This window comes from the organism of the source record quoted next, unplaced genomic scaffold, assembly GCF_019419815.1.
Source record: "Pyrus x bretschneideri cultivar Hongxiangsu unplaced genomic scaffold, Pyrus_bretschneideri_v1 Contig26, whole genome shotgun sequence".
Lineage (NCBI taxonomy): Eukaryota > Viridiplantae > Streptophyta > Magnoliopsida > Rosales > Rosaceae > Pyrus > Pyrus x bretschneideri.
Genome location: NW_025999568.1, coordinates 2,069,414 through 2,141,502, shown reverse-complemented (window position 1 = coordinate 2,141,502; position 72,089 = coordinate 2,069,414). Strand labels below are relative to the sequence as shown.

The 72,089-nt window shown below is 36.4% G+C and overlaps 2 protein-coding genes and 2 long non-coding RNA genes across 27 annotated transcripts in view; 3 read left to right on the top strand and 1 right to left on the bottom strand.

The window, feature by feature from the left end:
• Positions 1-32,007: 32,007 nt before the first annotated feature.
• LOC125478749 lies at positions 32,008-37,917 on the top strand. Of its 24 annotated transcripts, none has more exons than XR_007259510.1 (14): positions 32,010-32,289; positions 32,466-32,527; positions 33,025-33,095; positions 33,851-33,908; positions 34,128-34,187; positions 34,272-35,051; positions 35,150-35,192; positions 35,283-35,366; positions 35,975-36,084; positions 36,339-36,471; positions 36,612-36,702; positions 36,856-37,423; positions 37,537-37,555; positions 37,658-37,917. It is a non-coding gene; the product is annotated as an uncharacterized LOC125478749 (long non-coding RNA). The 24 variants fall into 24 exon arrangements; XR_007259508.1 differs by having other exon boundaries at positions 32,011-32,289; positions 34,272-35,015; XR_007259515.1 differs by having other exon boundaries at positions 32,011-32,289; positions 36,028-36,084.
• Positions 37,918-41,012: 3,095 nt separating this feature from the next.
• On the top strand, positions 41,013-43,691 carry LOC125478680. Its single transcript, XR_007259453.1, has 3 exons — positions 41,013-41,786; positions 42,489-42,531; positions 42,950-43,691. It is a non-coding gene; the product is annotated as an uncharacterized LOC125478680 (long non-coding RNA).
• Positions 43,692-58,119: 14,428 nt separating this feature from the next.
• On the top strand, positions 58,120-65,953 carry LOC103935388 (pleiotropic drug resistance protein 1). Its single transcript, XM_009345151.3, has 24 exons — positions 58,120-58,842; positions 59,401-59,521; positions 59,615-59,703; positions 59,813-59,897; positions 59,995-60,154; positions 60,258-60,334; positions 60,502-60,555; positions 60,659-60,749; positions 60,837-61,138; positions 61,227-61,508; positions 61,619-61,935; positions 62,021-62,181; positions 62,283-62,386; positions 62,496-62,652; positions 62,736-62,858; positions 62,958-63,067; positions 63,184-63,516; positions 63,762-64,052; positions 64,139-64,222; positions 64,350-64,483; positions 64,613-64,840; positions 64,965-65,136; positions 65,212-65,466; positions 65,564-65,953. Exons 1-24 carry the CDS (start codon positions 58,517-58,519, stop codon positions 65,819-65,821), a joined length of 4,314 nt encoding a protein of 1,437 aa, XP_009343426.2. The 5' UTR covers positions 58,120-58,516; the 3' UTR covers positions 65,822-65,953.
• Positions 65,954-70,265: 4,312 nt separating this feature from the next.
• Positions 70,266-72,089, bottom strand: part of LOC103935387 (gibberellin 3-beta-dioxygenase 1) — a 1,966-nt gene continuing 142 nt past the window's right edge. The window contains exons 1-2 of the mRNA XM_009345150.3: positions 71,576-72,089; positions 70,266-70,994 (exon numbers count right to left, since the gene is read on the bottom strand). The exon at positions 71,576-72,089 is cut by the window's right edge and continues 142 nt beyond it. Of these exons, the coding sequence (XP_009343425.2) occupies positions 70,364-70,994; positions 71,576-72,060 (1,116 nt within the window). The 5' untranslated portion in view covers positions 72,061-72,089 and the 3' untranslated portion in view covers positions 70,266-70,363. The remainder of the gene's footprint in view (positions 70,995-71,575) is intronic.

Below are 72,089 nucleotides of genomic sequence, written 5' to 3'. Positions count from 1 at the left end.
TGGGTAAATGAGCTCAAGCCCATTTTCAAAAAGAAGTTGGATGAATAATGGCATCTACGAGCTCATCATGCTTTCTAAAGTCACGGTGGTTGCCAAGCCCGAGTTCCTGACGACAACTCTCATTTTCTGGAACACTAGGACCAACACTTTCGACTTCCAAATAGGTCTCATGTCCCCAACTATCCTCGACATGGCTCAAGTCTTTGGGCTAAGGCCCTTGGGCAGATGCATGAATGTCACCCACGATTGGTCTTCCTCCTCTCGCCCGACTATTGAAGGTTCAAGCAACTCAAATTCCTTTATTCGGCTAGAGTACACCCTTCAACGTTCAAAAGCTATGGGACTTCATTCGCAGACTTTATCCTACTTGCCAAAAACACATTCAGCCCGCCTTCTGCCACCCCCGATAGAGACCAGGAACACATATACGTTCTTTTGTACTGGCTCAACAAGCACGTCTTCCCCAACAAATCCAAAGGAGTAAAGTTAGAGTGGATTCCTTTGGTGGAGGCACTGTACTCCTTCGATGATGTGGCCATGAAGCCCTTCCTCCTTGCCCATCTCTACCATATCTTGTACGAGATGACCAAAGGTGAGCCCTTTGAGACTAACCTCAATGGGCCAACCTGGATGGTCCAATTGTGGCTTCAGTGGTACTTCCCCGAGTTTCGGGCGTTAAACTTGAAGTTCCCCGAAGGAGTGGCTCCTGCTCGAATCTTAGCCGAGGCATCTCCCACCTACCATTTCACCTTCTCCTGCCTCTATTTCTTTTGAGTTTGCAGGACTCGGGTAAACTTGGAGTGGGGTGCTTCTGTTTTGTGACGATATCCATGGTTCTCAGACAAAATGTTCCAAAACGCCTTCAGGGAAGATGTCAGCCCGTTTTGTAAGGAAAAATTCGTAAGCTGCATACAGCAGTGAGACCTAGCCTAAAGAATACGCAATGACCGCACAAGATATGAGCGTGGGCTGGAAGTTTATCACCCCAACTTCTGTGCTAGGCAGTTGGGGTTTAAACAAGCCATTCTAGTCCCGTTCTTCGACTCGGTGCACTGTGGCACTTCCTACTCCTACCACCTTCGCTCTCCCTAAGAAATTGTGTTTTGGGCAGCTCGACGTAGCCTGGAAATGATGAGCAATGTCGCCCGCAAACCTGTGGTGCTAAACTTTGAATGCACTCCATCATTCTCCACTTGGTGGGAGACCAAGTAGTCCAAGAAGTACGGGGGAGACTTGTTGGAAGCCCACAACCGTTTCTTAGGGCAGCTTACCATCAAGTTCTATCCCAAGCCAAGCGAGCTTGAAAGCTGGAAGGAGATGGTCCACCAAAAGAACCAACTTCTTCTGATAGATATCCTTAATTGCCTTAACTTGTAGTTTATGATGTTTTTATAATTTGTCTTCCACTAACCCTCTCCTTGGTTGTTTTGAACCTATAGCCCAAAGCAACATTGAAGAGGTGGATGCCGGGCTAGAAGAAGAAACTGCGGACGCCCTTGTCCTTTAAGAAGCTAGGGCCGAGGCTGCAAGGCTAGAAGTTAGATCCAGTTATGCTGCTGGCGATGCTGAAGACATCTTTGAGCTGTTTGGAGATTTTGAGGGTGAAATCGGGCTTGCAGTAGAGACTCAGGCACCCCGACGAACAAGGATGACAGTGATAAAGTCCTCTGAGTCTGAGTCCGAGGAGCAGCCTTAGCCTTAACTTTCTTTGCCTGGTCCGCAGACAACTCCCACAAGAAAAAAAACCAGGGCTCAAAACTCCAAATCCTCCAAAACCCCTACTACCACCACCACTGCCCCTCCAGTTGAGGCAGGTAGAAAGAAGCAGAAGTCTTCCAGTAAGTATTCTTCCCTTCAATTTTCTTTCCTTAGCTACAATTTCACTCCATTTTGGAACATGAGCTAATAACTTCTTTTTTCTTGTAACTAGGGCCCCCAAGTAACCAAAATACCCACTTTTGCTGTAAGAGAGGAGCCATTGGGTGCAGAAATGCACCAAATGGACAAGGATCTTTTTGACACTATCCTTGAGGAGCTGAAGGTACAACCTCTATTCTTTTAAGCACTAAGTCACCTTTTTGAAGATTTTCCTTCTTTAAACATTGTATTAATCCTTTGCTTGATTGCTTAAAATAGGACACTAAGGAAGAAGGGATTTCTCAGCCCGAAGCTTCTTCTTCTCTAGCCCCGAGTAGTGCATGCTTCCCCTTTTCGGGCTAATTCTACAAAGGTACACTTCTTTTTCACTCTTAGCTTAGGCTTTTGTTTTTATCATCCTTGAAGTTAATGATCAATTTCCATTCCTTTATAGGCCAAGGTTGGAGAACTTGCGTCTTTGGTCGAGCAGAGCTCTGCTCCTACTCCTACGACTCTGCCTCTATCACTGATGGTGACTCCAATTTCCTAGTTTAATCCTTCGACTGGGGAGATGGTGCACCATGTAGAGGATGATAGTAACTCGGTGAGTACCCCTAGTTTGAACCTTTTTATGCTTAAAGTTTTCTCTTTATTTACGCTTATACTCTACTTTGCTTTTTTCAGTCTTCCCCAGCACAGGAGACTAATCGACCACCACCAACTTCATTTGGGGAGCCAGTAGTCCCTGAGATCCCTGTGGTTTCAAAGGTAACTAGTCTGCGGGCTTCTCAGGCTGCTTCTCATGCCAACCGAACTTCTTCTCCCAAAGTAACTGTGGTAGCAAAAGTGCTTCACCAACAATCTCAAGTCCCATCTCAGGTATACCAATTTTTAGACTTCTGTCTTTTGCTTTGAACAAATTACCTCGCTGACACTTGTTTTTTCTTGATGTTTTGGTGAGGGCTAGGGCGGCTCTCTTCCTCTTTTAGCAAGCAAGGTCGATCCTCCTCAGTCGTTAAAGGGAACAACCCCTCCCCCTTCTTCCAAGGCTCTGACCTCAACCCAGGTACACCAACTCTACTTTTCTAGCCTCCATTTACTTTCAATCGTAGACTATCCTCTTGATTTATTTTCCTTGGTTTGCAACAGGGTTCTGGCGAAGGCTTAGGCTAATCTCCTCCACCTTTAGTGCGCAAGGCAGCTCTTCCTAGGCCCCCCCAAAGCTTCTAGGGTCACTGGGATTCCTATCTCTCGGCCGAAGAAGAAGAATACCGCTACTGCCACTTTCGCTCCTGCTTCTGAGCAACTTCCTCATTTTACGACTGAAGCTGCCCCTTCTGCAGCCACCGAAGGTGTTAGAGTGATGTCCCCACCTTTTTCATCCATTCCAGCGACATCATATTCGCCCGAGTTGTTCAGAGAGTTCAGGCAACTTAAGACAAGGCTAAGGTCCCCAAGGCATCATTTCAAGCCTCAAAGTTTTCAGGATGAACGCCGAATCTTCCAAGAATGGTCTAAGAGGGATTTCTCAGCTTCCTTTAGTCTCAAGGCTCTCTATGATGTAGAGAAGGCAATTACTAAATTGTACAAAGCCAATCAATTGTCAAAGGTTCAGTATGAGCATTTCCTCTCTTATTTTGAGAACTTAAGGGGTCTGAAAGATTAGCATCAGCGGGCTGATAGGCAAGCTAATCGAGTAAAGTACTTTAAGGAGAGACATACCAAAACTTTAGCCTTTATACAAGATGAAGGTTCAGCCATGGAAGATAGGATCAAGATGGTGACTTCTGAGATCCAGAAGTTAGAGGAGCAACTTTCTGTGCTAAAGGCTGAACAGATGACCCTCTCTAGTAAACTTCACCAAAAAATTGAAGAGATGAAGAAGGCAAATATGGAAATAGAGGATGTTGAATCTCAACTGAGTATTAGAAGTACTGTCTTAGCCAAACCTAATAGAATCTTTACAATTATGCAAACTTATTATTCTAGAATAATCACTTTGGGTGAAGATGTAAATCTATTAGGTTAGGGTCATTGTAACTTCCTTTTTTTAATGAAATGACTTCATTTTTCAACTTTCACCTTAACTCACTTTTTACCTTACTTTGAAGTTTAACTTATGGTGACTGCACAGGCTAACCCTAAACCTTTTTTAACATGCTTATGCTTCTTCAATATAACAATCTCTAACATCCCACAGAGTTAGGCAATATTTCTTCAAAAACTTAGCATTGACTGGATGTTTCTATAAATTCCCTTCTAAATATGCTAAGTAGTAGCCCCCTCGATTTAACACCCTGCTAATATTAAAAGGGCCTTCCCAATTGGGACTCCATTTCCCAAAGCTTCTAACTTGAGCTCCCAAGGGTAGAATTGCCTTCCATACCAACTCTCCTTCCTAGAAGGTTTTCAATTTTGCTTTCTTGTTGTAAGCTCAGGCAACAGCTTTCTTCCCTTCTTGAATCTTATTCAAAGCTTCAATTCGGGCTATATCCAAATCTTCAACCCTTTGACATATAGCTTGAATGTATTCTTCACAATTTGTAGACCGAATTGGAAGTCTGACAAAGCTTATATTGATTTTCATATGAAGCACATCTTGCCCGAAGGTTAAGACATAAGGAATACTTCCAGTCCTTGCCTTTTTGGAAGTTCTATAAGCCCAAAGAGTATCTCCCAACTTTTCATGCATCTTTTTAGACTATCTGCCACCATTCTCTTAATAATATTCACCAAAATCTTACTGCTGGCTTCTGCTTGACCCTTTGATTGGGGGTAGTAAAGACTAGACTGGATCATCTTTATCTTGAATTTATTTGCAAATTCCTCTACTTCCTTTGAGATGAAAGATAGCTCGCGGTTTGTAACAATTGTCTCGAGCACCCTATATCTGTGCAATATCTTAGTTTCAATGAATTTTTTAACAACAGCTGAAATGATGGTCTTCACAGCTGAAGCTTCCACCCACTTAGTAAAATAATATGTTGCCATAATTGTAAAAGTGTGCCCTTTGCTGGAAGCTGGGTAAATTTGCTTGATGAAATCCATTGCCCATCCTTTGAAAGGCCAAGGCTTTACTACTGGATTTAAGGGTATTGAGGGCACATGCTAGATAGGTCCATGCCTTTGGCATTCTTAACAACCTCGGGCATAAGCTTTACAATCCTTCTCCATGTCGGGCTAGAAGTAGCCATATCTTCTTAATAACCACCTCATTTTGGTTCCAACTTGATGTGCCCCACAAACTCCTTCATGTACTTCAACCATTACCTTCATGGATTCTTCTAGACTTAAGCATTTCAACACAAGTCCATCTGGGGTCTTTCTTAGCAGAGTTTCATCCCACATGACATACTTGGTTGCTTGCCGCCTATTTTTCTTACTTGTGGGGCAAGAAGGATTTTCCAAGTACTGAGTAATAAGTATTCTCCAATCTTCCATTTCAGGTTCTTTAGTCATTACATCTAGGTTGAATCCTCTTTCAAAGATAGAAGGGAGATTTCTCCTCTATACTTCCACATCTACTTCGAACCCTCTTTCTTGGATATGTGCTCCAGAGGCCAATTGTGCCATCTCATTGGCAATTAAATTTAATTCTCTAGGAATATAATTAACTGAAATCTCAGTGCCCCAATAACTCAATAGCTGAGTTGTTGCTAGGTAATAACCTACCATGATGATGTGTCTGCACTTGTAGTCTCCATTTAGCTGATTAATCACCAACTATGAATCACCAAACACCTCAACTTCAGTTGCCCCCAACTTTATCAAGATTTCCAGGCCAATTATTAAAGCTTCATACTCTGCTCGATTATTGGTAGTATCTTGATAATCTTTAAGGAATGAATAACAGTGTTGAACACCCTTGGCATTAATAATAACAATCTCACCCCAGCAACATGTTGAGTACTAGATCCATAAAAATACAACTTCCAAGGAGTGATCCAGAAGCTGGTTATTCTCTTTACCTCTTGTTGAATCCACTCCTCATTGCCCGAGAGGGCTTTGCTTGGTGGGATCCAAAAACTAGCCACTTTTAGAGTTCCTGAGATATTGATAAGTTCATCCTGTGATTCTTGGTGTTCAGCCAAGAAGTCTACGATTGTTTGCCCCTTTATTACTCTTTGAGGCACATATTGAAAACTGAACTCTGAAAGTGTTAGAATCCATTTCCCAATCCTTTCAATTAGCATAGGTTTTGACAGCATATACTTGATCACATCAGTCTTGGCAATCATATAGATGTGGCAAGGCAACATATAATGCCTTATGTGCAGGTTGTGAAGTACAAGGCCAAACATAGCTTCTCAATTGGGGAATATCTTGTCTTCACCTCAATAAGGATTCTACTAAGGTAGTATAGTGCTTGCTCTTTCCTCATTCATTGTTTTGAGCTAGCAAGCTTCCTATTGACTTTTCAAAGGTAGAAATATAAACTTTAAAGGTTTTCCCCCTCTGAGGTGGTATGAGCACTAGTGGAAAGGCCAAGTAAGCCTTTACTTTGACAAAGGCTTCTTGATATGGTGGGCCCTACTCGAATTCTTCTTGGTTCTTTAACCTTAACAGAGGAATTAATAGCTGAATCTTGCCAGCCAAGTTAGCAATAAATCTTCTTAAGAAGTTTATGTTTCCCAGTAGCCTTTGCAACTGCACTTTGTTGGTAGGAGATGGTGATTCCATTATTACCCAAGCTTTATTTTTGTTTATCTCCACTCTCCTTTGATGAACAAGGAATCCCAAAAAGTTGCCTGATCTCACCCCAAAAGCATTTTTCTTGGGATTTATTTTCAATTTATGGGTCCTCATTTTGGTCAAGTCTTTTCCAAGGTCTTCCAAATGTTGCTCTTCAGTTTTAGATTTCACCAAAATGTCATCAATGTATACTTCCATGCTATGGCCGATTAGGTCATGAAAAATGGCATTCATTGCTCTTTGATAAGTTGCACCAGCATTTTTGAGCCCAAATGGCATGATGATAGGAGCATATTTATGCGACTTAATTGGCTTGTTCTCGTGCATTTACGTTGTGTTTCTTTAGTTATTTTAGTCCTTTATGCCATTTTCGTGTGTTTCTAGGTTAATATGGCTAAAGAGGCAAAAAGGTGCATGTCGGAGCATTTTGGAGCAAAATTGGGCTTAGAATGGAAAGCTTATGCTTGGAGCCAAAGTGTTGGACGAATTTGAAGGCCTTGTATGCACTTTGGACATAAAACAAAGGGCCTAGCCCAATCAAACAATCCTTTGAGCCATGCAAAACCTCTAGCCCAATCAAACAATCCATCAAAGCCATGCAAAACCACCATTCACACACACATGCATCCTGAAACTTCTTTGCCGTGCCTTCCCCTTAGATTTTCAGCATTTCACTTCATCATTGCACCACATTCTCCCTCTTTAATCCACATGCATTCATCATCATTCACCCTAGATGCCACTCACATGCCTTCACATTCATTTCCAACAACAATCACTTCAAATGCCATGCATTCACATGCATTTCCAGCAAGAAAACACCCTTGCCGTGCATCCCCTTTGCTTTCCAGCTTTCACATGCAATTCCAGCACCATTCTCCCTTGTGCCGTGCATTTCATGCCCTTTCCAGCTCTCACTTTTCATCATTGCAGCCACCTACATGCATTATTTATTAACTCTTCATCATGCAGCCAGAAAATCATCAAAAACTTCCCAAACCCGTGCATACACACACCATTCCAGCACATACACACACCTTGCCACATGCAATTCCAGCTTTCACATGCTTTCCTAGCTGTTTTTCCATCATTAACTAGCCACTTGCATCCTAAACAAACAGCCATATACACCTCCATTCCTCCTATAAAAACCCTTGCATTCCCATTACCACAACACACCTCATTTCATACACAACACACCACAAACACACCATCACACAAGTCTTGCCGTGCAGCCCTTCAAATTCCAGCTTCTATTCTTCCATTTCCACCACTCCCCAACCCTCCAAAACACTATCCAACCATTCCTCCATACAAACACCAATCCAAACCTATCCTTAGACCTTATGCCACAACAAAGAGGAGGAGAAGAGTGCCTAAACGTTCATACAATTCAAGTTTGAGTTGTTGGAATTTTTAGGTGTTGCTTTTCCTCGATTCCAATGTTTAATTTCAATTCTCTTTGTCTTGTACGTATGAGGAACTAAACCCCCCTTTGCTAGGGGGGATTTGAAATACATGTTTATGCTTGCAATATGATTTGATTACTTCTAATTACGTTTCATAAGTTGTGAATTCAATTTACTTATCTATGGGATTGACAACTTATTTATGTATGTTTATTGAGAGTGCACGCTTAATTTTCATGCATGAATATGACGCTAGAATATAAGTGAGTTTCACCTAATAGTTATGAACTTATATTCACAAGTAGTGGAGGTTGCTTATAAACAATCGCGTTAAGTAAATTCTTGGCATAAGTTTCAAGCAATTCATAGTAACGAATGCCTCGTCAACACTTATGGTTTTCAAAGAACTTAATGATTCTTGCTTGTATCTCTATTATGCAATTCATGTAGGGAACTTGTGGGGAATGCTTTGGGTTGTCGTATGCAATCATCCAATTCATTAACTTAAGGAAAACTTGACGGTTAATTTAAACGGACCTAATTAACCCGGGGTGTTGAGAATTCATGGTTTATTGAAAAGCAATTAGAAATCATTTTGTATGCAAGTATAACATGTGTGGAGATGAACCCCTTAGCTAGCTTCCCATCCATTCATTTCCGTCAAATTCGTATTTACAATTTGTTTTCTTTACAATCTATCCATTTTAGTTTAAATTCGTCCAAACCTCAACCCCCCCCCCCCCCCATATTTGTTTAGTCTTAGTCTTAATCTATCTTATTCTGAGTTTTGCATTCTTTGAGTCTATTATAGTGTTTTAAATTTGTTTTTACGTTTTTGAGTCAAATCCAAGTGATTAACAATCCCTCCTAATCCCCGGTCCAGAACGATCCCTACTTACATTCTTCACTACAATTGACAAAAAGAGGGTTTAATTTGTGTGCGTATAATTCTCGCATCAAATTTTGGCGCCGTTGCCGGGGATTAGCAACTTTGCTAATCTCTTGGATTGTTTTATTTTCTTTTGTTTTTTTTTTATTTTATTCCAGATTCTTAATCTTGTTTTGTTTCTTGTTTTAGGTACTAGTTTATGACTCGGAGTTCTCATCCGATTCGTGAACCTATCTCGGTCTTTGACGCCGATTTCGAGCGAGAATTGAGACGAAAGAGAAAGAATCCAGAACCTAGCGAATCAAGTGAAAGCTCCGAGTCCGTTTCTGAATCTAAAGAAGAGAAACCCAAGACAACAGAGGGTGAAGTAGACATGGCAGCGGACAACCGAACAATCAAAGAGCTTTCCGCTTCGGGATTGGCCAATGCCGCACCATTATGCATTCAATACCCCGCGGTTGCCCAAGGCAAGACCGATGAATTCGAGTTGAAGTCAAGCTTGTTGCACCACATTCCGAAATACCGTGGGCTTTCCATTGAAAATCCTAACAAGCATCTCAAGGAGTTCGAGGTTGTTTGTTCGAGCATGACACCCATAAATGTCGATGGGAACATTCTGATGATGAAGGCTTTTCCATTCTCACTTTTGGAAAAAGCGAAGGATTGGCTTTTCGAATTAGCACCCGGAACGGTTACATCTTGGGATAGTATGAAAAGAGCTTTCTTGGAGAAGTTTTTCCCAACTTCAAGAATCATTCTCTTGAGGAAACGGATTAGTGGCATCCAACAAAATCAAGGTGAATCGTTTCCTTCTTATTATGAACGTTTTAAATCACTTGTTGCTTCTTGTCCACAGCATCAAATGAAGGAGGAGCTGCTCATTCAATACTTCTACGAATGACTCCTTCCCATGGAACGCCAAATGCTTGATGCCTCGGCGGGAGGTGCATTGGTGGATAAAACTCCGGGGGCTGCAAAAGTTCTAATTGCCAACCGAGCACATAATGCACAACAATATGAAGGTGTTGGACAAAGAGACCTCCCACGGCCACAAGTGAATGAGGTAAGTTTTATGCCCGAAATTCAATCCCAATTAGCTAACCTTACTTCTATTGTTTCTCAGTTGGCCGAGGGAATGAAGATTCATGGACCAAGTGTGTGTGGCGTGTGCTCTATGCAAGGACATGCCAACGATCAATGCCCTAAGTTAATTGAGAATGGGGGTTGGGAATCTGCCAATTCCGTGGGTTTTGGGAACCAAAATCAACCACGCCATGATCCATACTCGAATACCTACAATCCGGGGTGGAGGGACCATCCAAATTTCAAATGGCGGGATCCTCAACAACCCCAAGGAGGATTTAGACAGCAACCACCGGGCTTTTATACAAAGCCATTCGTCCCCACTCAAAACCAAGTGCAATCCGCCCCAACAACCTCAGGTATGTCTTTGGATAATGATCAAGTTGTTAAGTTACTTACTACTTTGACGCAGGAAGTACAAACTCAAAATAAGGAGAGACAAATCCAAGACAAACGGGTGGACAATTTGGAGAAGCAAATAGGTCAAATCGCCGAATTTATGGGGCAATTTAGAGAACAAGGCAAATTGCCTAGTTCAACCGTTATGAACCCAAAGGGAGGATTTGAAACCGCTAAAGCCATCATGTTGAGAAGTGGTACACAGGTTGGAACGAACTCAAATACATCCAAATCAAGTCAAGACAAGGAGGACAAGTTGCTGCAAGAAGAAGCACAGGGAGCAAAGCCCACGGCCAAGGATGACCAAACCTTGCCGAATTCATCTAGTTCTCCTAAACCATCCCAAACCACCAAGGTAAGTCCCAATTCGACTTTTTCTAGTTCTATTCCACTAAACGTGCCCTTTCCTGGCAGGTTTAGGCAATCAAAGAAGGAAGAAGCCGAGAAGGACATTCTAGAGACCTTTCGGAAAGTTCAAGTCAATATCCCGCTCCTTGATGCGATTAAGCAAGTCCCGAGGTATGCTAAGTTTTTAAAAGAACTTTGTACAACAAGGAGAAGGATTTCGAACAAAGAGGTGGTTCAAGTAAGTGAAAATGTCTCTGCTGTGTTACAAAGGAAATTACCCCCTAAATGCAAAGATCCGGGTAGTTTTACAATTCCGTGCGTTATTGGTAATACTAAGTTTGAACAATGCATGTTAGATTTAGGTGCTTCTATCAATGTCATGCCATATTCTATTTATGCTTCAATGAACCTTGGTGAATTGAAAAATGATGGTGTAATCATTCAGTTGGCCGATAGATCTAATGCCTATCCAAAGGGCGTATTGGAAGATGTCTTGGTGCAGGTAAATAATTTGATATTTCCGGCGGATTTCTACGTTCTTGAAATGGAAGAAACTAGCCATGCTCCATCTTTGCCGATTCTTCTTGGGAGGCCCTTCATGAAGACAGCCCGAACAAAGATAGATGTGTTTAAAGGCACTTTAACGATGGAATTCGATGGGGAAGTGATTGATTTCAATATTTCTGAAACTATGAAATTTCCTAATGATGATCACTCATGTTTCTCTATTGATATTCTTGATTCTTTGGTGCAGGTACCCAATCAATTACAAGGTGGAGGAGATCCCATTACATGTTGTGGGTCCTAAGTGAGAAAAGAAGGTCTCGTCCGGCTGCAAGACGTAAAAGAAAGCGCTACTTGGGAGGCAACCCAATACAGTGAATAAAACAAAGCTTGTTCATTGATTTCCGAAAGATTACAAAAAAAAAAAAAAAAAAAAAAAAAACAAAAAAAAAAAATGTATCTAACAAAGAAAGAGAAAGATAGAGCCTTCACAAAGGTTGTATACGTGAAGCCCCACTACGTGGCAACACTCTAGGAGCGGGAGGCATCGGAGCAGGAGGCATCGGAGCGAGAGGCATAGGAGCGGGAGGCACCGAAGATAGATCATTCGAGGCCCCAATCCTTGGTGGAACGCTAGATGACGCAGAAAAAGGTGCCTCTGGAAGAAAGACGCAAGCCTTTGACGGTCATTTTGAATTCGACCTTGAGATTCTTGCATCTCATCAAGCTTCCTCTTCATGCCTGTCGAATAATTATTGGCAAGCACGTGCAAACTTCTATTCTCGTGCTTAAGCTGTTTGATCTCCTGCTTGAGATTTTCCACCTCTGCCATCAATGATTCAACCTGACGGGAGCGAGCAAGTAGGCGTTGGCCCATGTTGGACACAGAGCCCGCGCACTGAACGCTGAGAGCTAGGGACTCTTGAACGGCCAACTCATCGGACCGTCCTGAAAGCAGCTGACTATCTTTAGGAGTGAGGAGGTTCCGAGCTACTATCGTAGCTGTTGTGGCATCCGTCATCACAGAGTCTTCACCTGTAAGAGGACCATGAAAAGATAAGAAAGACGGGCACCATACCTGACCCTGACGCGGCGCGACCGGATCACTGCTGAGACTCAAATCTAAGCAAATGTTTGATGGGTTAGATGAGTTAGCCATTTTTCAAGAAGTTAAGAGAGAAGGGTTGGATGGAGTTAAATCTCAAAAGGGTCGGAGACGATTTTCACGAATGGGAAATCTTCAAGGTGTGCATGTTAGAGGTGATCGATCACCTTTATAAAAGGAGAGGCGACACAATCACCGATTCAGAATTGAAGAGACACCACTCTTCAAAGCCGGATTTTCCGGCGTAAAGATCGCCAGCTCTTCAGACGCAATCCCGGCTTTTCAGATAAAGCGTTCAACTTTGTCAAAAGATTTCTGACAAAGTTGAAGACGCGTGGAGGCCGAGAAAGCAGCTGCACACTTTTGCCGACAAGCATGGGTGACAAAGCCGAAATCCCGGCTTTTCAGAAAACGCGTGCCACTTTGTCAAAAGCTCTCTGACAAAGCTGAAGACGCGTGGAGGTCATTTTCGCATCCGCACTGCCACTTGCCATTACAATTCCTATATACATCAACATTCATGGCAAGGCATACACCCAAAAACGCATAACTTTCCTTCTCGGCTGAGAATGTAAATGCAACCAACCCTCTCAACATGCTTTCTTCTTCCCTTGAGACCACAAATTCAACCATTGATGTATCCCCCAAAGAAGATACCAGATGCCTGGAGTACAGATGAGGCAAGAGGAAACAGTGGATCGAAGCATGTGGAGACAAGCGCAACAAATATATGTGCTGATTCATTCGCTGCTTCTTCAAAAGCAAAAGTATCTCATATCATCAAGGGCGAAAGCAAAGGTATCTCATATCATGATCTTTCCCTGTCTTTTCCTTTGCCTTTGTTATTACTCGCATGGCAAAGTAAAAAGAGCAATCAGCCGGCACTTGGAGTCAGTCTTCCGATCTACCCTCTTCAATACGAATTGGAAAGATTGAACAAAGAAACAGGTCATCACCTCCACCTCGTGCTTGCCTGCCATGTGTCAGAATCTGTGGAAAAACTCAAGATCAAGTCTCACTGCAACCACCAAGGAGAAGATGGAATTTACACTCCATAACCAGATTTGCATCCCTAAACTCTTCTCTTTGTTAGATACATTCTGCCATATTTAGTATGTTTAGTTGCTGTTTATGTGTTTACTTTTGTTTGGTGTGTTTTAAGCTTAAAACATTGAGGACAATGTTTGATTGAAGTGTGGGGGGGGTAACTAAGTATGTTGATGCAAATTCGTTGGATTTTATCACCCATAACTTCAAGTGTTGTTCCTTGCTGTTTTAAAATGTTTTTGAGCTGATTTGGAGTGTTTTAGTGTGTTTTGTTTTATAACTCCGAAAATCACAGAAAAATTTGAAAAACATGTTTTGAAAAGCCTAAAAAGAGTGTTTTGAGCCGTTTTTGTGTGTTTGTGTCATAGGTCACCTTCCAACACAATGATGAGGATTTGGTTTTTAATTGCATGACTGTTAAAAAGAGTTATAAACATGGAGAAAAGTTTGATATACTCTTGGTATATGCTTGGTTATGGTTATAATGTATGACTTCACATGCAATCCTAAAAGAAAAATTAGTTTTTGTAACATGCTTGAAGGAAGGAACTCAAATAAACGCTACAACCTTGTGAGACTTGAGCCTAAACGTTATTTGGAGAGTTAAAATCTGTGCATTATTGTTTTCTAAAGTCGTTGCATGATCTTATTATTCCTTGCTTGGTTACTACTTAGAAGGCGTTTCATCATATAGTTCCAAATGCTAGAACTCATGCCCATTTCATTCAAAGCATGTTATTGATTTGCATAACACATATTCAAGAAGAAGTTGTGTAGTGACCACCACCAAAGCCAAATTGCCGTGTATCCTACTTCATTATATGTTTAAGTTAACCCCGTTGAGCCTTGTTAAGCCTTTATTCCTTGTTAACCCACATTATCCTCACCTAGCCTAGTTTAGGACAGTCCACACCCTTGTTCTTAAAAGATAGTGAGCATGACTTAAATGAATTCCTTTTGAGTTACATTATGCAAGAAAATGAGTGTGGGGGAAGGAATGCTTGTTCTTAAGTATGTTTTGAGATTCAAAAGAAAAGAAAAACAGAAAAGAAAAGAAAAAAAGAAAGAAAAAAAGAGCTTGAAAAAATGAAAGAACGAGTGATTGAAGAAAGGGTCCAAAACACCAATTCTGGCCCTAAATTGTCTAAATTCTCCCTTTTTGTTCAAAAGTTGAGTTTTCATTCAAAAGTGAATTCTAAGTTGATTCAAGTGCTTTGCTCACTATTTCTTTAAGAACCTTTGTTTTCCATATCCCTTCTTTGTTATCCACACGCCCCAAGCCCCATTACAACCCGTGACTTCAATCTTGAGTGTTGTGCATTTCAATTTGTAGAGTTTGAATTTGGCATGAGCATATGGTGTCACTGGTTCTCGCGTCTAAGTAGTAGCATTCCTTTCATGAGATCATATCTAAACATGCTTATTAACTCCAGAAATTGCGTTCTTCGTGATACATATATGTGAGTGTTCGTTTTCATGTTTACATCAATCTTCTCACATATGACTAGATTAGGGTGTGCAGTTAGAAAACCTGAGTGAAAATCGAGTGCATATCTTGTAAGGAATTGAGCAAATTCTCTAAGGCATGTTACTACATTCAAAACATGGTTTTAATTGCTTAATTGTGAACTAGTATGTGGTGACTATGATTAAGAATGTACTTAAGTGTGAAGATGACTAAAATCTATGGAGATAACGAATTTTAACATGTCATGTGCATTGAAAATCCCTGAGACTATTATTGGAAGGTTTAGGTTTTGTTTTGTTTTTCTGTTTTGCTCGAGGACTAGCAAAAGCTAAGTGTGGGGGAATTTGATAGGAGCATATTTATGCGACTTAATTGGCTTGTTCTCGTGCATTTACGTTGTGTTTCTTTAGTTATTTTAGTCCTTTATGCCATTTTCGTGTGTTTCTAGGTTAATATGGCTAAAGAGGCAAAAAGGTGCATGTCGGAGCATTTTGGAGCAAAATTGGGCTTAGAATGGAAAGCTTATGCTTGGAGCCAAAGTGTTGGACGAATTTGAAGGCCTTGTATGCACTTTGGACATGCCCTTTCCAGCTCTCACTTTTCATCATTGCAGCCACTTACATGCATTATTTATTAACTCTTCATCATGCAGCCAGAAAATCATCAAAAACTTCCCAAACCCGTGCATACACACACCATTCCAGCACATACACACACCTTGCCACATGCAATTCCAGCTTTCACATGTTTTCCTAGCTGTTTTTCCATCATTAACTAGCCACTTGCATCCTAAACAAACAGCCATATACACCTCCATTCCTCCTATAAAAACCCTTGCATTCCTATTACCACAACACACCTCATTTCATACACAACACACCACAAACACACCATCACACAAGTCTTGCCGTGCAGCCCTTCAAATTCCAGCTTCTATTCTTCCATTTCCACCACTCCCCAACCCTCCAAAACACTATCCAACCATTCCTCCATACAAACACCAATCCAAACCTATCCTTAGACCTTATGCCACAACAAAGAGGAGGAGAAGAGTGCCTAAACGTTCATACAATTCAAGTTTGAGTTGTTGGAATTTTTAGGTGTTGCTTTTCCTCGATTCCAATGTTTAATTTCAATTCTCTTTGTCTTGTACGTATGAGGAACTAAACCCCCCTTTGCTAGGGGGGGATTTGAAATACATGTTTATGCTTGCAATATGATTTGATTACTTCTAATTACGTTTCATAAGTTGTGAATTCAATTTACTTATCTATGTGATTGACAACTTATTTATGTATGTTTATTGAGAGTGCACGCTTAATTTTCATGCATGAATATGACGCTAGAATATAAGTGAGTTTCACCTAATAGTTATGAACTTATATTCACAAGTAGTGGAGGTTGCTTATAAACAATCGCGTTAAGTAAATTCTTGGCATAAGTTTCAAGCAATTCATAGTAACGAATGCCTCGTCAACACTTATGGTTTTCAAAGAACTTAATGATTCTTGCTTGTATCTCTATTATGCAATTCATGTAGGGAACTTGTGGGGAATGCTTTGGGTTGTCGTATGCAATCATCCAATTCATTAACTTAAGGAAAACTTGACGGTTAATTTAAACGGACCTAATTAACCCGGGGTGTTGAGAATTCATGGTTTATTGAAAAGCAATTAGAAATCATTTTGTATGCAAGTATAACATGTGTGGAGATGAACCCCTTAGCTAGCTTCCCATCCATTCATTTCCGTCAAATTCGTATTTACAATTTGTTTTCTTTACAATCTATCCATTTTAGTTTAAATTCGTCCAAACCTCAACCCCCCCCCCCCCCCATATTTGTTTAGTCTTAGTCTTAATCTATCTTATTCTGAGTTTTGCATTCTTTGAGTCTATTATAGTGTTTTAAACTTGTTTTTACGTTTTTGAGTCAAATCCAAGTGATTAACAATCCCTCCTAATCCCCGGTCCAGAACGATCCCTACTTACATTCTTCACTACAATTGACAAAAAGAGGGTTTAATTTGTGTGCGTATAATTCTCACATCACATGACTACATACTCATATGCTCCTACATGTCCTGGGCATCTAAAAGTTGTCTTATATATATATATCTTCTTTAGCCATTTTTATTTGATTATAACCAGCATTCTCATCCATAAAAGATAGAACTTTGTGTTTTGCAACTACATCTATGGATAGGTCTGCCATTGGCATGAGGTATTCATCTTTAGGTGTGGCTTCCTTAATGTTTCTATAGTCAACACAGCATCAAACTACATTAGTTATAGCTTTTAATACAGGTACAATGTTGGCCAACCACTCGACATATCTGGGAGGCCTAATAAATCCAACCTTTACCAGCCTCTCGATTTCTTCTTTGACCTTTTCTTCGATCTCCTTTGACAAGAGCTTGCTTCACAGGTTTATACCCCTCAGTGATAGGCATTTTGTGTTCTACTAAGGTGGAATCTAAACCTGGCATTTTAGTGTAATGCCAAGCAAAATAGTCTTTAAACTCATGTAAAAGGCTCACTATCTTTGCCCGATCACCAGCTTCTAACAAGCCACTAAGTTGTATGGGCCTTGAACCTTCCTCAGTTCCTAAATTCATTGAGTTGTATGGGCCTTAGATCCTCATCAGTTCCCAAATTAATGGTCTCTAAAAGGTCTTGTACTTCTAGTGTTGGCTTATCAGGCTCGGTGCACAAAAATTCAACTAACTTTAGACTATCGGGCATATCATATGGCCAGCCCAAAACATATACACATTCAGCCATATGTATGGCTGCTTCCAACTTTTCTCCAAAAAAAACTCTTCTTCTTCTATGCTCTAACTTCCTTAAGCCTCATTTTCCCACTTTGCTTCTTCTCTGGCCGAGATTTCTCTTGCTTTTTTTCTCTACCTCCATACACTAATAGTCTTTTGATTAAGGACCTGACTACAACTATTTGGTCCTTCCTTCTTTGTTTTGACATCATTGGTGTTGGAGAGTTAGGACAATATGGGGTATGTTTCATTCAACCCTAGTGAAAGACAATCCTTACTTCAGAAGCTTTTGGGCCGTCACCTTAGTCGGACGACCGTTCTTATCAGCTCCTAGGCACTACAAGACTCTAATACTGGGGCTGTAAAAATTTTGCCTCTGCAACATTACCTGTAGGAAGAAATGGCTATAGCTCGGCCTTCACCATTTCCCAAAATCCTTGTTCCTCAACCTTGGCCTTATGGTAAATTGCAACCTGTTGGTGCAGAGTGGATGGCATAGACATACTTTGATGGATCTAATCTCTACCCAACAAAGCTCCATAAGTGGAGCAACTGTCCACTATAAAGAAAGCTAGCATGATTTACTTGGACCCCAAGTCAACCTCTAAAGGCAATATCCCATGTGTTCTGGTAATAGCTCCAGAGAAACTAGAGACTGTTAGGTCAGTAGGAATAAGATCTTCCTCACTTCTTCTTAATCTTTTCATCTGTTTTAGTGGTAGTACGTTGACCGTAGTTCCTCCATCGAATGGTACTCCCTCCAGATGAGCAGTTACATATATAGGATTGAGATGGTTAGCTAGGGCCATACTTGGGCGGCTGAAGACTATTCTATCTGAATATACTTTCTCGAGCTCCCTCATTGTGGCCTTGGGCAAACCTGTCTTGCCTGATTCTCTTTCCCCAGCCTCCTCAACATTAACAAGTGCCATTATTGGTTCTGTTGCCAAGTAATCACCCTCCATCGTGGCAGGCTGGTCAGGTTCGGCGCAAAACATGGCAGATAGAACATAAGTTATGTTTATGTGGAAGTTGCTAAGTCCAGGTAAATCTTCCTTCTTGGCCCTAATCGGGTATACAAATTTGTCTAACCAGGCCTGTGTATCTTTTGGTAACATTAATTCGAGCTCTACTTCCTCCCTGTTTATACCAAAGTTCTGTGCTTGTCTTGAGATCTCGCAAACAATATCAATTAATAGAGGTGAAGGTATTTCTCTTTCAGGTGAAATAGTTCCAAAACATATTGGTTATAAACTCCATCTGCGTGTTGGCATCGTGACCACATCCTCTTCTCCTCTTCTTAAGATTATGTATTTCCCTGGATGGAGGTTTGGAGGCACATGATCTCATTCCCCTACAGTTTTGCTATTTGCCCTTTCTACTTCCTTTTTGCTCCTCCACTGAAGTTGTTTCTTTCCTCATTGGGGCACTTTCTTAAACTTTACATTCTCCAAGGCCTCTGATGTGGTAGGGACCTTTAATGAGTTCATATGGGCTTTATGCTGCCTCTGGACTCTCCTGATCATAGAGGCTCCCATTTCTTTGACCAGTCTCCCATCATTTCCCACTACATACCATTTTCGCCCGAGTCAGGTAGAATCTTTTTTGGTGAGTAAAGGAACTGGATTTATTGTTCTCCCCTTTACCCTAATATCACCACCATTATAACTTGGCTAGAGAGACCTTACATCCATCCATTTTGGCATTTTGGCCTCTTTATCCTCCACTTACTCTGAGGCTTCATAGTTTCTGAATACCTTGGACAAACCCTTTGGTTGAAAGTCTCCTCCCAACCTTTGGAAGACGTTTTTGAAGTTTTATTTCTCAGCTGCCCGTATGATACTTCTGTGGGCCTCCTGCTCTTCTTTCTCTTTTCTTTTGATCAACTTTTGATCAATGATAGCTCCTGATGCTGGTACTTCTAGCTCACACATTGTCACTTGCTACACAACACCACTCATTTAACTATGGTTGCTTTAGGTTTCTCGAGCAAGCCCCTAACTCCTTCTGTCGGCCTGGCAGCTTGTTTTCTTTCTCTTTTTACTTCCCAAGTAACTTTTGCCTTTCCTTTCTCAGCCTTAACCAAGTTAATCATGTTTATTAGGGCCTCTGTGAAGGGATTTGTGTCTATCATCATGTTTGCCTGAGGTTTCTCCAACAACAGCCTTTCCTTGACTATCAGGTGTTGTATCCAGTCCCTGAAATGTACGCAATTAGTTATGGAATGGTTAAAGGTGTAGTGCAGTTTGCAATACTTCTTTCCTTTTAATTCCTTAGGCTAAGGCATTTTCTTGGTGCTATCGGGCACAATCAATCTTGCCCGCACCAACTCCTCATAAATCTCTGTTGCTTTGGTCAAATCAAAAGAATAATTCTAATATTTAGGGGGCTTCATAGGTATGAATCCGCCGTCATTCATCACCACTTTCTAGTCTTTGATGGTTTGAAGGGAGTGGTCATCTCTGTTGCACACATATCTATTCCCTCTCCTCCATGACCATCACCTTCCTCAGTCTCTGTTCCTTCAAACTCTAGTTGGTGAATTGTAGCTTTATTCTTGTAGAAATGAGGCACCTTGGATGAGTGTTTCACTTGTTGTTCTTCAATCAATAACTTCTCATATTTTGTAGCCGCAATTACCAATTCTTGTAGCTCATTGAATTGCACATCATAAAACTTCTTTTTCAATGGCATTCTTAATGCCTTTTGAGCAATGGATATAAGTTAGGCATGTTGATAGGGAATTGGCACCTTATCCTTGTCTTCCTAAACCTCATCATGAAGTCTTCAATGGACTCATGTTTATATTGCTTCACCTCAACTAGATCATTAATAGTCATGTCGGGCTCCACCTTATAAAACTGTTTGTGGAAAGCCATCTCCATTTTCCCCCAGTTAGCAATGGAATTTGGGGGGGGGGGGGGGCAATAGAGAATACCACTGAGATGCTAGGCCCACCAATGAATTCCCAAACACCCTTAACTTGTTGTTAGGATTTTCTTTAAATGCCACATAGTAGTTGGAAAACTTGAAGATGTGGTCTCTAGAAGACATATTACATCCCCACTGAAGGGTTAAGCTCATTAATATACTCGGGGTAGGGCTTCTGGTAGGTGATCCTGAACAACGGGCAAGCATGTGGTTAGGTATTCTGGACCACCATTCTTCTCATCTCAGCCAACTCATTTCTAAGTTGCTGATTAGCTGCATTGTTGTGTGGAGTATAATGAGGTCCCCACTTTGAGCTACGATCATTGCCCGAGAAATGACGAGACTTATGAGCCAATGGTGGTGGCCTATAAAGAGGAGGTTTGTCTACAGCAGCGGGCACACTTTTCCATTTGGATTCCCCAACCTATTGGTTCATTCCATACTTCTTGTCTTGACCGTTCTGCCTTCTATTATATAGTGAAAATAATAGAGGGTTGAGCAGATTTGTTTCTAAGATCTCTTATACTTCTAGCTGATTAGTTCCAGGTTCCACTTTTTTCTTCCCTCTATCATTTTTTTCCTCTAGTAAAGGGAATAGGGGAATAACTGGTTCCTTCTTTGGACTTGCCTCTCTCATCATTTCTCTAGCATAACCATTTTTTGGGGTACAATACGCCAGATCTAGTCTTCTCTGCAAACTCTCTGTTAGAGAACAAGGTCTACTTACTTCTCCTCTGGTCTTTAAAGAAATCTTTTCCATCATCTTTAACACTTGCACCATAGTGGTCTGCAAGTCTTCATTGGTCACATTTCCTCCTAACTTCTCAGATGAAGTCAGACTTTCTAGAATAGCTGGTCCTCGTAGGGAGGGGAAATCTTCTTGGTGGTCTGCCATATCTGATCTTGGTAGACAATGAGGTGGCCCATACTCTGTGTTCCACCTGAAGCTTCGCTTTTTCCTTCTTTTTCTTGGCATACAAGAAAATTGGTCCCACCGGGCGTGCCAAAACTATGTTCGAGGCAAAAGGTGGATGGCCTCTTGCACAGCTCCCCAGGGGTGAATAGCACTTTTGGTGATGTTGGTCGGGCTCTTGCTACTTGATGAGCTGCAAAATGAGTTTGAAGTTAGTTTTGAAACGTGCCTCTATGAGGCCTTGAGGCTCACAATCAAAACTAACAGAGTGTTAGGCATACCACTGTTATCTCAGTATAACAGAAGCTGAAACAGAGGTGTTTTGAGTGATTACTTGCACCCCAAGTTACTCAAACTTCTTGCCATCACATGATTGTCATAAATGGGTTAAGTCTGTATTAAGTTCTTTTTCTTGCCTTGCAAATAAGGACTTTTAGTTCATAATCTTGTATGTTCGAATGAAGGGAGTCAAAAGCCTTTTTTTTTAACCATTTCTTTGATCCTAGGTTGTTCTTAATGAAAACAAATCTATTAAGCTAACAACCCTTTTTTTTAACCATTTCCTTGATCCTAGGTTGTTCTTAATGAAAACAAATCTATTAAGTTAACTAGATCCAGATGTAAACAGACTTCTTAAATAGAAAACATATGGAAATAACTTGAATACATGCTGAAAAGTACATTTAAACAACAGATCTACTAATTTAAAGGACAAAAAAAGAGATTCGGGCAAGATTTCACCTTGTCGGCTAAAAAGGTTGAACTTCTTACAACCACTTATCTTTGTGTTTACAGAGGTTGTGAGCTAAAAAGGGACAAATGGTAAATAGGTTTTACACGTGGGAATCGATACTACAACACTAGGGAAGGTAGCAGAGCTTTTAAACGAGACAAAATATAGCTTTTCTAAGGGGACTATGACTAAAAAAGACCGAATCTAGGTTGGTTTCAGCTTTTCTAGATGCAAATCTGGCTGACTTGAGAGCAGAGTTTGTATGTTGTTTGTTTGATTGGTTGAGTGTCCTTGTCTCTGTTGTCTCTTCTTCCTTTTATAAGCGATTTGGCCTAACTGTTAAGGCTTTGTTCTTGGCCGATGGCTCTTAGAGGCAATGAGTCATCATGTATTTACACCTTTATGCCATTAAAAAGTGCTTTTTGGTTGGTAGTGAGCTGGTTTCCGTCAGTTGTCACTTTAGTCACAGGCACATGGCCTATGCCTTAGGTGAGAGGCATGTAGTTTGTCTTTGGGCTCGATGTTGGGTTTTGGGCAAATCCTCATTTAATTTGGCATCCTTAGGCCTTTCTTCATTCAAGCCCAATATTCAAATATTAATCCAAACACCTTCACTGGACAAAGTCAAACAAAGTGGCTTAGTGAAGAGGCACACAATTCAAGGATTTCTATCCAATCCTACTAATCAACACATCTTACAATTCCTATATAATGGTCAATAATAGCTCACAAATGTGATAAAAAGCAGAAAAGGAAAGAAACGGAACAGAACAAAAGATGACGAATAAGAAAAATATTAGTGAGCTATACTAAGGTTAGAGTAGTTGACCATTATTTTTACAAAAAGAAGGGAAACAAATCATCGAATTTCTCTTACACGCACTTGTAGGTTATTTGCCATCCCGGGAGGCTGATTCTAGTTCCACTAATCCTTGGGAGTGGTTAAAGTTGAAGGCTTCTTATGAAAATTATAACCAACCTCCTCTTTCTCAAGATGATCAGATTCTACTTGTTCTTCATTATCCAGTGTCTTTCTCGTTAAAAAAAAATATGGTTATCCAAGGAGAATTAAAAAGCTTAAATTTTAAGTCAAACTCAAAGTACTTTGATACAATTCACATTTCATCGCAGTTGGGAAAGTCTGCAACGTATAAGTTTGGAGCTAAAAAGATTGTGTCAAGAGCATGTGATCCGTATCCTTTTAGTGATAGCTTGATATATGGCGGTGTTAGCATCTACAAAGGTCCCTTGTTTTGTGAAATCCTTCAAGAAATTACAAAGGAACAAACTTTCACTATTTTTCCAAATTAGAGATGTAATTCCATGGATAATTTTTGCAGCAACCTGGGTCCATTTGTGGTAGATAAAGAGATTAGGGCATAAGATGGAAGCTTTAAGGGTGTTAAACTTATTATGCAGGATATCAAGTGTGAACAAAAAAATGTTGCAGGAAATGTCAGTTCAGCAAGGGTTTTAGTTATGTTTAGAATGAGATATGGGCTTAACAACATGACAGTTGCAACTGAGGGAATTTGGAAGTCTACCAGCAGGCAGCTTTGCATGGCTGGTTGCCTTGGACTTGTTAATGTTGACTGAAGTTAGTGCAATAGTCGGATATGTCTGTACCTATCCATCTCTTTTTCCATAAAGCAACGAAACATATTTATGGAAGTTTATCCAGCATCAATAACAGTGGTGCATCATCCTTTCCTCTTTCATTTGAAAAGCTAGTGCAACCTACAAAACTGTGGAATTATTTCAGAACCTCCCGTCCAAACTACAGGTACACAAAACTTGATTCAGCAGTTATTGTCTTAAAAAAAATATGAGGCCTTTAGTGTTGAAACTGTCATCAAGAAATCATTGCTGAATTTTCCCAAATTAGAAGATATAGAGTCTTTTCAAATTAGTCTTTCTCTTCTGTTGAAAACCTAACCCTTCATGAGCCTACATTTCTCAATCCAACCCAAGATCGTCAGTGTAACAGATATTCAGATGGAGATTATGTCAATAGGTCCCTTGTTTGGGTGCTTTTGGTCTCCACAAAAGAGTTCCACTGCAGAAGATGAGACTCCTTACCACACGAAGGCTAAATACATTTACAAGCAGCTCCTTATGAATGTATCCACACAATTCATCATTAATGGGAAAGCTTTTAGCAATTTTTCAGTTCTTTTTCTGGAGGGTCTTAATAACTCACATGTGGAAAAAATGTATTTACTTGGCTGCAGGAATGTTCGAGCCTCATGGAAGGACTTGTATGAGAGCATGGATCTTGAGGTTGTGCTTGATTGTTTAGTTGAGGCGGTTATGTCGTATCCTCCCGCTACATCTCTATGGTTAGTCAATCCAATAGCAAGTATTTTCATGGCCAGTCAAAGGAATGAAGATGACCCTCTTTATTTTAGTACAGTCAAGCTCAGAGTTCTTCCAATTATGTACATAAATCAGCGGGAAAACATCCACTCTTGTCGAGGTATTAAGGAAATCCTCCGGATTTTGACTCTTTCCCTAGAAATTTCTGGCATTTTAAGCCAACTGTTTTACATCAGGCATAATGTGGATTATGTTCCTTACATGTCTCTGGTCATGCTAGGTATCCAAGCCATTGGGTAGAGCATTCCTCTGGTCATTGACGCAGAAGCACTCTTCAAGAGAATATCCTTTGAGTCCGATGTAACATCTTCGTATGACCTTGAGAACAATCAGTGATTCCATATACTTGATCAAATGGTAAAGTTTCTAGTGATGGTTTCACTTTCACTGACTTTAAGGCTCTGTCAAAAGGTGTGGAAATCTCGAATCAGATTACTAACGCAAACTCCTCTTAAGCCACATCGTTTAGCTAGTGATAAGCAGGTACTTCTGACTAACTTTGTAATACATTTTATAAGCTATATCATTGTTTTAATCATTCATAGTATGACGACTAGCAGAAGATCCATTCGAACAAAAAGCTATAAATAGCTAGAGCAAATTCTCATGCACTAAAGGAATGGGAAACTGAGCTAGAGAAGTATGTTGGTCTGTTTGAAGCCGAGCTTGGTTTTGGTGCCGATGGTAATCAATGTTTTAAAAGGCATAGGCATAGGCAAGGTGTTTCATGGATAGCCCGGCCTAGGTGAAAGTCTTGAGGCGTAAGGCGTAGCCTCACGGAACCTAAATCTTTTTATGTATATTACATATATAATATTTTGATGAGATATACATAGTCCTAAAAGATAAAAAAAAAAAAAGAATAATATGTAAGGATTACATAAATAATATGCATACATAATAATCATGCAGACAATGACAAAACAATAAGGATATAGGATTACGCATACCACGTTTCTGTGCGACAAAGAAGGACAACATGCAAACACGCAATATAAGTTTACGTGAAACTTACCTGAAGAAGAAGAATCCACTGATGAACCCTAGGTTGTCTTCTACTTCCAGTACTTCAACAATATCTCTCTACTATATGAATAGGATTTAGCGTATGAGAGATCAAGTGTAAGAAAGCAGGGACTTAGCCTAGTATTTATATCATTAGGGTTTATTCAGAGCTGGCTATTATTGATTGTGAAAATCAACCCCATCACATAAGTCATTGAGTCTTACCATGATTCTACATCTTCGTATTGACAGAAAATGATAAACAATAACTTAGTTCAAGTTAGGGCTGGGCAACCAGGTCTTGGACCCACGGGTCGGGGCAGGTATAGGGTAGGTATATATATTGTAAATTTAAAACGGGGCAGGGCATGGTGGCTCCATTTAATTAGTGGTGCGGGGCAGGTACAAATTTCAGAGAAAACGAGACCCCGGCCTAAACCATTTCCACTGTTCATTATAGGGAGATTAAATCTCCACCATTTATTTCTTAGGTTATGTAGAATTCTCTAGAATTCCAGAGTAATCTTGACTTCAATCAGACTCTTTCTCACTTTCTCTCGCCTTTTCTTCTGCTCTTAAGAAAGCTCAGAGAAGGCGCCATAACAACTGCCATGAGTGCAGCGGCCAAAATTCCTTCTCAAGTGGAGGTGCTCACGACGTTCCGCTCTTTTCTCCAAGTGGCTTGCCAATTCACCGACTACAACATAAGGGAGTACACGAAATGCAAAGTCATTAACGTGTTTCATCATAATCAGAACCTTTTTGACCCGTCTGCCATTTCTACCGTTTTCTCATATGGGAAGGCTTAGCTGGAGGTCGCCAAGTGGCAGGTCGTTATTTACCCTCTCTATGCTCCCAAGCTCAAAAACATCATGGAGGTTGATTCATAGCGGCCTCCAAGCGGCAGGCTTGGTTGTCCAACTGTAATTATTATTGGAAAAGCAGGAGTAGTTGACAGGGACAATGACTGGAGTGCCAATGAGGATGGGGTTGACGTCGGACACGTTGTTGGTGGAGGCGATTTGGGTGGGAAGAGAGTTGAGGAGGTAGGCAATCTGGGTGGGGAGGAAGTTGTTACCATAGGACCCATGCAGATCTGTAGGAACCGGCCAATTTCAAAAGGGTCGGGTTAGGTCCGAATCTCATTTTGAAAAATCCAAAACTCGTCCTTCCCCACCCTTGTTATTTACAAACAGGTTCGGTCCAGTTTTTTCAATTTTAGGCCCGGCCCGGCCTGTGCCCACCCTTGTTCAAGTAACAAAATAATGACAGGAATTGATAAACAATAACTTAGTGTAACCACTATTCTAAAAATCAGCCTAGGCGCTGGACGGTCGGATACCGATCCGATTTACTCTTTTTCAGATCACAGAATTAGAAATACATTAGGCGGACGCCTAGATGGGATTAGGCGGTCCTAGGCGTGGCTGGGCGGGGATAGGCGGGGCTGGGCGTGAACTAGGTGGGGGTATGTGTAGAGTGCCAGAATCTGGAAAAAATTTGTTGTAACGGCGAGCGTTCGGCGTTCGCGCGAGGAAGAATATGCTTTCCCTTATTTTTTGTTTGCGTCACCCAAGTTTGTCCTCCTTTATCTCTCTTTAAGATGGTGGGACTACTATCTTCTCTTTTCTTTATTTTATATATTTTTAAACCTCACATCATCTTCTCTTCTGACTCATTTTCAGGAAAACCAATCGGTCAAGTCCTCTTCTATTCTTTTTTTTTTAATTCTTTTTTAGGTTATATTTATGAATTTTTTTAAGACCACACCTTATAATTATGCACTTAAAATTCTCCTTACACATATATTCTTTTTTTCTAAATAACATGTTATTCAATATTTATCTATATATTATATAGTAAATTGAATTAAATTATATGATATACAATAAATTTACTCAAATCCGCTTAGTCCACCTAGGCTCCCGCCTAAGACCCGCCTAGCTGCCTAAGCACTATCCACCAGCTCCCCGTCCTACTAGCGCCTAACGTCTTTTAAAACCCTGAGTGTAACACATAAGAGTTAATCAAGTGCTTACTCGCACTCATTGACATAATCAAAAGAGTCTTTCATTCCTATATCAAAAGTGTGCTTTTTGAATACTCCTACTGGTAAGGTTTTTGTTAGAGGGCCAACAGCCATAAGTTTTGTGTTTATGTGTTGAATATCAATAGTTTCTTCCTCTTTTCATCATATCAATAGTTCCTTCCTCTTTTCATCCCTTACCTTCAAGTATTTCATATCCATTAGTCTGTTTGCCAATGACCTTTTGTTATTCTTTGAGAAAAACACTAATGCTTTGTTGTCATAGTACAACTTAAGTGGCTTCTCAATGTTGTCCATCACATTTAACCCCTTTCACCATATTTTTTAGCCAAATTACCAATTTGGTTGCAATGTAGCATCCAATGAACTCAATTTCCATAGTCGATGATGCAATCAATTATTGCTTAGCACTTTTCTATGAGGTAGACCAGGAGGTAGACCAGGATTTGCTTAAAACTTGCTTAGTAAACTTACTGCAAATGCCAAGTCTGGTCTTGTACATACTTGAGCATACATTAAGCCACCCATAAGTAATGCGTAAGGTTTATCTTTCATAATTGTCTTCTCTAGTTTGTTTTTGGGGATTTGTTCATTGCTCATTTTGTCCCCCTTCCCAATTGGTAATTCACCACCAGCACATTTCTCCACATTGAATCTTTTAGTGATCATGTCAACATATTGCCTTTGTGAGTGACCAAAAGTCCTTTTGTTTCTATCTCAAATTATTTCTATGCCCAGAACAAACTTGGCTTCCCCCAAATCCTTCATATCAAAATTTGCAGCTAGCATATCTTTGGTAGTTTGCAGGAAGGTAAGATCTAAGCTAGCTAGTAGAATATCATCCACATATAAGACTAAGAAGATGATTTTTGAACTACTAACCTTGAGAGACACACACTCATCTATCTTGTTTTCTTGGAAACCAAACTTTGACATCATTGCATCAAACTTCTTGTTCCGTTATCTGGAAGCTTGATTCAGACCATAAATAGACTTGTTCAACTTGCAAACCATTAACTCCTTTCCCCTTTCAACAAATCCCGATGACTGAGTTATGTAAATGTCTTCTTCAAGATTTCCATTGAAGAAGGCAGTCTTGACATCCATCTAGTGTAGTTTCAGATCTAAGTATGTTGTGAGTGCCAGAATAACCCTCATAGAGTCTTTGGTTGAAATAGGAGAGAAAGTCTCATTGTAATCGATTCATTCCCTTTGTGTGAACCCCTTTGCAACTAATCTGGCCTTGTGTTTGTCAATATTGCCAAGTGAGTCTCTCTTGGTTTTGAAATCCCACTTACAACCTACTGTGTTAGTAACTTCATTTGGTTATGGCACCAAATTCCATTCCTGGTTCTTTTGCATGTACTCCAATTCTTTTCCACATATAGTTTTGTTTGGAAAAGGTCCACAAATGTCAATGTGGATTATTTCAAGTAAGTTTTGACTTCGATTTGAACCCTGTTTTCTTATATTAGTTAATTTTCCTTTGTAACAGTTTGTGCATTCTTTAAAATCATTGATCCAGTGGTGGCAATAGGTTTTGGTTGGTTAACTTGACAATCCTCTCCTTAGAGATATGCCCCAACCTCTTATGCCAAAGCATGAAGAATTTTTCAGAAGTGAGCAGTCTCTTGGAACCCATATGACGAGCAATAAAACGCTCATTTATATAAGAACATTTCATTTGCCACTAATCAATATTAAGAACTGCATATACAAGCAAGGTCGTCATTTTATTTGAATCATAAAATCGTACACTTTCTTGGTCACCAAAAAAGGATAAACCAGGCTGTACTAACTTAGGAGCTAAAATCAAAATCCTTATCATTGAAGGCACAAAAAGCACTGGACTCAATTTTAATATAAAACCAGAAGACAAAACTAGTTGAATACTCCCTATTGACTCGATAGCAACCTTGCTCCCATTCCCAACATAGACATTGTAGACTTCATTGTTCATCTCATTTGTTTTTTAGAAGCCCTGCAAGGAATTAGTGATGTGAATAGAACATCCAGTGTCAAACCACCAACTTTTAGGTGGAATGTAAACCAAGTTTGACTCAACACACACAAAAACATTAAAAATTTTACCTTCCCTAGAATGCCAGTTTTTGAAACCAACATAGTTCTTTTTCAAGTGACATGTTTCCTTACATAAATAGCATTCTTTTTCTTTTTCAATTTCAATGTTCATAGGTTTAAGTTTGTGAGATCCCTTAGAGGCGTTAGGACTTTCAAATGAAGAAGAAATTGCTTTCTTTTTCAACTTACCAGCAGTGAATAATGAACCAGCATTTGTGAACTTGTTTCCTTTCTCAGCTTGAATGAAATTCACTTCAGTTAATTTATCTCCCTTAAGTCTATCTTCTTCTTGCGCACACATCGAAATCAATTGATAAATTCCCCATTTTTCTTTTTCAGTGTTGTACGAAACTTTCAACTGTCCATACTTGGTTGGCAATGAATTGAGGGCCATGTGAACTAAAAATGATCAGTCATTGGATGTCAAGATCCTTCAGCTTCTGAGATAAGTCCACCATCTTGAGAATGTGTTCTCTAACACTGCCAGCCCTATCAAATTTCATAAAAGTAAGCTGTGTGAGAAAAGTACATGTCTCAGCTTTCCTAACTCTTTGAATTTCTCTCCTACTGATGCTAATAAATCTTTAGCACTATCTTGTTTTAGGTTCCTTCCTTTGATTGATTGAGTCATAACTTTCTTCATATCATTAAGAACATTCTATTTGCCCTTTCTCATTTCTCAAACTTGATCCTTTGATCTACTGTGCTTGTATCAATGAGAGCTGTAGGCTTGTCTTCTCTGAGTGCCAAATTGAGATCCATCAAACCAAGCACAATTTCCATATCTTCTTTCCATTTCTTCAAGTTGGAACCAATCAGGGTTTCAATGTTTTGAAAATTCAAATAAGTCATGTGAGGGACTGAAAATTATGCACACAAATTTGTCATCCATCAATTTTAGAACTTATAGTACTTAACAGAATTGGGAAAACTCTCACAGAATGTTTTCCATCGACAGTAACATATAAACACAGTATCATCTTTGGACAAATGTTGCTTATATATAAAATAAAGGTAATCTTTTCAATTTCATGTATCATTATACATTGAGTTGTTTGAATGACTTGAATAACAAACACTTTTAAGCCGATTATTATTCAATAATTTCAAACAATTTACTTTTTAAATCCCTTGAATGATAAGCCAAAACAATAAACTAAACACTTTTTTAGCAGATTAGACATTGAAATTTTGTTTTAAATTTATATACTATACTATTTAATTCAGTGTTGCTATAACACATGAATTCATGATTTCTTCATGTTGTTCACTAGCTTTCTCGTGTAATTTCCTTCCCTGAAACATTGAACAAACCACAGTAGCACAAATACAATTACTTAGGATGCTTTCAAATATCAGTAATCAGCGAAAGGATTAAAGTGATTAAATTTGACTGCTGTCAGTTTGATTATCTGTTATATAACGAACACTAGCCTTATTGGAAGGCTCTGATACCACATGTAAGGATTACATAAATAATATGCATACATAAGCATGCATAGAATGATAGAACAATACGGATATAGGATTACGCAGACCATATTTCTGTGCAACAAAGAAGGACAACATGCAGACATGCAATATAAGTTTTACGTGAAACTTACCTGAAGAAGAAGAAGCCATTGATGAACCCTAGGTTGTCTTCTACTTCCAGTACTTCAATAATATCTCTCTGCTATATGAATAGGGTTTAGCATATGAGAGATCAACGTATGGAAGTAGGGACTTAACCTAGTATTTATAACATTAGGGTTTATTCAGAACCGGGCTATTAGTGGTTGTCCATCACTTAAGTGATTGAGTCTTACCATGATTCTACATCTTTGTATTGAAACTTCTAAGGATTCTCCTAGGTTAATTGCAAAAGTTAAAACTCCATAATCCTTATTTCATTAGGACTATCAAATCACTTATGTTGCTACCAACTCGATTAACAAGTCACTTACAACTCAAGCAATCAAATACATTATTCATTGGCATTCGTAACTTTACATAATATCTAACGTTACAAAACAAAAAAAATATAAACAAAATTATGATATCTTTAAATGTGCTGGTCATGTCCTTTGTTGGATGTATAAACAATGTTAAAAAGTATAGATGTCTTGTGAGTTTTTTTAGGTTCATAAAATATATCAAACGTATAAAAAGTATGAAAAAAAAAATTCTTTCTACTTATCTTTTAGTTTTTTCAATATATTATATAAAATTATATTCTATATATACTAAAGCTCAGCGGATTGGCACTGTTCATTAACAGTGCCAATCCGATTTTGCCCCTGATCTAACGCACGGTTTTCAGCCCTTTAAAAGATGCTACATGAATTGGCGATTTTGCCCCTTAGCAGAGTGAGTCTACATATGGGAAGGTGCTCGAACCCTCTCTCATTTTCTTCCGTTGCTTTTCCCTTTCGCCTGCTCTCTGTTTCTCTCTGCTTTTCTCCCTGTTCAATCTTCGTGTTTCCTTGCTTAACTCTCTTCCATTTTCTTCCGTCGCTTTTCCCTTTCTCTTCCTCTCTGTTTCCGTGCTTTTCTCCCTGCGTCAATCCTTCGTGTTTCCCTGCTTCTCTCTCTGCGTCGATCGTGTGTCGTATGAAGAGTTTCTTTTCCGGGTGATTGCACTGTTTCAGGTGGTTTCTCTGCTTATATTTTTTTTGTCCTTTCTTTGATTGGGAAGAAATTTGCAGATTGATCGCTGTAAAATTCAAGTCTTTGCGTTTTGCACTGATTGTTTCCTTTTTTTTTTTTTTTTTTTTTTGATGTTTTCAGTGTGGTTGTTTGATCTGATTGGGTTTTTTTGTTTCAGGAAAATTGGTGTGCGAATTTTAGGGTTTTTGTGTACAACCTTGCAAACCCCTTCTGATTAAGGTCTGTGAGTTTTTTCTTTAAAACTTTTCTTCTTTTTTTTCGATGATTTGTGTGTGGCTGTTCCATCTAATTCGAATTTTCGTTTTAGGAAATCTTGGTCTTCGAGATTTAGGGTTTTCGTCTAGATCGATTGCTCGATCGATGTAAAATTAAAGTCCTCTCTTTTTTTTTTTTTTTTTTTTCTCTGTAAAACTCTATTTTACTATGTTGTTTCTGTTACATTGGTGGTGTTTGCTTGGTTTTGTTCTCTGGTCTCAGAAATTGAATAGTTTTTTTTTTTTTTAGTGGTTTCGTGCTATCTTGAACTCCAAGTGGAAAGCCCAGGGAGCAGAAAATGGACAATCACAATTATTATTGGTTTTTATATTTATTTTAAACTCATTTTAATTAATTAATTTTTTCACCAATTAATTTGAAATATGTGGTGAAATGATCATATATAATTAAGTTTATTAGTTTGCTAATTTTTTTTTTTTTTTTTTTTGGTTGTGTTTTAGTAGGTGGATCGGATTTGAAGTATTTTTTAGGGTGGGTAAAAAAGTTGAGCGGAGTTGGGAAAATTCCTAAGGTAAAGTTCTTATGCCCTTCTCTGTCTTTTAAAACAAAGCCTTTAGGCACACAACTTTGTTTTTCCAAGTTTTTATTTTTTTTTGTGCTGCTGTTAAGAGTCGATTAGTTTTTAGGCACACAAGTGATAATATGGATTAGAATTTGACGAAATTACACTGATTCAGATGATATTGATCAAAAGAATGAGTTAGAAACTGAAAATTACAATAGTTACAGAGGTTTTTCGAATCAATTTTTTTGTTTTTTTTTTTACAGTTAAAGCTATTGATTAGTTGATGTGGAAAGAGGTTTTGGTTGATTACTTATGTGCATAATACCTATTAGTCTTTTTTCCTATGTAGCTACAAACTTATCAATTTGATGTCACTATTCATTAACAGTGAATGCATTGCAAGAAATAAATGACAACTATTTGTTTAATCCTTGGTATAATATATTCCACCATAACATGTTAACAATTGTTTTAAACCAACATGATCTTACCCCATTTCCAAACCAAATTAAAAAGTACGGATCAACTCACATGTTAAAAAAATTATAAATTTAAAGAACTAAATTTAACAACCATTGCGTGTTTAGTTTAACACAGATTTTCTCCGTTTGATTGCCAAAAAAATGCTCAGAAATAAAACAACTTAATTTCCGTGCTATTGTTGTAATGGATGTTTATTTTAACTAGCTTTTAAGTTTTTAACTTATGAATTTAAGATCTTCAATTTTAATATTTAAACATTATTGTTTTTTTTGGTGTAGTGGTTAAAGAAGAGTAGAAGAAACGTTCTGTTTATTCCTCCAGAAAAGATTAAGAAAGGTGAGTTGATCATTGGATTTAAATTTTAACAATTCAACTTTAAATGCTAGCATATGATGGTACATTGAAGATGGTATTTCAACTTTGAGTTTTAACTCTTTACTGTTATTTTTTTTTATTTGGTCTTTGGCATGCCATCATAGATAATAACATAACTTAGCATTTACCAAAAGATTTAAACATGTAAACTAACTTAGCATTTACATTTTTCGTTTACAGTTGGTGGTCACAAATCAACTGACTCAACTTTATATCAACATTGGAGCATGCCTTACAAGTGTAAATCAACTTTTTTATTCTATTTTATAGAATAAATTAAGTTCTGAAGTTTATATATTCTGAAACCGTGTTCGTCACTGGAAGTTATGCAGCTATGCAGAGGGATACGTAGTGGAACTTGGATTTCAAAGATCACAGTGAACAGGGTGACAGGTGTATTTCCTCCTTTTTTACCATTTTAAAACTTATATTATTGATAAATTAATTTGAATCATGTGGCATGAACTTAAAGCTCTGTTTGGGAAAGTGGGCTCTTTACCCCAAAGATGCTTGCTTTTGGTAATATTTGGAATTGTGCTTCTAAGCTGTTTTTCAAGCTTTTGGCCATACTAAATGGAGCTAAGTCGAACAGCTCTTCAGTTGCATTGTAGTTGCTTTCCTAAATTGATTGTTCATTTGTTGCAAAAATTTTAAGGGCGAAAATTATGTTTCAAATTGGATTTAGATATGAGTATTACACATTCAACGTGTTGAATTCATCTTTGTTTTGGTGTTTGTGGTTTTGAATGTCATTTAGTGCAGTATAGCTTTAACTTAAATGTGGTTCTATATATCTCAAGTACTCATTTGGATTTTGAGCAGTAGGAGAGAGTTTAGCACGTATTTGAGGAAATGCGAAGAACTTTTTTTGAAATGGTTAGAGTTTGAGATTCTCAGAAGGAAGCTCCTATGAGTTTTTGGTTTTTTGTGTTGATTTGAACAAATTCGGTTTTTATATTTATTAATTTTTGTTGTGTGAGTAGTATTTATTGGGCTTGATGTTTTTTTGAAACACCAGGTGTTTTGGAGACGTTTGAAATCATAAGAAGACTCGAAGATTTCAGCCAGGTTTGAATCAAATCACCAAATGGATTCTTCTTCCAGGTTATGATTAAATGTTCCCAACTTTTTTAGTTGTATAAAGACTTGGGTAGATAGGAATTTGATTTTAGTCATGTGTTTCACTAATTCTTTGGTAATAGATAAATCTTTATGAACAGTCTCCTGCTTCTATCAATACCCATGGTAAGTTCTTATAATTTACTTTTAACGGTAAGGTCATTTGTGACCAAATATTCTTTTTCAACTTATGCTTCATTTATTCTTCTTTTGCAGCCTATTTTTTCACACATTTAGTCTTCAGTAGATGGGCTAAGCAATTTCCACGTGGCATTGTATCAAATTATCATTGATCGTAGGGTATGGCATTGTCAGCTCATCTTCTATTCACTTTGATCAAATTATTTGTCAGCTATTTTAGTTTTTAGTTATGATATTGTTTCTTATTTGGCCTCAAGATTAGTGGACTTAAACTTTGTTTATTATCTTTGCAGTACGAAGAAGACCTTAATAATGTAATAAGAGATTACAATATTAACTTGACAGTAAATGATCCATTCTTTTTTGGATGCAATGTCCATACTTTAGTGTAATTTGTACCTTATGTTTTACCTTTGTTTTTAAATTAAAATTCCTTAATTTGGTTTTGGTTTGTTCCATAATACATGTGTAAAGATGACCATGTTGTACATTACATATTTTGGGAATTAGACAAAGTAATTTGATCAATCAGAGTAAATATATTTTAGCTTTTCTTACGTCTTAACTGTCAATATATAAACTTAAGGGTCGTTTACATAAAATTCACAAATTATAACATCAATTGCAAGTAAGCATATGATCCCGCAATGCATAGAAGAACTAAGAATTAGTGGACAATTTTATGCATTGGTGCTTAAATTTCCAAGAAGACGAGCTCCATTTTCTTTTAAATGTTAATTTTGTATTGTGGGTTTGTGTTTGCTTAGTTTTCGTGGTGAGATGGAATAAATTGGTGAAACGTAGAGTGATTTATTTGCAGAAAGGTTTGACCTTTGAATTGGAACTATAGTGTTCGTTCCTATTGCTACATTGGCAGGTAAACACTCAACTTTTTGTTATATGTTAATGTTGGTTTCGTGCTGCAAATAAGATAGGCACATTGGTGTGTAAAATTGAAAACCCAGTAACATATGGTATAGGAAATTCAAACGAATTTGTAAAGATTTTCTTTTATTGTTTTATGTTGTTTTCCACTATAAAATAAAACTCCTTTATATCCATGGTTCATCACTTGGAATAATTCTCAGTTTTTACATATATTGCTTAATTTTCTAACAAACTCCACAACAGCTTTTGGCTCAGAAATGTTCACAGTTGTCTTCATCTGAAACGAGTCAATCAACTGTATACCATCACCGTCAAACATTGAGAACTTCAGCATGTACTACAAATCTCGATCAAAGCTAAATTAACCTCTCATATGGTATGTAAATTCAATTTACAAAGAAAGCAATCAATGCTTTTTCTTCTTCTTCTTTTTTTATTTATTTATTTTTTTTTTTAACAATAATAACAGGTTTTATCCTGTGAATGTCATTAAAATTTTATCTCCGATATAAACAGGTTTTTGCCAATTGTCATTTTTGAAGGCTATGACAGTTTATGCCATCATCCAGTGTTACTATTTGGGGAAGATTGCTGATCAAAATAATAGGTACCTTGCAGTTTTCTTTGTAGTATATTATTAAATTTATTTAAAAATGCAAAAATTACCCAATTTCTTTACCAATTATAAAAATCGTTCTTCTTCTTTAACATTCTTATTTATTTGTACTAACAGCTTCTATTTTCTCAAATCATAACACAGAAGCATGTACATCATCACAAATAAAACAAAAAAATTGGGAAGCGACAGTCAATATAACTTTCAGGTACAAATTATTATGTGTATAAATACAATTGTAAATATTACACCTAATATGAATGCACATATATTTTATACATTTTTTAAACACGCGGCAACGCGCGGGCACTACACTAGTATATACTAAAAGAGAAAAACAACTCGAACACTGTTCTTTTTACAGTGTTTTTCCGTTTTTGCCCTTTTGTGTTTCTTTATCTAATGTTCATTCTACAATGTGATTCCATTTTACCCCTGTTTTAGTTATTTGGTCTTTTATTTGATCTCTGATTGGAATTGGAGGAGTTCTAGAGACTTCTTTCCGTCTTTCACCCTGCTCCGCTTGCTCAGTTCCATAGATTCCAATCTTTAACGTCAAACGAAAATCTTAAATCCCTAAACTCGCTCACTTGCCCCTTCTCCCTCGAACACACTTCCCGCAACCACTTATGGGTAAACACGGTTCCCACAACTTCCTTTGGTGCGTCTTCTACGACTCCGACATTAACGACCTTGATATCTCCTTTCCCTGGTAAGATTTTTGTCCTCAATTTGAAATTGGTTGTTTAATTCCTTTTTGTTTACCAAGAGATCTTGAATATACCCATAACTTGACTGTTTTGTTCCTGTTTGAATTGTCTCCAGCTGGACCATACGATCAACGGTAATGTGATCTCCTTCGATTGCTTTCTTCTCTTCCTTTTGGTATTTCTCTCTTGCTCTTTTCTCTTTTTTCATATTTTATGTTTTGTTTATCTGTGTGAAGCTTCTCTTTGTTCGATGTGAAGACACCCACCAACCTTTGATCAATCATGGAGCTGGATTTTGATTTCGTTTATGAAGTTGGATTCTTATTTGGGCTTTATTATAGTTTAGGTTATGAGCAATTTTTTTTTATGCAAAGAAATTATATTGTATGAGATTTGCACCATGAGAGGTCTCATGATGTAAAAATATTAAATATAATGTTGTAAAAGAAAACGATGATTGCAGTTTTAGTGTAGACTCTCCTTTTAAGTTGTTCAATCATTTAACTGAAATGGAGGATTTTCTTCCAATGGTTTCTTTTATTGGAATACCTATGTTCGGGGATCTTTTCAATTTTAAGTGTGTTACAAATTGAATTTAATTAAAAAAGTGCTGAAGGAGATGACTGACCCTAGAAGTGATGTTTATAATGATGTTTTAACTACAAAGGCGACCTTGGATGATTGTCAATAGAACTGGGATGCTAACCCCTTTGATAGACAAATGAGACAGCTTGAATTAATGTCTTAAATACTTATTATTTTTGAAGATTTTTTTGTGTTTTACTAATTTCTAATTGGTAATGCATAAAAATTGTGTTTTACTTATTATTCATGGATTTGTTTTATGTTGTTTAAAAATTAGACCTTTCATTGTTGGGTTTGTCTAATTCTTCATTTAGCTTTATATTAGATTGTTGAAATTAGTTTAGTTACTTTGCAGGGCAATTAATTCAGACTTTTAATACAAGAATCCAATGCTTAGTTTGCCACTTGGTTTTTAAATTGCACATATTCATACTTTTATAAAATCGACAGTCAACCCGTGCATTAAATGGACTATTTATTATCTTTGAGTTAATTAGATTGAAGCAATTGAGGCTGGTTTGATCATCAATTGTTGATCTGCTACTTATCTAATTGGGGATATTGTCTATATGCATGATCTGATGGCTATTAAATTATTTTTATGCAAAAATTATTTTTTGTGATGGTGCTAAATGATTTGTTAGATTGCTATTTTTACTTTAGTTGTTTTTCATTTTCTATTAATCTATATTTGATTTATAGGCCTCTTGAATTGTAATTGGAAATTGGAGTCCTGACATGGAGGATAGGTAAAACCACTATTTATTTTGCTTATTACTTTTCCTATAAATGTATTTTGATTCTGAGACTAACTCTCAGTAGATTGTAAATTTCTGGCACTTACTTTAGTTCATACTAGGGGTGGGCACTTGGAACTGAAAATCAAAACCGAAACATGAATCGAATTGGACCGCATCGAACAGTTTGGTTTTGCGGTTTTGAAACGATTGTGGTTTCAAAACCGAATCGCGGCAAAGAAAACGGTTTAGTTTCGGTTTTGGGTTTTCAAAACCGCACCAAACAGAAATCACACAATATTATGTTTTAATTAGTTCAACTACAACTATACTAGTCATCCAATTTTACACCACTATTTGACATCAGTGCCTTGAACTCACTGCTTGCATCTATCTGTCTCTCTCTTCCTTAGAACTCAATTTCACTTCATCTCTCTCAAAAACTCATCTTCATCTCTTCCACAGTTAACATCAGTGCCCTGAACTCACTGCTTGCATCTCTGCATGCGACCTCGCTGCTTGCATCTCTGCGACCTTGCTGCTTGCATACCTAAATCCCTTTCATCTGCAAGCCCTGAACTTTGCAAATCAAAAGCTCTACAAAACAGACTTGGCAAATCATTCACCTGCTCTTCATTCCAGCTAATATGGTAAAAACTTAGAACATGTATTAGTTAGTTTAGTTAATAATTTGTAATTAACTTAATTTTACAGTTAGGGTTTGTTTGAATCAAAGATTCAAAAGGAGAACTGGGTTAGGGTTTATAATTAATTTTAGGGATAGGGTTTGTGAATCAAAAGGAGAACTAGCTAGTTAGGAACCACCAAAGTATCAATTTAAGTTCTAAATTATAATTTTCTTTAGGAACCACCCTCCACTATTTTCTGGCAATTTGCATCTCATTATATATTGGAACCACCCTCCACTGTTTGAGTGTTTTCTGGTAATTGCATCTCATTATATATTGAATCCATTGATTCTTTAATATGGGATGAGATGAAACTATGTTTCTTTCTATTGTGAGCATCGGTCATATTGAGGGGGATGGAATAGCATTAGCACTTTCTAGACTCTTCAAGTGTTCTGCATACCACATTATATATTGATAGCAAAATCAAGAATTTTCATGAATGCAGTTTTTCTTAGTCATATGACAGTGAAAACTCTGAAGTTAAGCAGCTTATTCCACTCAAGAACTTCTTTCTCTCTTTCTTTCTTGTTTTGCAAATCGTCTGTTACTGATACTGACAAGGAGGTCATAGATATTATCATATTACTATATCAAAGCAGTTGCTTCTCTTTGGATGTAGAGAAATAGGAGTATTTTTAATGGTGCTAGGGGAAGGATTATGAATCATTTGTGGAAGTGGAACACATTTTGTTTGTTAACGTCCTTATTGGCTTCAATTTTCTCAGAATTTGAGGTTTGGTTCTTTCGTGCTATTGGAGCACTGTTGTGTATGAGTTTTTTTGTTCTGTTTTCATTGATTTTCTATTTTGTTGTTCTCTAGTCAGGTGTAGTTTTAGGGGGATATACGGAAATGTGCCTCACAAAAACGTATATAAGAAGTTGTGTAAAAAATCGCACCGAACCGAACCAAACGGTTTGGTTTCATTTTGGTTTTGGCTTCAAAACTGCACCGAACTGTAACGCAAAAAGTTTCGGTTTCGGTTACGGTTTCACTCGAAACCGTACCGTGCCCACCCCTAGTTCATACAAGAAAGCCAATATTTTTCTTTTAGGTATGAAGAACCAATTACATTATTATATCTTCAATGAAATGCTTTGTTGTTTTTACTTTTAATTGTTTAGTTTAATGGTTGTTTGGATACTTAAAAATATTCTTCGTTCAAAGCTCTCTTTAAACGGATAATTAATTCTATTACCATTTGTTTTATCAGTTAATCTTACTTATTTAAATTAAATGCAAATTCCAATACTCCATTGTTAAGCCCTAAAATTTAAACATAGTTTTTTTTTACATGAAAATTGAAGGTTTCCATGATTGAGAACTCTCTTTTTGTTCAAATTGTGTTACAAGTTTTGTGTTTTTTTTTTCCTTTCAACAGGTCGATCTAAAAAAGATCATGTTAAACTTCTATTGCGGTCTTTTTTTTTTCATTAAATATTGATGAAAACATTGTTTAATATAAACCTTATCACAATACCAACAAGGAGATAGATTAGAAATAGAGAGGTGCACTACTAGAAAATGTGCTATAGGCACCGATTTAGAGGCACCATTCTGTATCAGTGGCTTTGTAAATGTACGTAACTATCGTATGAATTTGGTGCCTCAAACATTTTCAACACCATTCATTGGTGTCAACTGTAAAAATTTTGACACCAAAGTCATGTTGTTTTGTTTTTTAATTTAGGATTCAGCTTTGCTCTCCTATTTTTCAACCAGTCGTTCTCTCTCTGTCCGTCCTCCCTGCGCTCAACCCCTCTCCTCCTCCCTAACCCTAGCTCCCTTACCCTTTCGATTGTAAAGATTTCTCGGGTCCTCGCTTGTACGCGGTGTCGTATGGCTTGGGGATCTACATTCTCAACGTCCTCATCGGATTTCTCTCTGCTCAGGTCGACCCGGAGATCCGCGACCTCTCCTCATTGACGTCTCAGACGTGGACGGTTCAGTCGTCAGCTCATTTGCCAGGGACAACATGTTTTCAATTTTACGATTTGATTTTTTAGATTTATTTTCCCTTTCATGTGTGATCTGGGCTGAGGTGTGATTCTTGAGAGCTTTTACTCTTTCCTACTTTTAGGCTGAAAAGCAGCTGAACTCTGGTTGGTTGAATAATGTCTTTTAATAAGTTTCTATCACTAAAGAACACTACTGTTTTTTGACTTGTTGAACTACTTATTTTTATACTTGCTTTATTTATGATGCCACCTTCTCCATCATATTCTGAAGGAAGCAGTTTCTGTTTTCGTCCGAGGCTGCGGAAGAATTGACTGAGGTAGAGGTTGCAGAAAAACTTTCGAATTTCGTTCGGCGCAGTCTGGTTTCCTAGATACAAGCTTTGACACCATAAGCGGTACATGCCACTTCCTTATTTTTTGTAACTTTTTTTTTATACTATAGTTCTTTTAGGTTTTTACCTTCATTGCCATAGCTAAGCATGCTCTTATTTCCTGAGCTTACTACTTGGATATTTTATTCCGATTCTCTTTCTTCTTTTGAAGATACTAGTTCTTTTTTTGGTTTCTTCAACGCCTTCCAATGTAAATTATAATATTCCAGCTTCTGGTGCAAATGGTGCTATCATACATTACAGAGCAGAACCAGATTAATGGGCCCTTTTTTTTTTTTAAAACATATTACAACATGGACACCGATGTATAAAAATTATATAATATTTCAAAGGTGTAACTATTCATAGTGCCACCGTTATCTAATTGGTGGTGATTGTAACAATAGAGACTTCTATATAGGATATGGACTTCTATTTAGTGGCTGTTTGGTGGCAATTGAGGTTTGCCACCAACGTCAATGCCCATTCTTTATAATAGACACCAATGAAAAGGATGTCCTTTAGCCAAAATTCTAGTAGTGGTGTTAAGTTGATGTTATGTTTACATGAAGATTTTGGATAATGATCATAAATTTTGGTGATATTGCATATCTGCTTTGCATATCAATGTGATAGCTAAATGATTCAGTTTGCAGAACATGCTTAAAAATTATAGCTCTAACTAATCACTCATCTTTCATCTATGTCCCTCTCTCTCTCTTACAGTAATACATGTATTCCGTTTGCTTTTGCTGCTGCCGGTATGCAGGTAAATCTTCATTTTCCATATAAAGTTTGCATTTTTCTATTCCTAGCACAATCATTTGACACTATGTTTTCTTTCAAGTTGGTCTGTGAGGCATTTTCCATTGATCTTTCTCTTGAATTCTCAAGTGAGTTCCATTTAATTTTGTATATATCAAGAGCCATACAAAATCCAAGCATGACTATTAGGAACAAAAGCAGTGTATTTCAGAAAGGCAAGACGTTCCCTGAAAAACTATCTGGAGCAAAAAAAAAAAAAAAAGAGTAACCACATTTTACATCCATTAGGTTGACGTTGTTTTTCAAATTGGGCCATGATGTTTTTATCTTTTTCACATTATCACAATATTGTTTGAATTTTCTCCTTTATCCTATGTTGTTTTCAGCTTATTTCAACTTTTAATGAAAATCCATTATTGTAGCCAGAGACGGATCTACAGAGGGACCTGGGAGGTCCCAGGACCCCTCGTACTTGAACACGAGGTCTGTACTGCAGGCTGCAGCTTGAAGGTTGCAGCTTGCTACGAAGAAGAAGACAGCGGGGCCGCGGCGGAGAAGAATGAAAACAAACAGGCCTTTTAAAAAATTGGTCCAAAACGCAGTGTTTTGGCCAATTTGTTTAATTTGTTTATTTTTTTTATTTTTTATTTTTTCAAGCCTGAGATAAATTGTGCCGTTTGTCCATGATTCCATACTCTCTTTTTTAAGGCCTAGCCCCACACGGGCCATCTTTCCCAAGAGTCCTTTCCCTATTCCTCTGTTTTGCCCCCCTAATCCCCCCCCATCTTTCTTATATTCACCCAATTCCAAAACCCTAAATTTCTAATCCCACCCAATCCCATATTATAATTACATTACTCTAATATCATACCTCCACTTGTTTCAATTCTCCAAGCCACCACTATTTGGTTCAAAATTCAAGTAAACTTTTTGGTATTCTAATCTAATCTCAATTAAATTATATTAGATATTGGTGGAGATTTTTAGTCTGTTATTGATATGATTGTTGATATGTTTTATGTTTGTATACTCATTTTATCATTGAAATTTAGATGGAATTTTTGTTTATTGGTTGATTGGTATATGTTTTGTGTTTTTGGTTAAATGTGTAGTTTAGAAATAAGAAATATGGAAAGATTTTTCAATCCAAAGCCAATAGCACCATCTACTTGTTCGGATAATTCAAGCTCAAGACAAAATGAGTGTGACATTGATTTTAATAATCTTGAGAGAGACCCGGGAAAAAGAATTCGAATGAAAGACTATCCTTCTAATATTCAAGATGAGGTCCGAAGAGCATATTTGCAAATGGGACCTTGTAGGCCTACAAAGTATGAGTTCCCATTTTGTGCGTTTTGATAATGATTTTTCTCAATTGCGGGGGATTAATGAGCTTGCTAAGAAAATGGTGGAGAAAGGGTTGCGCATATGTATATTTGGTTGTTCAGTTGACTTTGGTTTTACTAGTTGCAAATGCTTCAGTGGAGATGACATTTTCCGCTATGAATATCATTAAGAATCCACTTCGCAACAAAATAGGAGATCAATGGTTGAATGACAGCTTAGTTGTTTACATTGAGAAATATGCTTTTTCATGTATTGGTATTGAAGCTATCATGGAACATTTTCAGACTATGAAACCTCGTCATGGACTCTTTAATTAGGATTTTATAGCTTGTAATGTTGTTTTGCATATCATTTTTGAATGAAATGTATTATATTTAACTTTTCGACGTTATTTTTGTCTATAAATTTTTTGACCTTTATTATTGGGACCCTCCGAGTTTAAAATTCTAGATCCGTCGCTGATTGTAGCTCTCATGTTCTGTTAAAAACTTCTTTGCAATTAGATCATAAGATCTCAATCTCAATCATAGATTGGTTCGATAAAAGCAACACTTAAAATGTACATATATTCTATTGATACGGATGTTGCAGATAGAGATTGAGTGTAGGGAGCTGAAGGCCTAGTTGTTTCTCTTCGATCGTTTTCTAAATGTGTTGTAATCTACTTAATTTACAACTTTACCATACTCTTTTGGTAATTAGTTTTTGAATAATCTGTAGACACATCTTAGTTATTGGATTGCATGTTTGAAAATTTAACTCTTTGTTTGCAATTTGAATTGCATGACTCAAAATGTATTATATTTTCTTCCATTTCCAGCTTTGAGTTTGGAGAGAAGTAGATGCCATAGTTCAAATCCAATTTCCAATCTTATATCTACGCCTTTTGTTTTATCTTTGTTCAGGTAAGGCTCAAATCTATCAAATTTGTCTTCATATATTTTGGATTGCATGTCTACCTAAGATAGTTAATTAAGGTTTTCTGAATCATTAGTGGTATTGGTTTTTGCATGCTAGTTATGAAATGTGACTTTTATTTGTTTGTTTTGGTTGATTGTAGACTAGCTATTGTTAAATATTTAATAATTAACTTTTTTTAGGGGTTCTCAGTTAATTATCTGCTGTTTGGAGTTTGAACTTTTTTCCAACCATGTTAAACTCAATAAAATGATACAAAGAATGCCATATTGTTGGTTCTTCCAGTGGCGTACAAGCTCTTTTAGCTCTTTATATGATTCCATCTCCAAATAATGATTCCATATTTCCTATTTTTACAGGAAGCAAATCTTGAATACACTTGGAAAATTAAGAGTTTTAGTTTTTGGATTCGTTTTTGATAAATGGTTTGAAATGGAGAACCTGGTTGATTGAGATAGAGAATTTGACAGCTCAAAACTTTGATTTGCTAATCTTGAAATGGAGAAGTTACTTCTCGCTTCACTTTCACAACGTAAACCAGCTTCTCAATTCAGTTCTTAGATGTGAGGTTTCATACTAGGCATCTTAAATTGATTACGTTTAGGATTTAAGATTTCAATTTAATAACTTTATATTTTCAAAACTCAAGGTAAAAATTGTTACATAGTTTTCAAATACATAGGATTATTTTCAAAACTTTTTGGGTTGCTTTGTTATTGTTTTTTTGTTGCAGATTTAATCCCTTGAACTTGAATTGGATCACTCTTTGGTCAAATGCTTATTAATATTAGGTCCTTGTTCCGCATATGGACCGTCATCCAAGAGTTCCTACTGTCAGATTATAACTAAACCGCAACAGCTGCTTCTCCACCATCATTTCTGAAAAATTAGGTAAAAATCTCTCCTCTGCAAATTTTTTTGAACAATGAACCAATGGATGCACAAAAAAGTTTTGTGCGATCTGATTTTTATGTCTTTCGCTCATTATCTCATGGAACAAATCAATTCCTAGAAGCCATTTTAAGTATGCTAAACACTTTAGATTTCACATTTTGTGTGTCGAATATCAAGATAGAGAAACTTTTCTCTAGAACACCATTTTGTCCATTTATGCATTCGTTTTTCTAAGTAAACAATTCTGCAAAATGAGGGTTTATATTTCACTTCTTAAACACTTTAGTCCAAAGTTGTTTTAGCGTAATTCAATTGATTGGTTTGAATGCGAATAATTTGTAAAACTTGGATTCATACGGTATTTAAGGTTTAAGGTCATAGTTCAAAGCACACATGTTTTTCTCATTGTTATCATCCATAGTTCAAACCGCACATAATATAAAATTTGACATAAACTTTACATATTTGGTTAATAATGCTTAATGTTTTTGTCATTGTAGGACCTGCTGTGCCAACAGTTTTCAACTGTGCGTATAAAAGTACTATGACTTATGATATATATTTAAAGCATTCCACATGTTTTATACAATTTCAAGACCCATAGCACCGCACGGGCACTCTTGCTAGTAATATAAAACATAAACTTTCAAAAAAGATTACTAAAAGGGAATAGGATCCTCTTCGGATCCTCTTTGTGGGGATCTGGATGATCAATCAATTGTGTCCGTTCATCGTACATCATACATCATGCAGTAGAAGTTATTTTGAATTTTTTCACTTAAAATTGAATAGAAATGGTATTTAATGAAAATTGATTGCACGATGTACGATGAAGGACACGATTGATTGATCTTCGAATCCTCACAAAGAGGATTTGGAGAGGATCCTCGTTCAACTAAAAGAATATGCTATTAAAAGTTGTCAGGACAGAGAAAAAAAAAAAAGAAGAGAAAAATCTGCCATATAAGCTTTCATCTTCTTTGTCTTCTTCAAACTCTTTGCAACTGAATAAAAAAACCAGATTTTTTCCAGATTTCGTCAACTAAACAAAGTCGACACCCAAAATTGAATGCCCCGAGGTGCGCCTAGGTGCACCATGAAGAAGATAGGTGCGTTTTTCATAGGCTTCCACAAAATAGAAGTGAAATTGATGCCACCCTGGCCTGCCTACAAGGCTACCTAGGTGCGTCCAGAGACGAGTTTTTTAGAACATTGATGGTAATGCTAGAAATGAGAAAGAGAGAGAACGAGAATGATGATGGAGGGTAGAATCATAATGTGGTAAACCCTTCAAAGTTACAGAAAAAGGTGGTGTTGTAAACATTTATGCATGGTTGGTGTTATTTTCAAGATTGTTCTCACGTTTGACATGTGGCTTCTAAGAGAATGATAGTAAGACCAAAATTCACCAAATTTTTCTTGTGCTGCTATTTTAGATTATACTGCATACTTTTTGTTTTTATATTTCCCAAAAGCTCAATTAGTTGTAACGGACTTATAGTTAAGTTGGTTAAAAGTGTTTATTGTTGCACTTGAAGTCTTGTAATCTATCCTCCCTCCCAATGACTCTTGAATCTTGTATCTAAAAAAAACTTTAGTTAAATGAGCTCACCGATCAGAAGGATATAACAGGATTGTACTAAATCTCTTTTTTGGTGGATGCGTGAAGTAAATTTTGGGTTCAAGCAGAATCTTGCAACGTTTAATCTAAATATGTAGTAATCAATAGCATTCTTTTCTTCTCATTAAAAAAAAAGAAAAAATAAAAAATAAAAAAAATTAAAAGACAAATATCACTATTCTAATCTACTGTGAAGGGAGGAGGAAGGGTTTGAGTAGGCCTGACAAATGGGTCGTGTCGTATCACACCCGTTAAGAAAAATATTTTTTTTCTCTTAAATTTGCACATGCCACACATTCACACATAAATATTTCTTCAAAACATTAAAACACATTTGTCGTTTAAGTATTACATCTACACTCGAAAATAAGAGCCTAATAAACAAACATCCATACACTACTAGTCTATTACAAAATATTAAAAGTGCAATGATATGCAAAATGAAGGAGTTTTTGTTTTCAAGATTGTGAAGCCTTTATCAAATTTTTAAATCTTACCAATGGAACTCAAAGCTTACATGTTATTCCTTTTACAAAATCCTCAATTTTCATCGATCAACATGACATAAGATTTTGTGGTATCCACTAGTGTAAATATTTTAAATTGAAGATCGAATTCATTCATTGTATTCATATAGGGTCAAGGAGTGTAGCTGTAAAAAATCATCAAAATCGGAGTTACTCGTTAAATCGTGATTTTTCGTTGATAACCATCAAAGAGTTTTGTCCTGTTACTTGATCTCTGAATGTTTGTTTTTGCAATTTTTGGCATATGCGATCTTGAAGGATATGCAAACAAGTTTGATGGTTGGATCGTTGAAATTAGTTTCGTAGAATGCGTATCCCATCAAAACAATAAATTCACTAACACTTACAGTTTATTTATACTTTCATTAGGTATAACATAAGATTTTGTGGAATCCACTAGTGTAAATATTTTAAATTGAAGATCGAATTCATTCGTTGTATTCATATAGGGTCAAGGAGTGTAGGTGTAAAACAATCTCTAAATGTTTGTTTATTGCAATTTTTGGTGTAAGCGATCTTGAAGTATATACAAACATGTTTGACCGTTGGATCGTTGAAATTAGTTTCGTAGAATGCGTATCCCAACAAAATAATAGATTCACTAACACTTAAAGAGTTTATTCATACTTTCATTAAGTATAACATCAGATTTTACGGTATCCACTAGTGTAAATATTTTAAATTGAAGATCAAGTTCATTCATTGTATTCATATAGGGTCAAGGAGTGTAGCTATAAAACATCATCAAAATCTGAGTTAAAATAACAGTTAAATCGTGATTTTTTGTTGATAACCGTCAAAAAGTTTTGTCCCGTTACTTGATCTTTGAATGTTTGTTTTTGCAATTTTTGGCATATGCGATCTTGAAGCATATGCAAACAAGTTTGACGGTTGGATCGTTGAAATTAGTTTTGTAGAATGTGTATCCCGTCAAAACGATATATTCACTAACACTTAAGAGTTTATTTATACTTTCATTAAGTATAACATAACATTTTATGGTATCCACTAGTGTAAATATTTTAAATTGAAGATCAAAATCATTCATTGTATTCATATAAGGTCAAGGAATGTAGTTGTAAAAAATCATCAAAATCGGAGCTAAAATAATCGTTAAATCAAGATATTTAGTTGATAACCATCGAAAAGTTTTGTCTCATTCCTTAATCTCTGAATATTTATTTTTTGTAATTTTTGGCGTATGCGATCTTGAAGTATATACAAACATGTTTGACGGTTGGATCGTTAAAACTATTTTCGTAATGTGTATCCCATCAAAATAATAAATTCGCTAACACTTAAAAATTTATTCGTACTTTCATTAAGTATAACATAAGATTTTGTGATATGCACTAGTGTAAATATTTCAAATTGAAGATTCAGTTCATTCATTGTGATCATATAGAATGAAGGAGTGTAGCTGTAAAACATCATCATAATCGGAGTTAAAATAACCGTTAAATCGTGATTTTTCGTTGATAACTGTCGAAAAGTTTTGTCCTGTTACTTGATCTTTGAATGTTTGTTTTTTGCGATTTTTGGTGTATGCGATCTTGAAGCATATACAAACAAGTTTGACAGTTGGATCGTTGAAATTACTTTCGTAGAATGCATATCTCATCAAAACGATAGATTCACTAACACTTAGAGTTTATTTATACTTTCATTAAGTATAACATAAGATTTTGTGGTGTCCACTAGTGTAAATATTTTACATTAAAGATCGAATTCATTCATTGTATTCATATAAGGTCAAGGAGTGTAGTTGTAAAAAAATCATCAAAATCAGAGATAAAATAACCGTTAAATCATGATTTTTTGTTGATAACCATTAAAAAGTTTTGTCTCTTTACTTGATCTCTGAAAGTTTGTTTTTGCAATTTTTGGAGTATGCGATCTTGAAGCATATACAAAAATGTTTGACAGTTGGACCGTTGAAAGTAGTTTCGTATAATGAGTATCCCATTAAAACAATAGATTCACTAATACTTAAGAATTTATTCATACTATCATTAAGTATAACGTAAGATTTTGTGGTATCTACTAGTGTAAATATTTTAAATTGAAGATTGAATTCATTCGTTGTATTCATATAGGGTCAAGGAGTGCGGCTATAAAAAAAATCATCAAAATCGGAGTTAAAATAACCGTTAAATCCTGATTTTTCGTTTATAACCGTCGAAAAGTTTTGTCCCGTTACTTGATCTCTAAATGTTTATTTTTTGCAATTTTTTTGCGTATGCGATCTTGAAGTATATACAAACATGTTTGACAGTTGGATCGTTGAAACTAGTTTCGTAGAATGCGTATCCCATCAAAACAATAGATTCACTAACACTTAAGAGTTTATTCATACTTTCATCAAGTATAACATAAGATTTTGTGATATCCACTAATGCAAAATATTTTAAATTGAAGGTCGAATTCATTCATTGCATTCATATAGGGTCAAGGAGTGTAGCTGTAAAAAAATAATCAAAATCGAAGTTAAAATAACCATTAAATCATGATTTTTCGTTTATAACTGTCGAAAAGTTTTGCCTCGTTACTTGATCTCTAAATGTTGGTTTTTTGCAATTTTTGGCGTAAGCGATCTTGAAGTATATACAAACATGTTTGACGGTTGGATCGTTGAAAAATAGTTTCGTAGAATGCGTATCTCATCAAAACAATAGATTCACTAACACCGAAGAGTTTATTCATACTTTCATTAAGTATAACATAAGATTTTGGGGCATCCACTAGTGTAAATATTTTAAATTGAAGATCGAGTTAATTCATTGTATTCATATCGGAGCAAGGAATGTAGCTGTAAAAAATCATCAAAATCGGACTTAAAATAACCGTTTAATCGTGATTTTTTGTTGATAACCGTCGAAAAGTTTTGTCCCATTACTTGATCTTTGAATGTTTGTTTTTTTCGATTTTTGGTGTATGCGATCTTGAAGCACATACAAACAAGTTTGACGGTTGGATCGTTGGAATTAGTTTCTTAGAAAGTGTATCCCCTCAAAACGATATGTTCACTAAACTTAGAGTTTATTTATACTTTCATAATCCACTAGTGTAAATATTTTAAATTGAAGATTGAATTCAATCATTGTATTCATATAGGGTCAAGGAGGGTAGCTGGAAAAAATCATCAAAATTGGAGTTAAAATAACCGTTAAATCGTGATTTTTCGTTGCTAACCGTCAAAAAGTTTTGTCTCGTTACTTGATTTATTAATGTTTTTTTTTTGCGATTTTTGGAGAATGCGATCTTGAAGCATATACAAAAAAGTTTGACGGTTGGATCGTTGAAATTAGTTTTGTAGAATGCGTATCCCATCAAAACGATAAATTCACTAATACTTAAGTGTTTATTCATACTTTCATTAAGTATAACATAAGATTTTGTAGTATCCACTAGTGTAAATATTTTAAATTGAAGATCGAGTTCATCCATTGTATTCATATAGGGTCAAGGAGTGTAGTTGTAAAAAATCATCAAAATTGGAGTTAAAATAGCCGTTAAATCGTAATTTTTCGTTGATAACCATCGAAAAGTTTTGTCCCGTTACTTAATCTTTGAATGTTTGTTTTTTGCGATTTTTGGTGTATGCGATCTTGAAGTATATACAAACAAGTTTGACGGTTGGATCGTTGAAATGAGTTTCATAGAATGCGTATCCCATCAAAACAATAGATTCACTAACACTTAAGAGTTTATTCATACTTTCATTAAATATAACATAAGATTTTGTGGTATCCACTAGTGTAAATATTTTAAATTGAAGATCGAATTTATTCATTGTGTTCATATAGGGTCAAGGAGTGTAGCTATAAAAAAAAATCATGAAAATCGAAGTTAAAATAACTGTTAAATCAAGATTTTTCGTTGATAACCTTCAAAATGTTTGGTCCCGTTACTTGATATCTGAATGTTTGTTTTTTGTATTTTTTGGCGTATGTGATCTTGAAGTATATACTAACATGTTTGACGGTTGGATCGTTGAAACTAGTTTCGTAGAATGTGTATCCCATCAAAACAATAGATTCACTAACACTTAAAAGTTTATTCATACTTTCATTAAGTATAACATAAGATTTTGTGGTATCCACTAATGTAAATATTTTAAATTGAAGATCGAATTCATTCATTGTATTCATATAGGGTCAAGGAGTGTAGCTGTAAAAATTCATCAAAATCGGAGTTAAAATAACCGTTAAATTGTGATTTTTCATTGATAACCGTCAAAAAGTTTTGTCTCGTTACTTGATCTCTGAATGTTTGGTTTTTACGATTTTTTGTGTATGCGATCTTGAAGCATATACAAACAAATTTGACGGTTGGATCGTTGAAATTAGTTTCGTAGAATGTGTATCCCATCAAAACAATAGATTCACTAACACTTAAAAGTTTATTCATATTTTCATTAAGTATAACATAAGATTTTGTGGTATCCACTAATGTAAATATTTTAAATTGAACATCGAATTCATTCATTGTATTCATACAGGGTCAAAGAGTGTAGCTATAAAAAATCATCAAAATTGGAGTTAAAATAACCGTTAAATCGTGATTTTTCCTTGATAACCGTCGAAAAGTTTTGTCCCGCTACTTGATTTTTGAATGTTTGTTTTTTGCGATATTTGGCGTATGTGATCTTGAAGCATATACAAACAAGTTTGACGGTTGGATTGTTGAAATTAGTTTCATAGAATGCGTATCCCATCAAAACGATAGATTCACTAACACTTAAGAGTTTATTCGAACTTTCATTAAGTATAACATAAGATTTTGTAGTATCCACTAGTGTAAATATTTTAAATTAAAGATCGAATTCATTCATTGTATTCATATAGGGTCAAGGAGTGTAGCTGTAAAAAAATCATGAAAATCGGAGTTAAAATAACCATTAAATCATGATTTTTCGTTGATAATTGTCGAAACGTTTGGTCCCGTTACTTGATATTTGAATGTTTGTTTTTTTGCAATTTTTGGCATATGCGATCTTGAAGTATATACCAACATGTTTGACAGTTGGATCGTTGAAAATAGTTTCGTAGAATGCGTATCCCATCAAAACAATAGATTCCCTAACGCTTAAATGTTTATTCATACTTTCATTAAGTATAACATAAGATTTTAGGGTATCTACTAGTGTAAATATTTTAAATTGAAGATCGAACTCATTCATTGTATTCATACAGGGTCAAGGAGTGTAGCTGTAAAAATTCATCAAAATCGGAGTTAAAATAACCGTTAAATCGTGATTTTTCGTTGATAACCGTAAATTTTTTTTGTCTCATTACTTGATCTCTGAATGTTTGTTTTTTGCGATTTTTGGTGTATGCGATATTGAAGCATATACAAACAAGTTTGACGGTTGGATCGTTGAAATTAGTTTTGTAGAATTCGTATCCCATCAAGTTCAATGGTGTGTTTATACATGTATATATATATATATATTTATTAACTAGATTTAAATTCATTTATTTTGTACGTATAACACTTAAGAAATTGAATGGTATGTATATATTAGCTGTTCCAATGGTCACCAATTTTTAATGTTTAATTTAATATATATATATATATATATATATATAATTATGATAGTTTTTAGGGGTATAAAATTGTTAAATTAATATTTATAATTTTATAGTATTTTTTTAGTGATGTAAAATTATAAAATTAATTTTTTGCTTATCATGTATCGTGTTACCTATGTGTATACCCGAACCAACCCGTTATCTTAACAGGTGCTTATCGGGCTACCCGATAACGACCCGATTCATTATCGTGTCGGCCCAAACACCTGTTAATTTCGTATCGTGTCATGTTAGGAATTACGTGGCGTAGATTTGAGTTAAGACGGCTTAGGTTGAAGCGTAAGTTATATTCGAAAAATCCACCACTCGCATCAATAATAGCATTCTAGATGCAATAATTGTTTGGGTAAAATGTTGTTATTTTTAATATAATTGATATTGCTATTTTATGGTAGAGTGAGAGGAGGGGGAATATTTGAATTCAAGTTGCAGTGAGTTCAAGAGAAAAACTCTTAACTACTAAACCAATCCACTGCTTGCGGCTAAAAATGTTTTTGTAAATCAACTTCATAAAACTTAACAAACTATTAGGCCAATTTCAAATTGGTCATAGCATTTCTGAGAGAAACTCAAAAATTTTATTTAAATAGCACGTGAATAGTGTAAAAAAATATTTTAGCTACTCAGTTTAACTTTTTATCTCCAAGAATACTCTCTATTTTAACAAATTTTGAATATTTTATTATGAAAAATGCTTGGCTACTCAAGGATAAGTAGGAATTCTTGCTCAAAATTCTTCGTGTTTGATTTAGAAAGCTTTGTACTTATAATCAAAATTGTTCGTATTATGAATAATTCTATAAAAATCATTCATGCAAAAAAAATGAATTAAAACTGTGGTCGTTTAGTCAATCTATTGCAACAAATACATAGATGGTTCGTAATGCTTTATAGAGTGATTTATAATATGAACAGTTCTGATCATAAATACAAGGTTCGGCAACAAAAAGCTTTCAGGGGAAACTCTCATTCATTCTTTAAGTAACCAAGTATTATTCTTTTATTATTAACATTCAAACTCAATCCACTCATTTTCTAGAACAACTTTCTATCTCTTCCTTTTTTCCTTGGTCAAGAATACACCCTCTAGTTTTATTATTTTTAATATTTAGCAAGTGAATAGTTGCCTCTAAATTTAAAGAGTGACTCTTCATTTTATTATAATTGAAACTCTTTTATAGCATCTCTTGGAGATGAATTTTTCGAATTTATCTCTTTAAAATAGAGTTTTGGTTGTTTTACATATCTCATGGAGATACTCTAAGCTTTTAAGGTTTATAGTCATATACTAAACTTGAATAAAACCTAGATAACTTTCCTTTTTTGCACTTCCCCTTGAGGTGGTTCGGTTATTGAATTGGAAGTCAAACCTAAAAGCTAGTCTTCTTGTTTAGTTGTTTAGGTAAGGTGTCCTTTTCAGGCACACCGGATCAACTACAAGGGGTTTTCATTAATAGTCTAGATAAACTTTTGTGTGTGATCAAAGCAGCATAGATTAATTAATTGAGTAATGTTAGAGAGACCATCAATTTAAATTATAGGTTGTAAACCATACAACATGGTTGTTGACGATTGGAAAACTTTTTGGGTAAAAAATGACCTCTATGCCACTTTGTAGTGTCACGGATGCAATGGCGGATTCAAGAAATTTTCCTATTGGGTGCAAGATGATGAAGAGCATGAAAGATGTTGAAGGTCTCTTCTAAAACCACAAACATTCTATGATGCTTTAAACCATTAAATCTTGATTTTTGTAATTTTGAACAAAGATCGAACAGTTGAAAAGTTGGGAACATCTCATACTCTAGATCACCATAGAAAATCCCCTAAAATAATCATCTTGCATTCGTTCTTTTGGTTTTTCCAATAACCATTAGTGCAATGTTGACTATTTTACCGTGCTAATAACTAACTCCACACAAAAAATTGATGTCAGCGTTGTTTGTAGGAAAAAGAAAGGGATGCAACTGCTAACTTCCATCCAATATTTCAAGAACATGTGCATAATGTGAGCGTTGCCAAACCGGCCAAGATTATGGCATAGAAATTAGAATATGTGGTGTAAGCTTGTTGTGACCTCGTCGTGCATGCCTTTAAGAATCCAGCAGGTCGGCCGCAGGACTTTTGAGAAAAATATAGCGGCGGTTCAATTAACATTTAATGCACGTTCATGTTTTGTCTCAAGACAAAAACCCTTAAACCAAAAGTTTACGATGGAAAATGACGTCTTTCTATAATTTTCAATTTTCAATACTCAATATGATGTGATGTTGTGATGAATCTATTATAATCCTAACTCAGTAAGGAAAATTGAAATGGAATGCGAATGGTCGGTCTGGTCGGTAGATATCAAACTCTCACTCCTTTTCGAATGTGGAGTCGTGTCCTTTTGGTTGGTTTTAAACATTAATACTCCGTATATAATTCATAAAACACTTCAGAAATATGTTCTAGTAGTTTGACTATCAACTCAAATTGAAAACACGTATTTCATATGAAGTTCTGTCTCTTAATCAAGAGGTACAAACCAAGTTGTACATGGTTTTTAAACAAACGATAATAATTTGGTTCAACTTTGTCATTGACGAGAATCAAACATAAGACCTCTTACTTATAAGTGAGTAAGAGGCTACAAAAAATACCATTAAACTGTAGTACTAAGTGGCTACAAAAAATAGTCACTTGAATTCATTCTCAACATCCTCCATTTATTTTAATGACATTAAAACTCTAGGAGCCAAATTCTGTAGATTTAGTTTCTAGAAGTCTTGAGTATCCTTATCGATCTCTTCTTGTATTTCAAGGGAACTATTTTCACGGTTTCAATTATAAAATTTTGGGTGCTTTAGATTTTGGCCCTTACAATTCATTATTTCTAGATAAAAACCCATCTATCTTTAAAGATCCAATTTAAGCCCTAATTTAAAATTTGCAAACATATAGGAACACTATTGACCTATTAATGCAATTTATTTACACTCATGCCACTCATACTTTATGGTCCCTTTTTCAAATTCCTAAATTTATGCCAAATTAAAAGTAGTAGAAAAAGTGAAATAAAATGAAAAAAGTGTTTGCATTAACCGTATCTATGTTAAACTAGAAAAGTAGTTTTTTTTTTTCATGATATATTTTGTAGCAATTTTATCCATATTAATTGGTAGGTAAATTAGTTTGTTCCAATTATTTAAAAAAAAAAAAATACTACACCTATATTATATATTTTGAATCAAATAACATTCCTCTAACTTGTAGGTAAATTATTTTATATGTATTGTTATATATGTTAGACACGTTTTGTTGTTGTATAAACATGAGTGGAACATAATATTGTTGATTTTATAAATCAAACTGCATTTCTTTTGTTATAGGTAAATTATTTTCCATGTACAAGTACTTATGTTAGGCAAGTTTAGTTGTTGGTACCTACACCCATGGTATAATTGGTGTAGGTAAATTATTGGAAATTAATTTGTAGTTAGGTAATGAACATTTTGCATCATTGGAAATGAACATTTCAAAGAGTAGGTAGGTAAATTAATTTGTTCTAATTATATAAAAAAAATTACACGACACCTAGTTATATTTAATTTTTCCAATTATTAAAAAATTTATGCTGCACCCAACCAAATAACATTTCTCTAACTTGTAGGTAAATTATTTTCCATGTATTGTTAGATATGTTAGGCACGTTTTATTGTTTTATAAACATGGGTGTAACATAGTATTTTTAATACTATGCATCGAACTACATTCCTTCTTAATATAGGTAAATTATTTTCCATGTAATTAGTACATATGTTAGGCACGTTTTGTTGTTGGTATATTATTTTGCATCATTGTAAAAAAGAGATATTATATTACATCCATGGTATAATTGTTGTAGGTAAATTAATGTGCATGTAGATAATGAAATACAATGTTCTAATATATTAATAAAAAGGGATAAATTCAAAAGTATTCAAGAGTAGGGTGAAAAAACTAAATCGAATAGTTTTATGAAAATTCAAAACCTTTCTAAAAAATTAATATGCAATAAATTTTTAACATTAATGTCTTTTTTTTTCTTGTTGCAAAATCATTTACTATTTCCTTACAATTAATTGTCTACATCAAGTATGTAATAGGGGTATTTTAGGCATGTGAAAAATGTAAAATGTGTGAATTAATATGAAGTTAATGAATTTGCTTATGTGGATCCTAATCATTGGGTTTTCTTTGAGTAAAAAAGTTATGTAGGGTTTTATATGAAGAAAATTGAGTTTGAAGGGCTAAAGTCATATTTTCACTAAAATTTTATACAATACATATTCGTTATTCACAATGAGTGAGATATGTGCATTATCATAGAGGGATTGAAGTATTATATATCCTTTGGCAAGGGTCTAACATTGTATAATGACTGGCATTGGTAATTTTTTGTTCTTACCGCTCCAATTTTAAATACATGAAAGAAAGAGAAAAATTTATCTTTGAGATTTAAGTCTTCCACTGCCGTAAACGGTACACCTGCCTAGCATGGTACATTCTGCTCACACACACCCCCGCCCCTTCCTCTTTCTAACCTAGCACAACTGGTACTTTTCCCTCCCCCACCCCAACCCCCACCCCCCCCACCCCCCCACCCCCCCACCCCCCTTTCTCTATCTAACCTAACATGTTATTATATAGATGCATGTGTGTGTCTGTGTGATAGTCTTTCTCTTCCGTATTTCACCAGTGCACTACCAAGAGCCCTTTATTTTTGAAGCTCTCACAGCCTTGCATTTAAAAGTTCAATATTTGATCAAACATTTGCAGAACAAAATGCATGTTTGCTAAGGATTTAACTTCTAGAAGCTAATACCAAATTAATCCTGGGAATTTGGATTTGATAGTTTTCCCTTCTGCATTATTTCTAGAGTTTTGTATTTGTATTAAGTTTTCCAATGACCAATTTTTGTGTTACCAGAATTCAAAATTTTGCCTCCATTGGTGCAATAGTTTTTGAAAGAAATTAGTTTTACTTCGTGTGTGCGCGTGTGTTTCATTTGGCGGTTTTTAGTTGCTTTTGCGATTGCAGCAAGAATTTGCATTGTCTAATTGGAAATGGAGAGCGGTGATATACATAGAGCCGGAAATGGTCGCCAATTAGGCAGTTCTTTGAGATGGAGGAACAATGGTATGGAAGTTTTTTCGAGTTCTTCGCGTGGAGAAGATGATGAAGTTGCTCTTAAATGGGCAGCACTTGAGAAGCTTCCCACTTACAACCGTTTGAGGAAAGGTATACTCACTATGCCGGGTGGTGAAGCTAGTGAAATTGATATACCAAATCTTGGCTTCCAAGAAAGAAAGGAATTGATTGAGAGGTTCCTGAAAGGCAACGATGCGGACAACGAGAGGTTCTTGCTGAAGCTCAAGAATCGAATCGATAGGTAATAAGATCCTCCTTATCCCATTTTTTACTATTATTCTTTTATATACAGTTAAGATATGAAGAGAATAATTCTATATAGGTTCAAGAACATTGATAACTCAACACGAGAAAAGGTATTCAGATTTCAGTTTAGTGCAGGATTCTGAAGGCCTAACTTACAATGAAATTCAGTTGATGGATTCTTTAGTGGTGGTGAATAAGGCCGTGTGAGAGGCGAGAACCGATTGTCACTTGACATAATAGTTTTGATTTATACGGGAGGTTTATGCCTCTAGTCTTTTTATTGGTGTTTTGGCTCTGATAGCAGTTTCCATGCAGTCTGCCACTTCCCGTCTGACCATGTGGATGTTGAAGAAAGATAGTTGTAAAATTGTTACCTACCGTCCTTAACACGGATATAATTTTTCTACATACATTATTGTTTTAGTTTTTGTATTGAATGTTGATTTGTTAGCATTTAGCAAGTTTCTTAATAATCAAACAAGGGAAATGTGTACTTAAATGTTTTAGCTGAACTTTTTTTATGGGCTGTTTCTGTTTGGTGAATACTTTTCAGGGTTGGAATTGTTCTTCCAACAATTGAAGTTCGATTTGAGCAGTTAAACATAGAAGCGGAAACTTATGTAGGCGGCCGAGCTTTGCCTACACTCTTTAACTTCTGTGTTAACATTATCGAGGTAACATAGATGCAGAAGTTGGTACTTTTTGTTGATCGACTTTTCTGCGACATTATTCTCACAGTTTAATTACTTTGTCCATTGATCTTGAAGGGCATCCTGAATGGTCTCCGTATTCTTTCAAGTAGAAAGACTCATCTGTCGATCCTCCACAATGTTAGCGGAATCATAAAGCCTAGCAGGTAAGCAAAGGGCCTTACTTTGCACTTGTTTTACTTGCTTACCACTAAAAGGAGAAGAAAAGGATATTTTTGGCTCCCAGATTTCATTTGTTTTGGATGCATTTTGTAGGATGACATTGCTATTGGGTCCTCCAAGTTCTGGTAAGACCACGCTCTTGTTGGCTTTGGCAGGAAAGCTGGATCCGGACCTAAAGGTGAAAAGGAATCTCACTTTAAGCTCTAATTTTTCTCTAATTGGTGTCCAGAAATTTATTCACATATCTAATTTGAAAAGAAATTTTTTCGCTTCAGCTTTCTGGAAGGGTGAGTTATAATGGGCATGGAATGAATGAATTTGTACCCCAAAGAACTGCTGCCTACATCGGTCAACATGACCTTCATATCGGAGAAATGACTGTAAGGGAAACCTTGGCCTTTTCTGCAAGATGCCAAGGGGTCGGAACACGTTATGGTTAGTTCATTTCGTGGAACTACTTTCTTTTCCTTCCATACTGTTTTTTACGGTACATTCAGACGGGTTTGTGTATCATTTTCAATTATTTGGCCAACTGTAGATATGCTCTCAGAATTGTCCAGAAGAGAGAAAGAAGCTAATATCAAGCCTGATCCAGTCATTGATGTCTTCATGAAGGTGAGAAATAAAGCTACGGTACATTGTTGAACACACAAACACGCACACACGCATCTGCATGCACACGCGCAGTGTCTATAGCATGGCTGGCAGATATCATACTTTTTTCGAATTAAGAGTATTTGCTTGCTTCAAGTGGTTCCAATTATTGGCTTCCAATGTTGTAGGCAATATCAACAGAAGGGCAGGAGGTGAACGTCGTGACAGATTACATTCTAAAAGTAAATAACGCCGAGAAGTTTACCTTTGATCATAAGTGTCCCTTCAAAAATCTCTAAACAATTTTCTTAAATCAGTTATATCTAATTGCTTTTCTTTTAAAAGATTCTGGGACTGGAAGTCTGTGCTGATACCATAGTAGGGGATGAAATGTTAAGAGGCATCTCTGGAGGACAAAAAAAGCGTGTCACAACAGGTAGAGAAATTCAAAAACTAATGTATAATGCATCATCGAATTCTTCTTCTCTGCATACATTCAACATGTTAAAAAATCCTTTTACAGGTGAGATGCTTGTTGGACCTGCGAGGGCATTGTTCATGGACGAGATATCTACTGGTTTGGACAGCTCGACGACATTTCAAATTGTGAATTCAATCAAGCAAAGCATTCACATTCTTAATGGAACGGCAGTCATCTCACTGCTACAGCCAGCACCAGAGACTTACGATCTTTTTGATGATATTATCCTCCTCTCGGATGGGCAGATTGTGTACCAGGGTCCCCGCGAACATGTGCTTGAGTTTTTTGAATCTATGGGGTTCAAATGTCCTAAGAGGAAGGCCATTGCTGACTTCCTACAAGAGGTAGCTAGCTGTAAATTATCTTTTGTTATTCTCACCTACTAATTATCATAGAACAATGTAATTGTATACTTCATCAAATTTTCCATAGGTGACATCAAGGAAAGACCAGGAGCAGTATTGGGTACGGAAAGAGGAACCATACAGTTTCATAACAGTTAAGGAATTTTCGGTGGCATTTCAATCATTCCTTCTGGGACAGAAACTTGGAGATGAACTGTCCATTCCATTTGACAAGAGCAGAAACCACCCGGCAGCTTTGACAATCAAAGAGTATGGTCTTAAAAAAGGAGAACTGTTGAAAGCTTGCTTCTCAAGAGAATATTTGCTCATAAAAAGGAATTCCTTTGTCTACATCTTCAGGCTGACTCAAGTAGGTTTTAATTATATATATATATATATATATATATATATTAGTTCTTGATTTAGTATTTTAGGAAGAACTCCTTATTAATTAGTTAAAATTCTGTTTGCTGCTTCTAGTTGATAGTTATGGCTCTGATCACCATGACAATCTTCCTACGAACAAAGATGCCCCATGATTCAGTAGATGATGGAGGAGTTTATATGGGTGCTTTGTTCTTCTCAGTGGTCATGGTGATGTTTAATGGGATGGCAGAGCTTTCAATGACCATTATGAAGCTTCCCGTCTTTTATAAGCAAAGAGACCTCCTATTCTTCCCTGCATGGGCATTTGCTCTTCCAACATGGATTCTCAAGATACCTATAGCAATAATAGAAGTAGGAGTTTGGGTGTTCATGACCTACTATGTGATTGGATTTGATCCAAATGTCGATCGGTAAACAAGTTAAAAATCAGAACTAGTTTGTCCTTCTGCATGCATTTCGATCCCTGATGCTTGGTTGTTTTTGCACATGCTGCAGGTTTTTCAGGCAATATGTACTGCTGTTACTTGTCAATCAGATGGCTTCTGCTTTGTTCCGTTTTCTTGCAGCAGTGTGTAGGAACTTGGTTGTTGCTAACACCTTAGGGTCATTTGCATTGCTCATACTTTTCACACTGGGTGGCTTCGTGCTTTCGAGAGGTAAGACCAACTTATTAACATAACATTTATGCATACGGGAGAGACAGTATTTATTCTTTTTGTTGCAGCTTATATGATGCTTTAATTCCTTAATGTCACAGATGATATTAAAAAATGGTGGATTTGGGGTTACTGGATTTCACCTATGATGTATGCTCAGAATGCAATATCAGTTAACGAACTACTCGGAAACAGTTGGAGACATGTACTTCCTTCAAAATCATCTTGCATTTGTACCTCTTCAAGATAATTCATATATTTTGTGTTTGTTTCTTTAAACGTATCTGATATCTGCATTTACTTTCCAATAAAAGGTGCTCCCAAACTCCACAGTAGCTCTGGGAGTTGCAGCTTTGAAGTCCCACGGAGTCTTTCCACACGAATATTGGTACTGGATAGGTGTTGGGGCAATGGCTGGATTTGCATTACTATTCAACATTTTTTACATTGTTGCTCTCACGTACCTAAACCGTGGGTATCTTTACCTTATCCGTCCATTTAAACATTTTACGAATTAAGATTCTCTTTTCACGTGGGAAACAATTGCCATGCAGCACTTGGGAAACCTCAGGCTGTTAAATCTGAAGATTCACAAAGCAATGAAAACGACGGAAGAACAGAAAGAACAAGTCAGTTACCACGCAGCCAAAATAGCTCAAGTCAACAAACCATGCCAGGTGCTAATTCTCATACATAATGTGCATACCTCTAACGCTTGTGTGTGTTTGTGTACTTCTTGCTCTTGGATGAACATCAAAATCTTAATTGGCATGCAGAGAGTAGGAATCAAGAAGCTATTTGTAACAACAGAAGAGGGATGGTTCTTCCATTTGAACCTTATTCCATCACTTTTGATGAAATTATATACTCAGTTGACATGCCACAGGTAACTTCAAACCGAATGCAGTGTTTTAGATCATTTTGTTAGGTTACTTTTTCCGGTGTAGTTTTGTCAAATTACTTCAAGAGAACAGTTATGCCAAACGAAGTCTGAACTAACAGGAAATGAAGACCCAAGGGGTCCTAGAGGACAAATTAGTGCTTCTGAAGGGGGTGAGTGGTGCTTTCAGGCCAGGTGTTTTAACAGCTTTGATGGGTGTAAGCGGTGCTGGAAAAACCACTCTCATGGATGTATTGGCGGGTAGGAAGACTGGCGGATATATTGAAGGAGATGTCAAAATTTCTGGCTACCCAAAGAAGCAAGAAACATTTGCTCGGATTTCTGGATATTGTGAACAAAATGACATCCACTCCCCTCATGTGACTGTCCATGAGTCTTTGCTCTACTCAGCATGGCTACGTTTGCCACCAGAAGTTAAGGCTGAAACCAGAAAGGTTAGTGTGATGATATCTAAATCTAAAACCAGAATATGTTTCAGGTTTTATGATTAGTGTTACAAAACAAGAAAATTGGGTGTGATCGTGAACAATCCAAGCAACCCTTACATTTTCTGTCAAGCCGTTTAACCTTTTTAACAAAAAAAATATAGTCTTATAGTTTTCTTTCTTCTTTTCCGTATGGAAAAAAAAAATATAACTGGTTGTGATAACGTTGATTTCTAATTGTGAATTAATTTCAGTTGTTCATTGAGGAAGTGATGGAACTAGTAGAACTGAAGCCATTGAGGCAAGTGCTAGTTGGGCTGCCTGGCGTGAATGGTCTCTCAACTGAGCAGCGCAAACGGCTAACCATTGCAGTTGAGCTAGTAGCGAATCCCTCGATAATATTCATGGATGAGCCAACATCAGGTTTAGATGCAAGAGCTGCTGCAATTGTTATGAGAACAGTTAGGAACACAGTGGACACTGGAAGAACAGTTGTTTGCACCATCCACCAGCCCAGCATTGACATATTTGAAGCTTTCGATGAGGTGATAATAATGTTAATTGATTGCAAGTCTAGTTTTTCTTTTCTCTGTCATATATTCGAGTATGATAGAATAATAATGTGTTGCAGCTACTCCTACTGAAGCGAGGAGGACAAGAAATATATGTCGGGCCATTGGGTGGCCACTCTTGCCATTTAATCCAGTATTTTGAGGTAGGATGTGATGGACGAACAAGCAGATGGTCCTATTTCCCTAAAGCAACAATGAATGTTTTGAATTCTTCCTTCATTTCAATAACTTGGGTTAACTGTACGTTAACACTCATTTATTTGAACGAAGGGAATTCAAGGAGTCAGTAAAATAAAAGACGGTTATAATCCAGCAACTTGGATGCTGGAAGCTACGACTTCAGCACAAGAATTATCTTTGGGGATTGATTTTGCCCAAGTTTACAAAAATTCAGAGCTATACAGGTTTGTTAATTGATATGTCACTGCTACATGGTATAATAGTGTACCACGGAAAAATATTGACATCCTTCCCATATGTTTATATATCTTTAATTAGTAGCTGAAATCATTGCTCGGCATAATATGGTTCAGGAGAAACAAGCAACTTATTAAAGAATTCAGCACACCTGCTTCTCCTTCAAAGGACCTCTATTTCCCTACTCGATACTCGCAACCATTTCTCGTACAGACCATTGCTTGCTTATGGAAACAACATTGGTCATATTGGCGCAACCCTTTATATAATGCAGTAAGATTGCTCTTCACAACTGTCATAGCGTTGATGTTGGGGTCAATGTTCTGGAACCTCGGCTCCAAAACGTAAGTTAGAACAAGGAAACAAAGAAATGAGTTGGTGAAACTCGTTAGCCTTTTCTTGTTTTTTTCTTTTTTTTTTCCCTCTATTTGTCCTGTATTCCGATTTGCTTTGTATTATTTGATGCAGAAGAAGGCAACAAGATTTGTTCAATGCAATGGGTTCTATGTATACTGCTGTTCTCTTCCTCGGGGTACAAAATGCTACCTCAGTGCAGCCTATAGTGGCTATTGAAAGAACAGTCTTCTATAGAGAAAAGGCTGCAGGGATGTATTCTGCTTTGCCATATGCATTTGCTCAGGTCTCTCTCTCTCTCTCTCTCTCTCTCTCTCTCTCTCTCTCTCTCTCTCTCTCTCTAATTTCTACCTTGTTACAGGTTTTGATTGAGCTCCCATATATTTTACTACAAGCGGTTGTTTATGGTGTCATAACTTATGTGATGATCGGATTTGACATGACTCTTGTTAAATTCTTTTGGTACATATTCTTCATGTACTTCACATTGTTGTACTTCACATTTTACGGCATGATGACTGTGGCTGTGACACCAAACCATCATGTTGCTGCGATTGTTTCCTCTGCATTTTATGCACTGTGGAACCTCTTTTCAGGATTCATCATCCCACGGCCGGTAATTGTTGATTATTGTTATGAACTAGAAGAATTTTTCGCGATATATATCACGTTCTAATATTTCCTTGTCTTTCATTTTTCCACTTGCGCAACAGAGGATTCCCATATGGTGGAGATGGTATTACTGGGCGTGTCCGGTGGCTTGGACCTTGTATGGATTGATCGCATCACAGTTCGGAGATCTGAACGATATGCTCGATAATGGTCAAACCGTCGAACAATTTCTGAGAAGTTACTTTGGTTTCAGACATGATTTTGTGGGAGTTGTTGCAGTAGTGCATGTTGGGGTTACAGTGCTCTTTGGATTCATCTTTGCCTTCTCTATTAGGGCGTTTAATTTCCAAATGCGATAAATGTATCTTTGTATTATTCGCGAAGAGAAATTTTAGATTACTAAAATAACATACATATCAAGTCATTGTAATTCCTTTAATCACCGTTTCATAATTTGTGGTAGGGTAGTGCTATCCGCACACCTATTTTTACTTTTTACACATCTATTTCGATTTTCAGCCGTCAAATAAAATGAATTGAAGAAGATTAATGATAAAAAATTACAAGGATGTGTGAGAGGTAATAGGTGTCTAAATAATACCTTCTTTCGTAGTAAACCCTGAAATATAGAAATATTGTAATGCAAGAAATCGTGTCAATCAAATAATCTGCAAAACCTCATGCTTTGGTAAATACTTGTAACCAATGAATTTCACTCTGTTAATTAAAAAAATAAGGTAAAAGAAAAAATTTTAGTCGTACAAGAATGGGAGTGCTAATATAAGATGTACAAACTGATAATTGTTTATATTTTGAAGGTATACTAGCTATAAGGGCTTTTTAGCAAAAATGGTCATTAAGATTTGCATAACACATCATCTTGGTCTCTGAGATTTGAAATCAATAGAAGTGGTCCTTGAGATTGTCCACTATCAATCATTTTGATCATTCCATGCAAAATTATGTTAAATAAGAATCAAAATGACAAATATACCCTCAATTTAGTAAACAATGAGCCAAAATGATTTGACAAAAATTAAATGTATTTTGGTCATTCTATTCTTATTTAATAGAGATTTTTTAAGGAAGGACCAAAACGATTGATGGTGGACAAAATCAGGGACAAATTCTATTGATTTCAAATCTCAAGGACCAAAGTGAGGAGGTATGCAAATCTTAGGGAACATTTTGGCTAAAAAGCCAGCTATAAATCATATGTAAAATACCTGATTGATAATAACTTTCATCTTATTTATGAGTTCAGTGATGGTTCTAACCTGTGACATCCAATGTAAATAAATATCTATTGTTGGAAATGGCAAAATAAATTCTGAAGAGAACAACAAATTGTTGATGTGTAAATCGAAGAACTAATTTGAGAGTGTTTACATGTTTTAATCTGTGTAAAATCTCAAGCTCATAGGCTGAGTAAATTGATTAAGAGTAATTAGCTTTATTAGGTCTCATAAGGCTTAGTGAGTGACAATTGTTATAATCTCAGAGAAGTATAAGATGGATGGCTGAGATTACACTTTGAATTGCAACACTCTCTCTCTCTCCTCCCTAACGGTTATATTTTGTCATGTACCAAGCTCATAAGCTCAGCATGTTTGATGGAATGAATTGGACTGTAGATTCACATTCTATGTGACCCTTGATTGTTTCCTTTCTTCTTCGAAGCTCTCTGAATATTCTCTGACCATTTCATCATCTATTTTCATCACTACTCCTCATAAATTGTATTAGAAGTCTACTTTAACATGGCCTCAAAGCCAAGTTAGGTTTGAGCTTTCCAGGCGTCATTTGTGAAGGATCGAACTCCTATTCACAACAAACACTCATTGCAGTGATTCATGTTTGTATCAACGATCCGAGTCTAATATGGCTGGATCCGGTAGAGGAGAACTGAGAGCACCGATCTTTAATGGTGAAAATTAAAGGATGCTACAACACTTGAAATCATCCAGGGGTGCTGCCTCCGATCAAATTTTCTCATGGATTGTAATGCAAGAGACTGCAAAGGCAGCTTGGGACATTTTGAAGCAAGAATTTGTTGGAGATAAACAAGTAAAATCTATAAAACTCCAAGGTTTTAGACGAGATTTTGAATACACTAGAATGAAGATGAATCACTGTCTGCATATTTTGTTAGATTGTTTGATTTGATCAACCAAATAAGAAGTTATGGTGAAGAGTTAAGTAACCAAAGAATAATACATAAGCTATTAATTAGCCTGCCTGAATCGTATACAGCATTGCATCTATGATATAAAGCATTAAAGATTTATATACTATTCATGCTCAAGATATGGTTGCCATTTTGAAAGGGGTATGCGCATAAAGGTTAAATAGGCATGGCAAAAGTAGCATTAAGGGAGCATTTGCTAGTATGAACATTTCATCTAAGTAAAATAGATTTAATGGTCAAACTAACAATGCGACCAAGTATCAAAAAAATTTCAAAGAACAGAAACAATGGGGAGATAAGGTGGTTGTTCTTGTGAAAACTGAAGTTGTTGGTACTGGAGAAAAGGGAAATTGTAAGCATTGTGATAAGCTACACTATGGAGAATGCTGGTTCAAGAGTGAGGTCAAATGTCACAAGTATAGTAAATTTGGTCATTTTGCCAAGAACTGCAACTTGAACAAAAATGTGCAACAAGTCAACTTTGCTCATCAACTGGAAGAAACTAGCCATGGGTTTTGAACGACAAGGAAATTTTCGAACGGGAACGAAGTTTTCGATAGGTAGGAATTTCAAATGGCTTGCAGGAGATGAGAGTTTTGCTTTAAGTTAACTATTGGTGAGAGAGGGAAAGTTTAAATCCCAAACTTTAAAACAGTTGTGGGTACTGCTTTCAAATAATGACAGGTCATTTAGGACTCGATTTTATCGTAAGCTCATTTTGATGTATCTGTTTTTAGTCGTTTAGATTTGATCCAACGAATGGACCAATTTGGTCCACACCTAAGGTCCACAAAGTTCAATCCACGCATTAAAAATCATGATATGGCCTTTCTTCCTAGTTTGAAATTTTGAACCAAGAACGCATGGTTCTTAAATTTGTTATGTTTTTATTCATTCTTAATTATGTCCAACTCAAACAGCTATAAGTACTTTATGGTAAAACCTAGCAATAGCTCTACAAACGTGGTTTAATTGAGAAACGATGGGAAAATAGAAAACATTTTAAGCCAAAAAGGTAAAAAACTGCCTCGTCCCATGATTGTAATGGAAAGCCAACATTTAGGGTTGGTTGCTAGCCAATGCCAAGAAGCACAGACAAGGATTGTCTGCTCTTTCACTTTCGGTGTCTTCCCGTACCTTCTTGTTTGTGTGATCACGGTTAAACCACGTTAACATTTTATATTACTATTTATTTTTATCTTATTATCTCAATTAAAAAAAACAATATAAAATATTGACATAACTTAATCGTGATCATACAAAATAGAAAGGTATGAGAGAGCATAAAAAATGGGAGAGCAGACAATCCTTATCTGAGAAGCACGTGGTGGCAGATGCAATGCCATCAGCACATGCAGCACACGGGACAATTTAGGGCATAGAGAATGCCTGACAATATATACGTTTATGTCTTTTGCAAAATAATTATGCATTCCCATTTATTGAGTTCAATCACACAAAAAGCGATTATCACAAGCGACAACGTTGGCCTGACATTCTTGAGATCAACATGACAATCATTGCAATTCATAGCTTTATGTTTTACTTTCGAATAATGCTAAGGAGATAAAATTTGTAAACTGAATTTTATGAATTAAATGATTTGAAAGTTGATGATTGGATTATTATTTAATCATTGATAAACGTGCTTATTTTCTATTAGTGACACATCATTTGATTTGTTAATTTAGTCCACAAATTTAATCTCTTTAATATTACTCTAACTTTTCATAGATATGTAGGAAATAAAGGATGGGGTTTTATTTGTCCATTGGATTTCATTTTTCAACACCATTTTTGAAGCTTTATCGAATTAGGGTAATACTAGAGAGTTTAAATATGTAAATTAAATGATATGAAAGTTGATGATTGGATTATCACTAAAGTGTTGTTTAATGTGCTTATTTCTTATTAGTGCACATCATTTAGTTTATAAATTTAATCTGCAAATTCAATCTAGCTAACATTAGTATGCATGCAACTTACCCTTTTTATTTTGATACATTCATAGCTTCATATTTTACTTTTCTAACCTTTAATATATCTGTGGGAAATAAAGGATGGGATTTTATTTGTCCATTGGATTTCATTTTTCAACACCATTTTCGAAACTCTATCGGAATGGATTGCTAGAGAGACTACATATGTAAATTAAATAACATGAAATTTAATGATTGAATTATTATTAACATGTTATTTAACGTGCTTATTTCTCATTGATTCACATTATTTAGTTTACAAATTTAGTCTAACTAGCATTAGTATGCATGCAACTTACCCTTTTTATTTTGATACATGTCTTATTCTTTGGAGGGGATCTCCCTTTGTATCCTGGGCATAGATAAAATGTCGTTTTACATGTCTCTTATTGGAATATTCAAATTGAGCAATTTTCCTTCTATCTCTATCAAACCCTAGGACAAAGGACACTAGCAGCCAGAAGGGGCTCCTTGTTGCATCCCTTTAAATGACTTGATTTAATATATTTGATGCATTTGCTGCTCTTGCAGATTTTCTTATTTAAATTTTCCATTGGAATGTAATGCCTAATTTTATTTTGTTTATTCCTTTTTTGTGTTCCAGCCTACAGTGGTCCAAGACATGAAATCCGAGAATCCCCAAGAACATGGCCAACCAATATATTGGAAAAATGCAGAAAATTCACACCAACATATAGTACTTACTTTGTAGAAAATGTAAAAAATTTATTTATCTAGCCGACTTTTACGCTGTTGTGATCATTTACATCTACTAATGAATTTAGAGGAGCACAAAGTCTGACCGATGAAAGTGCCTTATTGAAATGCTTTGCTTTAGTGCCAAGGTACTCATTCCAACTAATTGGGCGGTAGAGAGGAGGATGACTTGGACCTACTAATTTTGATAGGGGTGAGATTTGGATACTAGCCGGGGGGCCGAACAAGTAAGCGATGGATAGACGATGTTGGGTCCGGTTCACTACTGCCCGATGAAGGACACTTGGGTACAACCCGTTAGATAATATATGGAAGAGATCACCAACGTTGATCACCAAAGCACCGGGCATTGGTGGAACCGTGACCCACCCGGTGCCCTCCCGAAGCACTTGCAAGCCACTTGTGTTGCTTTGGTAGAGGATTGTGAGGAGGGTAGAATCCGTATGTGCAGCCAAACCCATGGCCCGATCTGGCTCTGGACAAGCGGGGTAAGAATTCAATTGTAAGGCAGCTGATGCACCTTTGAATTCACCTTTCGAGCCAGCCCATTTGATATCTTCCATGGATATGCCTAGTGAGCCAAGCATAAGCCACATCAACCTCCCAGCAAGCATTTTCATTTCTTTCTCATATTCCTCAATGATATTGCTGCAAGAACAAAACAAGAGAAAATAAAAATCAAAACTTTGTATAATACATGACTGACAAAGTTGATATTAAGAAGATTTAGTCTCTTTGGGACTGCATCTCTAGAGTGCACATGCACTCATAACCGTTTTTGCTAAAAGTTTTTTTTATTAAAAATGGGACGAAATATTTACATAAAAATGAATAATTAAAAAAAAATCAAAGTCCTTTATGAAACAACACTTAGACGTGCGTTCTGAAGAAGCATTCAGAAAGTGCTTTTACGAGCCACAATTACTTTTAAATTTTTTTTTGTCATAGCAGTAACAAAACACTTCTATTTGTCAAAAGAACACTTATACGCTTTTAGCTCTTTCAAAACTCCTAGTCTCAAAGAGGCCATGTTGGATATTCTCACGCACAATCTTCTTGGTGGGTCCATAGCTCTCACTGTAATCTTTTGCAACTTGCATTATGGTACAGAAAAATGGGCATTTTGCCTACATGGCCATATAGTATTCTCCACCCAAAACAAGAACCCAAAAAAAACAAATGAAGAATATATATTACTACTGATGTTATTGAATTAATGTGATTAATACCAGAATTTGTCGTAATCTTGGGGCCAAAGTTGGCGAAAATGGTCAACTGGTGAGCCAAAAATAGTGAAACCCTCCGACCACATGAGCTTCTTAAAAAACGAAGATATCCGAGCAAAACCATAGCCGGAAATGCCATCTGGCGATCGGGCAGCTTTGAGCTTCTGCTGGACTGGTAGAGAGAAAAGGCTTTTGCCTGCGGATTCAATGTCATCAAGAAGCTTCTGTGGGATGCCATGGTTAGTGACTTGGAAGACTCCCCAAGTCTTACATGCATGGCCTGTGAGCTTAAGAGCATTGGTGTCGGAGAGATCGATGACCGGAACAGAATCGTCTGCCCCAAACGAGGTTAGGAAAGATGGGTAGTGATCATCATTGTTTGTCCATGCATAGGAGTCTGGCAATTCATGTAATGAGTTGAAATCTTGGTGTTTGAGTTGGAGGTTGACAGGGTGGGATTTGAAGGCATCCGAGAGTCTTGCATGCATATTGATAAGTAGAGTTTTTGTGTTCAACT

What these genes read in the sequence shown, in the direction of transcription:
- LOC103935388 (XM_009345151.3), top strand. Translation starts at nt 58,517, where the DNA reads ATGGAGAGCGGTGATATACATAGAGCCGGAAATGGTCGCCAATTAGGC. An exon ending in TCTGTGTTAACATTATCGAG is followed by an intron (nt 59,522 to 59,614) that starts GTAACATAGATG and finishes TTGATCTTGAAG; the next exon opens with GGCATCCTGAATGGTCTCCG. An exon ending in TGGCTTCGTGCTTTCGAGAG is followed by an intron (nt 62,182 to 62,282) that starts GTAAGACCAACT and finishes TTAATGTCACAG; the next exon opens with ATGATATTAAAAAATGGTGG.